At 35.0% G+C, this 65,090-nt stretch overlaps 5 protein-coding genes, 1 long non-coding RNA gene and 1 other non-coding gene across 8 annotated transcripts; 5 read left to right on the forward strand and 2 right to left on the reverse strand.

The window, feature by feature from the left end:
- Positions 1 to 820: 820 nt before the first annotated feature.
- Positions 821 to 2,521, forward strand: LOC123268046. Its single transcript, XM_044732928.1, has one exon. It carries the CDS (start codon positions 821 to 823, stop codon positions 2,519 to 2,521), a length of 1,701 nt encoding a protein of 566 aa, XP_044588863.1.
- A 3,517-nt stretch (positions 2,522 to 6,038) lies between these two features.
- Positions 6,039 to 6,770, forward strand: LOC123268047. The gene is made up of 3 exons (XM_044732929.1): positions 6,039 to 6,074; positions 6,198 to 6,365; positions 6,450 to 6,770. The coding sequence occupies exons 1-3, from the start codon at positions 6,039 to 6,041 to the stop codon at positions 6,705 to 6,707; spliced, it is 462 nt and encodes a 153-aa protein (XP_044588864.1). The 3' UTR covers positions 6,708 to 6,770.
- Positions 6,771 to 7,251: 481 nt separating this feature from the next.
- On the reverse strand, positions 7,252 to 22,472 carry LOC123266700. Of its 2 annotated transcripts, none has more exons than XM_044731075.1 (2): positions 21,995 to 22,472; positions 7,252 to 9,304 (listed from the first exon to the last, which is right to left on the reverse strand). In XM_044731075.1, the coding sequence occupies exon 2, from the start codon at positions 8,387 to 8,389 to the stop codon at positions 7,298 to 7,300; it is 1,092 nt and encodes a 363-aa protein (XP_044587010.1). In that variant the 5' UTR covers positions 8,390 to 9,304; positions 21,995 to 22,472; the 3' UTR covers positions 7,252 to 7,297. The 2 variants fall into 2 exon arrangements, with proteins under 2 accessions (XP_044587010.1, XP_044587009.1); XM_044731074.1 differs by lacking the exon at positions 21,995 to 22,472 and adding an exon at positions 17,125 to 17,327.
- A 1,664-nt stretch (positions 22,473 to 24,136) lies between these two features.
- On the forward strand, positions 24,137 to 36,838 carry LOC123266704. Its single transcript, XR_006509841.1, has 3 exons — positions 24,137 to 24,148; positions 28,320 to 28,327; positions 36,532 to 36,838. It is a non-coding gene; the product is annotated as an uncharacterized LOC123266704 (long non-coding RNA).
- A 1,480-nt stretch (positions 36,839 to 38,318) lies between these two features.
- LOC123268231 lies at positions 38,319 to 38,420 on the forward strand. The gene has a single exon (XR_006510200.1). It is a non-coding gene; the product is annotated as a U6 spliceosomal RNA (small nuclear RNA).
- Positions 38,421 to 42,617: 4,197 nt separating this feature from the next.
- Positions 42,618 to 43,517, forward strand: LOC123268048. Its single transcript, XM_044732930.1, has one exon. The coding sequence runs from the start codon at positions 42,618 to 42,620 to the stop codon at positions 43,515 to 43,517; it is 900 nt and encodes a 299-aa protein (XP_044588865.1).
- A 16,541-nt stretch (positions 43,518 to 60,058) lies between these two features.
- On the reverse strand, positions 60,059 to 61,282 carry LOC123268049. Its single transcript, XM_044732932.1, has one exon. The coding sequence runs from the start codon at positions 61,280 to 61,282 to the stop codon at positions 60,059 to 60,061; it is 1,224 nt and encodes a 407-aa protein (XP_044588867.1).
- Between the last annotated feature and the right edge of the window lie 3,808 nt (positions 61,283 to 65,090).

Consider the following 65,090-nt stretch of genomic DNA (forward strand, 5'->3'; position numbering starts at 1 on the left):
GTCCTCACCCTACAAGATGGTAGAGTGACTGAAAACAACGAGGAAACATTAGCGCACCTCTGCGAGGTTCATTTTCCTGGCTCGGAACTCATGGAACTGGAACAGGAAGAAGCCTCAGAGAATGCGATAATAAAAGCAGTCACGAAACGAGGAGACTGGAGCACAGCCGTCAGAGTGATAACACCTGATAGAATAAGGTGGGCAATTGGAAACTTTGAAAGGTTCAAGAGCCCAGGGGTGGATGGGATCTTCCCGGCTCTTCTGCAGGAGGGAAGAGAAATCCTCATCAAACACCTAACTAGAGTTTGAGGGCCTGCCTGGCCCTAAGCTACATACCGAAGGCTTGGCGTGAGGTCAGGGTTGTCTTTATACCAAAACATGGCAAAAGCAGCTATGACCTGGCCAAGTCCTTCAGACCTATTAGCCTAACATCGTTTCTCCTCAAGACATTGGAAAGACTGGTGGATAGGCACATAAGAGATAATGCACTAAACGACACGCCGGTGCATTATACACAGCACGCATACCAGGCAGGCAGATCCGTCGAAACGGCCCTACATGATGTGGTTACCTACATTGAAAGGGCCTTTCGAGGGAAGGAATCGGTCCTGGGAGTGTTTATAGATATAGAAGGGGCGTTTGACAATACCCCCTTCGAATCAATATGCGAGGCTACAGAGCTCTTCGGGGTAGAGAAATCTATCACCGGTTGGGCTCATTTTATGCTTCGCACAAGAATAGTGACTGCCGGACTCAGTGACACTAGAGTCCGGGCCCGTGTGAGAAGGGGCTGCCCACAAGGTGGGGTTACCTCCCTCTCATGTGGATCCTGGTCATCAATGAGCTCCTAGTGGCACTAGAAAACCTAGGAGTATATGCTGTAGGCTACGCCGATGACGTCGCACTGATGATTAAAGGCTCAAGCCCGACGGAGATGAGATGGAGAACACAACGTGCTCTAGATCTCATACAGAAATGGTGCATAGGAAAATCTTTAAGGGTTAACCCCAACAAAACAGAGATGGTACTCTTCACCAAAAGAAGGAAGCTGAAAATTACGGCTCCCTCTATCTTTGGCATGGAGCTTAAATTCTCAAAGGAGGTACGCTATTTAGGCGTAACTCTAGACAGTAAGCTCACATGGAGAAGCCATATCGAGAAGCAGACCCAAAAAGCAACTGCCACTTTCTGGGCATGCAGAAGAATATTTGGCATAACATGGGGCCTGAAACCAAGACTGATCAAGTGGATTTACACGGCGATCTTGGTTCCACAGCTCACCTTTGCCTCTGTTGTATGGTGGCCTTCGCTTAAGAAGAACATCAACATCAAGGCATTCCTAAAAGTCTACCGACTGTCGTTGCTAGGGATAACTGGGGCTCTAAGAACCACAGCTACCTTAGCAATGGGGGCGCTCCTGAACCTGGAGCCCCCGCATATCACTGCAGAAGCTCTTGCTATGAAAACAGCAATGAGATTGCTCTTTAACGGACACTGGACAAGGGCTAGAACGGGACATGCAGCCATCCTAAGGGACAGGGGACTCGACAGATTCCTAACCCAAGGAGGAGACATGAGCCCTCGAAGCTACCACTTCAGACGTCAATATAAGGTCCTTATCCCAAGTAGGCAGGAATGGGACGAGGAAAACAAGAGCATCCTGTCCCCCATAGGGCTAGTCTGGTATACGGACGGCTCAAAAACGGACAAAGGGGCAGGAGCTGGAATTTATAGCAGTGGACCGAAAACAGAAATCTCTCTGCGGCTAGGGGACACTGCTTCGGTTTTCCAGACAGAGGTATACGCGATCTGGGCCTGTGTAGAGCACATTTCTAAGCTCAACCACAGGAACAAGCACGTATACATCTGCAGCGATAGTTGCGCTGCGCTCAGGGCACTAGAACAAACTGAAGTGTCCTCGAGACTAGTGCGAAAATGCATAGACTCCCTAAATGAATTAGCAGAGTATAACAAAGTCAAACTACTGTGGGTACCGGGCCATAGCGGGAACGCAGGAAATGACAAAGCAAATGAGCTGGCGAAAGCGGGAGCTCGTAAAAGAGACCCTGAACCAGTAATCAGCATAGCGGTGCCTTTTAGTCTCATAAAGCAACACGCTTCCCTATGGACTAACGACAAGTTTCAGGAAGTGTGGGCAGAGGCAAAAGGCATGATGCATACGAGGGCACTTTTTAAAGGGCCCTCCAAGACATTAGGCTTGTCCTTGATAGGGCTCGACAAGAAGCTGCTAAGGCTAACTGTCGGGTATATCACAGGACACTGGCTAACCGGCAGGCATCTGAGACGCCTAGGCATCTCAGATCACTCGATGTGCCCCAGATGCCTATCGGAGGAGGAAACTCCTCTACATCTAATCCTCCATTGCAGAAAACTGGCAACAGCCCGAAAGGACATACTAGGATTCTGCGATGGAGAGTCTATTGATATACAGGAGATTGGCGTGGGACAGTTGCTTCACTTCTTGAAGCAGACAGGCCTGGCCAATCTCCAAGATATATAACGTAACCAACCTGGAAGGGCTGAGTACAATGGTCCAATAGGACTGAGTGCTTGGCTCAATGTCGGCTACAATATTCCCTCCCCCCCTAATTCTATTCTATTCTATTCTCTTTTATTTATTCGTGGTTATTATTAATGTTATGGTTAACGTTTGTTATTTATTTAACTGACTACGGTCTTTATTTTATGTTTCCTGTAAGAAAAGTTAGTCTTTATTTTTCTGAAAAAAAAATTTTGTTTCTCGTCATATTTTCTGTTTTACCTGTGCTTATTATTGTTTTATAGTTATTTTTGTTTACAACTTGAATTTATAATTTCTGATCTATCGTTTATCTTTCTTTACTTTTTTGTATCTTTAAGGAGTGAACAGAAGGGAGAGAAAAAAAAATTTCTTGATGATAAAGAGAGAGACGAGAAAAAAAATTGAAAAATAATTGTTTCAAAATTGATTTTGGTATTTTGTGTATGTTTTATTTTAGGGAAGAAGAAAAAAATTTCTTATTTGTATATTTGAAGGGGAAAATGGATTTTTAGAGAGAAAAAAAATATAATTTTTGAGTGAAAAAAAATTTTGTCACCACGTGTTTGCAGTTTCCGATTTTTTTTTTTGTAATTTTTATCGTTAAAATTAAAAAAATTCATTCACGTCGGTGTGCTTATGTAAAAAAAAATAATAGAGGAGAAAAAAAAATGATTTGTTAGTATTTTTAGATAAAAAAATTTCGCTTTTTATGCATTATATGATTTGTTAAATTAATCGCTGTTTGCTATTAATTAACTTTATGTTCGATCTTTCATTGTTTATTTAATATTTTTATATTGAAACGGAATGTTTTGTTTCCCTTGGTCGCCCCTTAATACTCTTAAGGGCGCCACTGGATTTTTGGACTCAGTATCCAGAAACTGGACCAGAACATGGAGTATTATGTCAGGGTCGTAAGAGATTGTTGAAAGGAAACTAAAATTTAGACACAGTAATTCGTTTAACAAAATTCTTTATTTTCCACTCCCTTTTTTAGTTGAAATAATGGCCAAGATAACAACATATAAAATTTCATGGATAACAATCACACTCACTCTCACTCTCAAACGGTATATTTCACGCTGTCCAGCTAGACCCTCACGTGGTTGCAGTACCCGATGCCTACTGGACTCTCACGGTACTCTATCTACTTCGCGTCGTCCCCTGGACCTCTAACGCTACTCTAACTTAGTTCGCGCGGTCTCACGGACTCTCACGCCACTGAGCTGGACCCGGACGTGACTGCACACGTTGTCCACACAGCGCACGCTGTCCCCCAAACTTCACGCTACTCTAAGAGAACTACCCCGAAGCAGGATAGCCCCTTTTCTCACACACAAACACACTCTATTCCAATTCCAATAATAATAATAATAATAATAATAACGCTTGAATTCCAATTTATAACTAATTTCCAGAATATTATTTTCCTAATTAATATTTCTAAAATTCTTATTCATCATTTTCCGAATTATAAATTACAAATTCCTATTATCTAAATTACTGCCGTATCTTCAACTTCTACAACAATAATTATCCAAATTAAAATTCCAATTCATCGAGGATTAAATCTATTCATTATGTCCGAGAAATTACTAAATAAATTTTAATCTTTATTTTAACAAAATTAAATAAATTCCTATAATCGAGTAAACTTAAATCTTTTATGTTATTTAATTTAATCCAAATTATTTTATTCCGAGCTATTTTATTTAATCCAGTAATCAGCAGTAAATTTTACTAAATTTATTTTCCAACGCAAAAGTGAAATTTGGCAAAAGATTATTCTATTGTATTTTATTATGTGTTGCTTAAAACTTAATATTTCATTTTACTTGAGTTTATTTTATTTCAAACGAACGGAGACAATTTTGTTTCGACCTTGAATGTCCTCTACTCAGCGTTCTCGCGCGGGACAAAATGGCTGACGCTCTCGCTCGGTCTTGCGTCTCTGTCGCAAGTTTTTAGTGTAATTTTTTTTTTTTGACGAATTTTTACAATTTTTATTTTCTACCTTTTATACTAAATAATTTAGATTAACAAATTCTATTGATTTTAATGATTATTTCCTGACTCTAGATTTATTTAAATTAAGACAAATATTAAATAATGCGCCAAATAATTTATTACAAATAATTTTAGATCGGAATAAATTGTAGTCTTAAAAAATTTTAATTTAGCGGTTTACTCAGTTTCATTGCTATTGGCTTAAGCCAAATTATTATTCAAAGATTTTCAATTAATAAATTTTACACATGGCGTAAAGATCTGGAATTAATAACCCGAACTAAATGCCTAGTATTATTAACCCCGACAGGCCTACGTGTAAAATTAGTAATGACCAAGACAAATTATTTCCCTAACAAATTAATCAATAACCCGAAACCTGTCCTGGTATTATTAATTAATTGTTTTATGATTTTCTCCAATTTTAATATTAAATTTAATTAATTAATTTATTGACTAGCGATTGTGACCGAACGCGAAATGGCGGTGACCTTCAGCCGACGTGTTGCCTGACTGACGCCGCAGACCCGAGAATTAAAACCAGACATGATATTTGTACCTGGAGTTTTTTTTTTTTTTTCGTTTTTATATTCTAAATACTCGTGCACTCCCTCGAAGAGCTGCGACTCCTTTTGTCCAGGGTGGTGTAACTTTCTCCTCGGATAAATCCTCGGCAAATACCTCCTCGGATCGATCTGCTTGGCGGCAAAACTCTGGTCACCGTCACTCGTGCTCTGGGTATTTTCTCAAGCCTGTAACCGCAAATCAGCATTAGAAATTATTACAATTTAGAATTAATTTACGCAAGCTGGCAGGCGGCCTAGCAAGCAATAAATTAATTGAGTTTTTATCGCTTCGTTCCACTTAAGGGTGAGCGAAATAAAATAATTACCTGTGCTCTGCGTTCTTACAAAAATTTGCGATGCGTCCAGTGAGACTGTTCGGTCACAATGAATCTTCGTGGTCTTGTCGTTGTAGTTCTTTCTTCACTCTGTTTTCCCCACTCTCTCTCTCAGCGCCAGCGCTTCCCCCTCGGGGACTTATTTATTACTTATAGCTAGAGGCGCGAGTACTTCGGAGCAGAGCGCCCTGTGATCCGTCGATAAACTAACTGGCGCAGGTCAGGAACCACACATGGGTAATACAGGGACTGTAACACTCCGTTACAATATATAAAAAAATTATTTATTATTTGTCTATTCTTTTTGTCATAAAAATTTTATTTGAGGAGGGGAGCTTCTAAGATTTGTATGTGAGAGTGGGGTAGTTTCTGCGCATATTTTATGCTTTGGTTTCTATTGTTGGTGTCATTTTTACGATATTTGCGCATTCTGCCCGAATGGGGGTGTATTTTCGGTGGTGGGGTTTTTCTCTCAGTCTTACGTCTTTTCGTTTTCTTAATTACTACATTACTTTATTAAGTACTTCTGTCGGGGTCGTCTCGTGTACTTTTCTTTGTCTGTGGAAGTAAGAAAAATTTTCAAGCAACATGTGCATCCGTCGTTGCGTCTCCTGTCCATCCAAAGTAAGTAGTCTTGATTATTTAATTTTATTTTATTGTAATTCTTTATTTATTTGATTTTTAAATTAAATCTGTATTTGAGAAAAAAAAACTTTACTAATACGAAAAATAAATATTTATTTTTAGGGTCTTTTTGATGTGTTCTCTTGGTTGGCTATTCTCAGAGATTTATCTGATTTTGGTCGCGAGTTGTGCGGCGGGTATCTTACCCGTTTACCTTCGGTCCATCAATTGGGGGTTGTGATAGATCGTCTTATTCGGCTATACAACGTGTCGATTATTCGCGTCAGCTTTGTAAGTATCTTTGCGTATAATTTATTGATCGTTATCGACTATCTTTACTTATTTATTCTTATTATTTTATTTTGCCTGTTCTAGTCTACCGAGCCACTAAAATTGGGTGGATACGTGTCTATTGACACAATTCAGCGTCGCCGTGCCGAGAAGGTGCGGAACAGGTGCAAATGGTTTCACGATGGTCTGGACTTGACTTGTCCTCAGCTGGACGACTTCGACTATCTGGGAATTCGTTGGATGCATGAGGGGAAATTCGGTGTTTTTCCTCATCCTACTGAGGATTACTTCCACCCCGCTTGGACCCACCCAGACGGTCTTCTCTCCGTTTACGACTTATAAACGGATAAATACATATATAGCCCATAAAAAAGTAATTTTGTATTGACAATATATACTAAAAAAAATTTATTAGCTTGTATTCGTTAGGGCTTTTTATCAATAAACGAAATTAAAAATTTAAAAAAAATTCTGCTGTTTTTTTTTTTTTTTTTTTTTTTTTTTACTTTTATTTTTAGTTTATAATTTTATTAAGTTTTCATATTAATTTTTAGATTATTTTTAAAACTTCTTTTCAATGGAAGTTTGAGAGTAATTATGAATTTTGTTTGTTAATTTGTACTATTTTTGATAACTAGAAAAAATATTGTGTTTTTGGACATGAAATGTTTCATTATATCTGTCGATATTTATTTTTGATTACAAATATTTAAAAATCTTTAAAGTTATCCATTTTGATAGGTTAGTTGTATATTTAATCTAAACAAATGTATCATGTATGCATTTGAGTAATATAATTGTTAATTTTATTTAATCTTATCTAATCTTTATTAAAAAAAGAAAAATTTTTTTTTTCTTTTTTTTTTTTGTTAATTGAGAGTGGAGAAAAAAAATTTTTGTTTTTGATAAGAGGGGAAAAAAAAATTTCGAATTTATGGGAATAGTTTTCGTTTACTTAATTTGTCTGTTTGTTCGCTGTCGACTTTATCTGTTCCCGATTCTCTTGCTCTAGGTTTTGGCGTCATTAGATGTTCTTCTTCTGGATCTTTTTCTTCTATGTCGACTGTGGTTACCTTTGACATTTCTAGGCTGCTAGTGTTTTGCTGCTTCTTTTTTTCATACTTTTCTTTAGAATGTAGCAAAAAATTTGTTAATGAATCCCACATGGATCCTAATAGCCATAGGCTCCATCCAAACACAGAGTGTAGCGCTAAAGCGTGTATTACTGTGTCGGCGGCGAATTTGAAAGCTTTTACTATGATGCAGCCTGCGATTATAGTTGAACTGTAGTCTCCAATTATGGTAAAAATTCCATGTAATTTTGATAGCGTATTTTTAATTTTGTTTTCTATATTAACTTCATCGATGAATTTATTTATGTTGATTCCTTGGATGTTGATTTGTCTTCCTGTTGCTCCTCTGGCTATCGTATTTACTACTGCTGATCTTTCTATTGGAAACATCATTGCTTCCCTTAATTTACTCAGATCTTCATTTGAATATAGTCCACTTTTTGCTAAATATTCTGGTGCGGTGTATTTCCAAGTTGCTTTTGTACTTGGGCTGATTTCTTCTGGTTCTGTAGTTGGTGTCAATTGAGGTAGGATTTGGTACCAAGCATTATTGATGTTAAATGTAGTAGGCGTTAATGTGTTGCAGTCAATTTGGTTTCCTGTTTTCACGAGTAGATGCGTTCTAGGTAGCATAAAAAAACTTCCGTTTCCTAAGGTAACAGGTAGTTCTTGATAGCATTTTTCTGTCTTCCTCGTTTTGACTTCGACTGGTACGCATTTTGATATTCTGATGACTTCGCCTGTGACGCTGGCCATATATCCTTGCTCCTCCATAAATTGAAATGCAAATTCTGCAGGTGCTATTGATGCTAAAGCCAGAGAATTTCGTAACACTATTTTTTCTAATTCGCATTGTTGTTTGATGGCGTTATTATAGCTAGCCACTATTTCTTTTCTTAAATGTTTTTCTAAATAGACTACTTTTGAATTTACGTATGCGAATATGTCCATGTCAGTTGTTGTCAATTCTGATTTCTTTAGTAGAAAATCGTTGTCGTTACTTTCTATTACGAATAATCTAGGTTCTTCTGTGCGTAAGAATTTGTGACCGCATACTGAGAGTGTATCTTGTTTTGTTAGAGCGAATGTTATTTGATTTGATGTTACTGCGAAAAATTCATCGGTTTTATTTCCTGAACTATCTCTAATTCTTTGAGCTTGGCCTTGATAAATTACTTTGAATCGTTCTGTTTCGCAGTCGTCTTTTTTTATGATGTCCCAAAATGTATAGCCGCCTTCTGTGTCTAAACATTTTTCTGATCCATACCAGCATCTTATTCCTGATTTTAGAATAACACTGTTTTCTTTGAAGTTTATTGGAGCTAAGTAATCGCGGATTGTTATTTTTATTTGTCCTTGTACAACTACGTCTGAATATGTCCCGTATGGATCTGCATATTATCCTCCTTCGCAGTTTCCGGAGTTATCTGCTTTACCTGCGAAGAGTATCGATCTTGTCGTCGTTCCGTTGGGCTGTATGTCGCGAATTGCTGTGTCGTACATGAAATGTGTCCGAGTTTTATGTATATCTTGACAGTAAGGTCTTGATATCTCTTCTATGTACTCTATGTGGGGATTTGCTACCGTCGCGACATGGCTCCAAGAACCGCAATAATAAATTGATCTTTTAATTTCGATTTTACATTGAATTATTCTAGTGTGCGAATATTCTACTGTCTGTATGAGTTGAATATTAGTTTTTGTTATGTTAGGTGTTTCTATGGGTTTTTCGCATTCTTTTATGTTGATTAGTGACAATGTAGTAAAATTTGTTGCTGCCGCGCCGCAATCGTATGCGATGAACGCACTTGTTGTTGTGGTTAGCATCAATAAGATGGATAAAACTTTGACCGCGTCCATTTTTGCCTGTAAGAGAAATATATTTATGGTGATTTTCCGTTTTTACTAATTGTCTTAATTTTCGCGTTTTTATTAATGTGCGATTTTTGCTCTGTCACAATGGACTATCTTTCTCTTCCCTTGTTTTATCTCTATTTCAATATCATTTTTATCTGGGAATATTTCGGTAATTTTATATGGACCTAAATAATTATCATCAAATTTACCTGTCTTTTGATTCTTGACTAAATAAATGTTTTGACCTATTTTAAAATTTATTGGATGTATATTTTTATCATATCTAATTTTTGATTTTTGTTTTGCTTTTTCTAAATTTTCTCTAGCTTCTTTTTGAGTTTCTAACAGTCTCGTTGCGTGATTTTTGACATAGTCAGCGTACGTAGGTATGTCGTCTAGGTAAGAGAATTCTGACGGTAAACGAGCTTCTTTTCCAAACACTAATCTATAAGGTGTAAATTTTGTACCTTCGTGTACACTAGTATTATATGCTAATGTCGCTTGTGGTAACCATCGGTCCCAATCATTTTTAGTTGTATAATGTTTGATATAATCTGTTAGAACTTGATGACTTCGTTCTAAACCACCGTTTGCTTGTGGTCTAAACGCGGTTGTTTTTATTTGTTTAATTTTAAATGTTTTTGCTAAACAAGTCATAACTTTTCCTATAAAAGCTTGACCTTGATCGGTTAAAATAACTTTTGGACATCCAAATTTACAGATAAAATGTTCTACTAAGGCTTCTGCAATATCTTTAGCAGTCATTGTTACTAACGGTATCGCGAAACAAAATTTTGAAAGATCGTCCTGCATGGTTAAAATATAAGAATAACCATTTGCTGAGGTTTTATTCGGAACTACTATATCTAATGCTAGTTTATCCCAAATTTGTGCTGATGTATCTGTAATTACCATCGGCTGTTTTGTTTTTATTCTTACTAATTTCTTTTTCTGACAACTTATGCATTTGCGTACAAAGTCTTCTACCTGGATTTTTATATTATCCCAAAAATATCTTTGTCTAATTCTATTGTATGTCTTTGTCACTCCTTTATGACCTGCCATTGGAGTTTCATGATTTTCTAACATGATTTTGTATCTGTCTTCCACCGGAGGAATTATGATTAAATCTCTACAAATCGTGAATTTAATTTCTGTTCCTGCAAAAATTTTAGTGATAATACTTTTTATTTTAGACCAAACTGTTTCATTTAAGTTACTTCGACCTTGTGAAACGCTAATTGTTTTAATATTATTATTTAATAGATAAGTCTTTAAATTTTTGAAAGATTTTAAATAGTCTATCTCTGTCGGATTATCTTTGCTATTACTTTGTGTTACTAAGGCGATTACCTTTTTTCTAGAAGTACCCATTTTAATTATATCACCCAATTTATATGTACTATTTGGCTTTAATTTATTTAAATATCCCAATTCTATAAGTTTCTTTCCGATATCGCTATGTACTGTACCGTCTGCATTTATAAAACATAAATAACTATTTTTCTGCATTTCTAAATTGTCTTTTGTTTCTAATATATTTTCGTTACTAAAATCGTCTGAAATATTTGAAAAATCTGAGTCTGTTGAATTATCATCCGAATCATTATCATCTTCGGGTGAATCGTCATTATTGTCGTCAGGCGGATTGTTGTTGTTGTCTATAGGTCGAGCGTCATTATCGTCACTAGGTTGATCGTTATTGTCATCACTAGATCGATCATTATCGCTGCCATTAGGTTGTTCATCGTTAATTTCACCACCCAATGCTACTGCATTATTTATATTATTAGTCTTTTCTGTATGAGGATCTAATTGTTGCGAATTTATTCGGTTACTATTATCGTCATTTTGTCTGTCATCGTCGGAATCGTCTATGTGTGAAGCGTTTATTGTTTGGTTTGAATTATTTTGAGTTTCGTTTAATGTCGTATTTTCTTTTTCGGGATTTTCTGTATCTGGAGTGGGTAAATTAGGATTTTTGGGTTCTGTTTGTACGTCGATACGATCGAAATTTATTTGATTTTGAGCTTGGCTCGTTTTTTGTGAATTTGAATCTTTTTGGGATTTTAGTGGGATTAAGGAATTTATGTTTTTATTATTAGCGATATTATTTTCAGCTATTGTTGATAATTTTCTTTTTGTTTTCTGAATTTTATTTGTATTTGAATTCCCGTTATTATTATTATTATTTTTGAGTGCTTTTAACGTTACCATTATGTCTGGTAATTTAATATTTCTTTGTTTTTTTGCAATTTTACTGTTAAATTGTTTATTTTGAATTTTCTTTGAAAGAGTCTGTATTATTTTTGGTGTATGTTTATGTGTGTGTGTATGTGTGCTTGTGTTGTCTGACCCACACATACATGTTTTTGGTTTTCGCTGTCTCGTTGACCTGCGTAACGGCGGAGGATCATTAGTCTTTACCGTTTGAACTATCTCTTTTCTATTGTCTTTGTTAATGTCCATTTGCTTGTCTGTTGTTTTATTTTCTGTCTGTGTAATAGGTTCTGAAGGTAATTGTTCAATAGATGGATCTACTGTCATTGACTGTGTCGCGTTTGAAATTTCTTGTATGTCCTCTGTAGACATATTATTATCATTATTATTATTAATAATAGCTTTAACTGTTATATGTTGCGGGTGATCGCCACCTGCGTCTGAGGACCACGGTATGGCACCTCCCATATCTTCTAATTTACGTTTAATTAGTTTATTCGGTGTTCTTTGAGAAATTGGAATTGTTTCTATAGGAGACTCTGAACTTATGTCGTTTGAATTATTTGAATATATTTTTGACTCTACGATTTCTGATTCTTCAGTATTTGATTCGTCATCTGAAGTATCGATAATTCTAAACGTCGTTTTACTAATGTTTTTATTAATTCTTTTACGCGTACGAAATATTGGAGACGGTGTAAAATCCGCGAACTTTTGTGTTCTCTTATATTGAAGAGGGATAAATCTATTTTTGAATTTATTATTTTTAATTTTTGTATTTACGTTTGGAGTAAATTGTGTAGGTGTTGTCGGTATATTTGTATTTTCTGTAGGTGGTAATGTAGGTTCTGTGATTTTTGTGTTTTTGGATTTTTGTGTTTGGGAATTTTTGGATAATGGATTTTGTTTTTGTGAATTATTTTTATTTGGAGATTTATTTGAATCTTTATTTATGTATGATAAGTCGAAGTCAGTCATGTCTGATTCTTCGTCTGATAATAAAACTTCATTATTTCTAATGAGTTTTTTTCTTAGCGTTAATGCATCGATTACGTTACCCGACACTGATGATGATGATTCATCAGAATAGTCAGGTAATTTACTTACATTACCTAATGTGCTAAATTTATTTTCTGTATTTGATGATTTTAGCTCATTATTTGATTTATCATTTTGATTAATATTATTTGATGAATTTTTATCTGAATTCATTTTGTTTGCTAAATTTAATTTTGAATTTATGTTTTTGTTTGATTTATCGTTAGGGTCTGAAATAAACCGATTTTCGTTTTGATCGGAGTTTTCACTAATCCTAACTTTATTTGATCCCTTTGGAAATGACCGTTGATTTATAGGGTAGCTACTCCTATTTTCTTCGCGTATTTCCGAAGGTATTTCGACTGAAGCGCATGGTTCAACCGCCTGAATATCTGTTTCAGGATTAAAATTTTTATTTGAATTTTTATGAACGAACGCATTAGCTATCTGAATCTTTTCGTCAGACTTTTGCCTTTCGACTGGGTCGTTTAATCTCGCCGCCTGAGTGCTTTCATCAGGTAAAACCACGAACTTATTAGCCTCCTGGATCTTTTTGCCAGTTAATGAGGTCCTTTCGACTGAGTCGCTTAACCCCGCCGCCTGAGTGCTTTCATCAGGTGAAATTTTTGAATTCGTATTGCTAATCCCGTCGACTGAATTAGTAACGATTTTTGAAAATTTATTTTTAGTGTTTGAATTTATTTTTGAATTTTTGTCCGAATTATTTGTTTCTGAGTGGATAGCCACTTTCGGTTTTTTTGTAATTTTGATCTCAGAACCTGATGTATCGGTTGTTCTGAGTCTCGCGATTCCCGGTTTGCCCGTGGGTCGCCATTTAAATTTTATTGGATAAACTTCGCGTTTTTCTGGTACCGGATTACGTGACAAGGCATCGGCATTTGTATTTTTCCTACCTGCTTTGTATAATACAGTATATTCGAATTCTTTAAGACGTTCTCGCCATCTCATTACACGAGATGTTGGGTCATTCATTGAGTTTACCCACACTAACGGTCTGTGGTCAGTAACGAGAGTGAATTCCTTACCGTAAATATAAGGTCTAAAAGTTTTCATACCGAATAGAGCTGCAACCATCTCTTTTTCTGTTGTAGAGTAATTTTTCTCGTGTTTATTTAGTACACGAGAGGCTGCTGCTACTATTTTATCTTCACCTATTTTACCCTGAGAGAGAATTGCACCAACTGCGTAGTTAGATGCATCGGTCGTTAAAATAAAAGGTTTTGAAAAATCTGGATATTGCAGTATCGGAGCTGTACACAGTTTATCGCGTAAAGTTTCGAAAACTTCCTGGTGTTCAGGAGTCCAGATAAATTTCGCGTTTTTACTTGTAAGATCCGATAATGGCTTAGCTATTTTTGCAAAATCTTTTATGAAACGTCGATAATAACCAGCAAGTCCGAGAAATTCTCTTACTTGTGTGGTACTAATGGGTCTTTTATATTCTTTAATTGCTCTAATTTTCTCGGGGTCAGGTTTGACACCGTCGGCAGAAATGAGATGACCTAAGTAAATAACTTCTTTTCTTAGAAATTCGCATTTATCGGGTTGAAAACTTAAATTGGCTTTACGTAAACGTTCTGCTAATCTTTCGAATTTAGAAGTATGCTCTTCGAGAGAACGAGCATAAATGACTATGTCATCTAAATAAACAAATAAATCTACGCCTTGTAAACCGCGTAATACTAAATCCATTAATCTTTGAAATGTCGCAGGTGCATTTTTAAGTCCAAATGGCATTCTGTTAAAGTGATAATGACCACGAGGAGTTGTAAATGCAGTTTTATGTTTATCTTTTTCATCTACTTTTATTTGGTAAAAACCTGATTTTAAGTCGAAAATTGAAAAATAAATTGCACCGCCTAATTGATCAAGTATATCATTAATTAGGGGTAATGGATACGCATCGCCAATAGTTTTCTCATTTAATTTACGATAGTCAATTACTAGTCTGTATTTTATTCTGCCTTGAGAATCTTTTTTCTTAGGTATGATAAATAAAGGTGAATTGTATGGAGAGGTAGATGGTTCGATAACATCCATTGACAGAAGTTCGGTAACTTGTCTTTCGATTTCCTCTCTATGTGAAGGAGGATGCCTATATTGTCTAGTATTTACCGGTATATCATCTTTAGTAGGTATGATATGTGAAGCTACTGATGTTGCTTGCAAATTTTCTCCCGGAATGCTAAAGAGGTCAGCATATTTTTCAACGAGTGAAATTATTTCTTTACGCTCTTCGTCATTCAAATGTTCTAAACGCAAGAGACTTAATACATTATCAACGCGATTTTCCCGGGCCCTGGTACTTTTATTATCTTGTTGATCTGTTTCATCTTGCGATAAGCAAGTGCTACCTTCTTCACTTGTTTCAAAAGGATACAAGGAGATTATTGGCACTTTTACTTTGACACTTTTACTAAGAGTATTTATTGCATACAAATGAGCTATACCATTACGATTACTAATTATTGCTTCTCCAGCAAAAATACCGTCACCTAAATCTATACGAGGCACGTATCCTTCACTAAGATTGTTATCTACTCGAACAAACATTGCTGTTTTAGTTCGAGGTTTTAAAACAAAATACTGTCCTTCTGTTAATGAGATTTCTAAATTATTTAATTTTGTGAAAGTTACTGTATTTTGAACCAAATTGATTATGCCGCCTTGTTCGCGTAAAAATTCCATACCGAGTATGCCTGTGTAATCTAAAGGAAAGTCATCTGAGATTACATGAAAATATGTGTTTTTATTAAAAATTTGAATTTGTATTCTACCGAGTGTAATTGCTTCTGAAACTCCGTTTAAATTATAACAAAATGAATCGTCGATTAAATTTTTATTTTTGACTTCGCTATATTTGATTAAATTTAAATTACACCCAGTATCTAATAAAATTTTTCCGTAACTTGAGATTATATCTTTTGACTTAATCATTATGGATGTAGGCTTGTAATCCGATGACATTGCGCCTACGAAATATGTTTTTGAAGGTTTTCTTATTTTTAATTTTGGTTCTGGCACTGCTGGGGCAACGCGTTTCCCCCTGATGTGCCTGGAGGGGAAAACGTTTGTCCGTTTCCCTGTGCCGCTTGAAGTCCAGCTTGTTTACCTAGGTCATAACTTCTCTTACGACATTCTTTTTCTACGTGCCCGAAATTTTTACAGTAATCACATTGCGTTTGACTACTATTATTATTATTATTATTTTTATTTTTATTTTTATAGTAATTACCGTTGGAATTAGAATTGTTTTTATTATTATTTCTGTTATAGTTATTGTTTTTGTTATTTCTGTTGTAATTATTATTGTTATTATTATTTTTAGAATTTTCGCTCTTTAAATATCTACAATCTTCCCTATTATGATTATTTCTCTTACAAAAATCGCAATATTTATTTGTCCCGTTTGAATTTATTTGGGCGTTTTGTTTATTATTTTGTGAATTGTTTGTTTGATCTGTAGTTTGATTATTTTGTATTGCGTGACAGTCTGTATTGTTGAAAGTCTTAAACATGTTATTTATATTACTCATTGATTCTAATGTCTTTTCCGTATCTGATGCTGCTTTAGCAGCGGACTGAAGGTCTACGTACTCTGCTTGACGCAGGTATATTGCTATCTGTGGGAACAATCCAGCTAAAAAGGTCTGAATTGCCATTTCTGAAGCTATTACTTTCTTTTCATTTTTGTTTATGCCTGTTGAATCTTCTATTTCTGCTAATGTTTTTCTCAAATGTTCATCTACTCTAAAATGAAAGTCCATAACGCGTTCGTTAGGTTTTTGTTTAAATTGGTTAAATTCATTTAGCCAAACAGAAACTTGTTTGCTACGACGATAATTTAAATTTAACCCTTCGTTGGTCGCGTCTTTTTTAGTTTCTCGCTCGCACTATAGCGAGTCTCTATAGGTTGAGTAGTTGTTAGGCGGCGATTCGCTCATAGCGCGACCAACGAAGGGTTAAGAATGCAATTAATTGATCTACTGTGTTTATTTCTGCATTTAATAGTCGAACTAAAGGTCCGCCTTTACATTTTGAGATTAATAATCTAACTAATACTTTTTCGTCTACTTCGCGAATATAAGCTTTCGCGTCAGTACATACTTTCGTGAATGATTCTACCGGAATTGTCGATCCGTCGAATTCGGGGATAGTCTTAAGGAAATAATCAAATTTATTTAGATTTGGTGTACCGAAAATTTGAGGGTTAACTCTTTGTTGTGTGTTTAAATCATTTTGAAGAGTTCTTATACTATCATTAATTAATCGTTGGCAATTTTGTTCAAAACTATTTTTCATTTCCTCTCTCTCTGTTAATAAGTCTTGAATTTGTTGTTCTAGGGTCTGTATTTTGCCCGTAGCTTCTGCTATAGATGTTTCCATAGCTTCGGTATCGTTAGTCATTTTAAAAATTTAATGATAAAAAAAAAATTTTACGAGAGAAAAAAAAGGAAAAAAAAATTTGAACGATAATCGAGATTGCAAAAAAAAACAATAATATTTTTGAATTGACGAGAAACAAATATTCAGAAAAATAAATGACTTACTACTTAGAAGTAATTATATTTTGAAGTTCTCGTTTTTGACCGGGCTGATGGTTGTTGGCTTATCTATTCTGTCCTTGGGCGTTGGCTGTCGATGTTGTCCTAGGTCTGGGCTGCACTGCGATGTTGATGGCTTCTTCTTGATGTTTTATCTTCGATGTATTTTGTTGCACTTTTTTTTATTTAATTTTTGTTTTATCGTTTTTATGTGTTTACGATAAAAAATTTTGTTAATTTATTAAAAATTTTGTTAAATTTTTGATTTTTAATTTTGAACTGCTCTTCTTTTTAATTCCAAAAAAAATTTTGCGTTTTTGGAATAAAATCACTGTTTAATTAATTTTTGAATTAAGTGTATTTAAAAAATTTGTTAATTTTAGAGTCGTTTTATAAGCACTTGTTTTCACTTTTGTAGTTTACTCACTCGTTTGAGAAGAAAAATGTTCTGATTTTTGTGACGTTTTCGATGGAGATCTCTGGATGATGTTGAGTTAATTTTTCCGTAAAGGAAAAAAAATTTTCGCCAGTTTCTTCGGAGCGTGTTCGAATCCGTTCGCTGCCACCAATTTATTTATATTATTAGTTGTTACGTCCCGGTTTCCTCACAGGTTTGTAGGTAGCCGGTAGAACAACTAGAGCTGGAGATAAAGATGTTACGACCTCCAGAGTCGTAAGTAGAAGGTTCTCGAATTAACTCCGAAATAACTAACTTCGGTGAATTTAATTAACAAATAACTTTATTTAACTATTTAAAATACACGTTTAATTAATATGATTTGACAACTGCCGTGAAGTACGTAATGGTATTTCGTAACCAGAATTTATAGTCTCACGACAAGTATAAGTTATGAAGAGTCTTAAGTGCGTAACTTTAAGATTAAGAAGAGCCTCGAACTACCCGTGCACCCTGCTTATATGTCCTCGTCCAAGGGCCGCGCCCTAGGAGGAGTAGGGTCGCGTATCGGGCCCCGAATGTCCTGTTCTCCTGAGTTGATGCGCGTGGCGTTTCCGAGGCCCACTCGGATGACGCACGCTGACTCAACTCCAGAGTCCAGGACACGCAAGCGTTCTTTATCGTTTGTTTATTTAGAACATTCCTCGAATGTTCTCGAATATACCTGGCATACTCAACGCTAGTTGTCTTACAATGAATCATTCTGGCTTTTCCATTAACATTCTTCGAAAGAAAATGTTAATGTGAACTTAAAAATATTCTGTTTACTCAGGTGTTGGCTGAGTTTCACTTTTCTTATCGTTTTCTATTTCTAATATTTTAGTATTTAATATTTAACATTTGGAATTCTTTACTTATCATTTTACAATATTATTTATAAAATAAGAATATTTATGAAATTATTAGAGTTTTGAATTAGCGCGCGTATTTGCTATAGAGACATCTGCGAATGCAGGTGGGGACGTAACACTTCTATTACAGAGTCCTTTTCCTGCAGAGAAGTATTCTGAGTTTCTGCTGCAGCTTCTGTGAAACGATCTATTACTTGTTCTATCTGCATTTCTAAATTTCCTATCAAATCTCCTGACTCACTGGTGAAAGACTCGTAGCCAGTGTCGAAGTCAGATTCTCGAATTTTGTCTAATAAGGGTGTTACCTTTTCCGAATAAACTACTTCGCGATGAATATCCGATTGACTGATTTGTGGGCATTTTTTTGCGGTATGCCCTATACTATCACAAATCTGACACGCTTCGGTCGTAATTGTGAAATTATCAAAATTCTCTATTGTTATACTTTTAACTTCCGATGTCTTTGTTTCGTTTCTTAATTCTCGACGCATTTTTAATTTTCTTTCAATTCTAATCGCGTTGGTTAAAGCTTCTTCGATATTATCACAAATCGGCATTCGCTCGTCAATTTCGTTATTTAAATTTTCTGTAAAAATCTCTAAAATTGCGGTATCTACCGTTGTTCTAAAATTCAAAATTGCTTCCGCGCTCAAATTCGAATAATTCCCTGAATGGCATTCTATGATTTCTCGACTTTTTCTTCTTAATCGATTTAAGAAATCTATAACCGGCTCTTCTATTTGTTGGTACATACAACCTAATTCGCCTTGTAGCTGATAAATTGATTTTGTTGTAACGTAAATTGTTTTCAAAGCTTTAACTAGACCTTCAATCGTAATAGGTATGACGTGATTTATCGATAATTTAACGTTGCTACTTAATTTCGCGAGATAAATTAATTTCGCCAAATTTGCTTCTGCAGCGTCTGGCAGAATTTGTTTCGCGTCTCGACAACAACTTATAAAATCTATCAATTCGTCCGAGTCTCCCTCAAAACGAGGTACGAAGGTAAGTGCGTCATGTAACGATATGTTTTGACTGTCTGTTAGTTCCATATCGTTAACGTGTTAAATGTCTGAATTTGTCCCTAGTGTTTGATGGTAAACCCTCGGTAAGGGTGATTGCTTGTGTCCTCTCAGAAAAATTTTAACAATTGTTCATTCTACTTTCTTTTGAACTTACTGAAATTATCGCAGGTAATTTCAGAACAATTTTCGAATCACAAAATTTTAGATGTAAATAAAATTTTACGTACACATTCACAAATTTTAAAATGTAAATAATATTCACATGCACTTTCATAAATTACGAAAGAAAATTCTTAACCTCACTGGTATTTGTCAAATAAAAAGAACACGTGCTTTTTATTTCTATCAAAAAAATTCTTCAAATTCTCTATTAATTTTCCTTTAAAATTGCTCGTATGATTCTACTTTTTCAACAATACAAAATCTCAGTTTCTTATTAAAAAATAAAAACTAAATTCTCAATTAAATTTTCTTTAAAAATTTCTCTAATAACTTTACCTTCTCAACAAACAACTTCGGGGTCCCTGTTCGAGCGCCAAAAATGTTATGTAAAAAATATTTAATTTAGGATAATTAATTAATTTTACATTTAAAATATTTAATGTGTTTAAGTATTTGGTCCTAGCGTGTTAGGCTAATAGACCGGGAACTTCCGAGTTTAATTTATTGAGAATGATAGGTTTGTTTGAATAAATTGATGTAGTTGAATAATTTTAATACATATATTGTTTAAGTCCAAAATTAATATCATTAGTTAAGTTTACAATTATTACACAGTGATTGAAGTTAACTTTTCTTTCATATAACGATTTTTCAATATTACTAAATTCACAAATATTAATAATTTAAAATATACCTGATAAAAATTGATGAACCTTGTTGATTTAATTTGATTTAGTTGGTTTCACTTTACGATTTTACTTTACCTTTACAAATGATTTACTTTCTATACAAAAGATTTACACGTGGTCTATTGAGACTTATTTAAACTATGTACGATGTTAACACTAGGACGTCAGGACAACGAGAGAGATTTTTTGGTGACAATTGCAAGGTGTCGAATTTTAGGGCGTTACTAATTTCCACTCATTGGGGGAAACAAATGTCCAATTATGTGTCTATTTTCTTGGGCCCTTACCCTCTCTCTTAAATTTGTCTAAAAATGTTGCATGAGTCCCTGTACTTGGATCAGAGTGCAACATGCTTTCTCACTTACTCTTATGTTCTATTATTCATCTATGTGTTTGTGTATACGTAAGCGCATTTACGCATAGACAAAGACATACATTTGTACTATCTACATTAATTTATTTATTAAAATCATATGAATAAATATGTACTCGAATCTAACATTTCTTTGAATTTAATTATTTATTTGTAGAAATATTTCTGTTTTATCGTTTTATAAATTTGTTGTATTATTTTAGAATTCAATTGTTTAAAATTTGTTTATTTTAAATTATTTAACTTTCAAGTTCTATTTTTTTTATTTGTTTCTCATTTCATATTTAATTTTTGTTGACTAAAAATTATTTTGGAAATTGCATTATTAAAATTTATTTCGATATTTGTCTCAACACTAAAATTTTGTAATTAAATTATTCTAAAATCTTTTGGTTTAAAATAAATCTTTTTATCTAGTGTTCTTTATCTTTAAGTATTTCTTATTTTGAGTTTAAGTGAGTTAGCTTACGTATAACAAAACTCCCATTCATCTATTTAATCTCTTAAATATACCTGGGCTCCAGACTAATTACGGAAATTTCCCTGGGCCTTTTGTAAAAATCGAACGAGACACTTAATGACCGCACTCGAATTATCTTTTACAATCGTTAAAATTTAAATAAAATCGTACTCGATTTTTTTTTTTTAATTAATAAATATTATACTCGATTTTTATAGTTAATAAATATGTAAAGAAAAATTTCTTTACATAACAAAAGTTATCAATCAATTTATTCTACTAAACCCACTGATTTATTTCATTTCTTGATCTCCACTAAATAATCTTTAACAAAGTTCACTTCATAATTTTCTTAACAAGTTCGGTAATCATTTTCTAAATTCACTAAATTTCTCAATAAATACATTCACTAAATTAACTAAATTAATTAAATTTAGCCCACCGGCCTAAATTTAATTTAACACAATTTCTTAAATCCAACTCTGAAATTCTAAAACGTCTCAACAAAATTTACAACCGTAGAACATTATAGAATGACCTTCACTAACTTAATTACGCATTTTCATTTCTTATTCAAACTTTGTCTTGAAAATTCTTAACTAAAATTAATTTATTATAGCCAACAGGCCTATAATAAATTACTAATAAATTCTCTACCAATAAATTAACAATTAATCAATTAAATTTAATTTTCAATATAAAAGTTCAGCGAAAAAACTAACTACTTGACCTTGACAATAAAAACTAAAGTACGAATTCGCTAATATAAAAACGACCGCTTGAGAAATTAAATTTAATTATTTCAGCCTCTTAATTAAATCAATAATCAAATCTGGTCTACAATAATCGAAAATACCTGGAGACTCAATTATTGTTTTATTCAACGACGACTGATACTCCGATCCAACTTGGCGGGCTTAGCTGCTTGGCGTCTTGTCGTCTTGAACCAGGGTGCGGCAGGGTTGTCCAATTCCAAAAATGCCCCGATAACTTCCTCTGCAGTTGCTCTTTATTCTCGACGTCCAAATTTGCACTCTATTGCCTTAAACTGATCTCAACAAGGTCACTGATTCACAAGGGCAAAAGGCCACTGGCTTCCAGAAGGGAAAAAGCCTCGATGTCCCTCCTGTCGGCTTTTTTATAACCCTCCAACTCCGGCTCTCGAACTTTCCTATTGTTATGCCCCGCTTTATTTTACGGGGACTGTAGTGGGGACTTTCGATTAGCACGCCCGGTGACAAGTCGAAACTACTTGTCAAAAATCGAAAGGTAAGGGAAAGCCCTGACTTACCGTGCGTTAATTAAGTGGTCGATAATGACCCCGCGAAGTTCGATTTTCCCTGTTACAAAATAATAGTTTAAAAAAACCTAAAATCACGCATTTTATAGAAAACTGAGCTAAAAAATAGAAAATAAATTTTAATAAATTTAAATTAATATTTTTATTAAAAATTTTGACGAATATAAATTAATAATAGTGTAAATAAGAAAAAAAAATATTTTTTTTTTTAAAAAGCGTGGGGTGCATGGTGTCAATAGTTATAAATATTTTATTGGCAGATATGAGTGGAAGGATTATCATTTGAATATTATTTTAAAAAGCACCCTATGCTTTTTTTAAAATAAAATATATTTTTTTCTTATTTACACTATTATTATATTCATCAAAATTTTTAATACAATTCTTAATTTAAATTTATTCAAATTTATTTTCTATTTTTTAGTTCAGTTTTCTATAAAAAGCGTGTTTTTTAGTTTTTTTAAATTATTATTTATTTTCTACCTGTTAGTTTGGTTTATTTATAAAAGCGTGTTTTTTTAGTTTATTTTTTTTTTACAACTATTATTTGCTTTGCTAATAAATGTATTTTAAATCTCTTCTTATAAATGAATAATACTGATTAATATAATTCATAAAATTTCAATGATAACTTTCAAAATGCAAAAACAATCAAATTGATAATTAAAAGCTTGGGATTTTCTGAACGCTGATGAAAGTTAGTTCTCTCTTGGATAAGGTTATGAAATTCTAATGGTAACACAGGAGCTACACAGAGAATACCGTTCAATCCGATATTGTAAAATATTTTTACGTTAGTTATTAATAGTATCTAAAAATGTAAAAAGAAATCATTAAAATCCATAATTCAAATAAGCGTTGTCAATTAGAAAATAAATCAAACCATTTTTAAATTTTGACACAATTTTAATTGACTTATGTAAAAGTTTATCCGAATAATATTACAGAATCAATTTCAGTTTCTAATCAAAGTTGCATCAGTGAATTTCAGAATGTACGAAAAGTGTGATAAATCATAAAAAAATTGACGTTTTCCAAAAAAACACGCAAATTGTTCTCGGCAATTTTTTTTCAATGGCGCTTACTGGGTTTTACTAGTCAAGCAGCAACTTCCGAAATAATCCCTTTTGGTCCAATATTTTGCACTTTTTTAATTAAATAAATATTGTTGATAAATGAAAAAAGTTTGGAAAATCCAAAAGTGCACGCCTCATAACGCTCATTCATTTTTTAAGAAAAAAATTAACTGTGTAATTTATTAAAAAAAAAAAAAAAATTATAATAAAGTAATTTCTTACAAAGTATTTTTTATTTTTTTTTTTAAATATCGGCGCCGTTTTTTCTTGTCATATGCGCACGCAATCTTAAAAAATCTAGCTTGATCAAGTGGCGCCATAGTTTTCACGTGACAAATAAGAAAGTTCGTTTGGCTTTGTACGGTTGTATCGTAGTGAATTTTAATAAAAATTCAATTTAAAAAAAAGTACGTCAGCTAGGCCACTGATATGAAATACGGACCCAGTTCATCGAATTCTTAAACTAATAAAAAAGGTCCGGTCTTTAAATATCAATTTGTTCGGGAGTAATCGTTGGTACATCGAAAATGGGGTGACATCCGGACGTCCACGTAAAATTTTTTTCAAAACGTTTTTTTTTTCAAAATAGCAACATGAAATGATTTTAGAAAGTAAGAGATGGTTTAATTTAAGTGTTTTTTCGGTGTACATCTACTTATATCATTGTATAAGTGTAATATGGTTGCGTTAGAGGCATTTAAAGATCACAAAATTGCTTGACCTTGACGAGTCGAGTATAAAGCACAACCTCACGCGCTTCGCGCTCTGAGGCGTGCAAAAAATTATTCATGTTCTACAATTCAAATTGGGATTATAAGTTTTTATTAATTAAACAAAAATTTATATTTTATTAAAATATTGATAGGACTTGAAACTGATCTTCTGAATTCTTCATAGCAAATAAAAAATATTGGAGATCAATTTCATTTTCGATAAAGATCGCATCAATAAATTTCAGAACCCATAAGCAATATGATTATAGTTATTCTAAGATAATAATTTCTCAAACGCAATTACAAGTCGACAATTTTCTGACTGGAATTTACTGGATTATAACAGTGAAGCAGGAGTTCCACATAGAATAACTTCTTCATGTTCATTAGATAAGTCTCATATATAACCATAAATCCCTAATCTGTGGTCATCCGCTTAAAGTACATATTTTTTCACGTAAGAAATTCCAGTTATATTTTATTACAAAGTGACATGGCCATTTCCTATAACAACCTATATTTTCTTATAAGTATGATAATTGAATTTATAACTGGATCGACTGATAAATTTCCATAAAAACTCACAATGAGATTGGATTTTAAAAGTATGAATTGTGTTTTTGTCGCAGGAAGTCCTAACTGATTTTTTTACATCCCATAGCATGTGCTACACAGTAAAAAATATTGTGTATTTGTGTCGAAAACGGTTTGTGTTAAAAATTGTAGTGTGTTAAAATAACACAAAGTTTGTGTTACTTTATTTTGTAACATAAAAAATGTGTTATACACTCTTCATTAACACATTTTGTATGTTACTGTGGAATTAACGCAAAGTTTGTGTCAAAATCTCCATCAATATAACATTAACTTTGTGTTAACAGCGCGTCGGTTCTTTACTTTACGCAGCAACCGTTTTCACAAAGTGAGCGTCATCATTGGCATCTATTTTGTTGGTGTTTTGAGTGTTAATAATAGAGTTATTTATTCGAAAAATTAAAGATAAAGTGAGTTTATAATACGAACAAAAAAATTGATGTAATCAACGGTGAGTGATTATTTATTTATTATTGAAATTTCTGAATACTGTAGATAAACTTTCTTTCTTCAAAGATAACCTTAAAATTTGTTTTTATAAAATTAAGTACTCTTAATAGTAGATATTAAAAAAATATTCTCTGTAAAATTTATGATTATTATTAATTAAAATTTCTGAATTTTTTAACTGCCAGTTAGTGATTTTTGTTTTTATTAATTTTTTTTTTTTTTTATACCAAGTATACAATACTAAAATTTATTTTGACGTAAGTTTTATTTTTTTTTAGATAAGTGGGAATTCATCTAACATTAAAAAATTTGATGTAAATCAAAGTCAAAAAGTGACTGTCATGTTTATTCTGGAGTGGAAAAATACTAAAGTTTGAGCCAAACTAAATTTGCCTGCTACGTTTAACAACCTTGTTTTAAAAGATTAATCTTCATTATAACTAATTATTTCTTATAATCTAATATTCTTATATAATCTAATATGAAAATATAATTAATATTATTAAATAACAAAGACAATTATATTTTTTAATTTGCTGCTTCATTTCTAAAATCTATAAATTGTTTTTCGATTTAATTATTTAAAATTTTACCTACAATTATTTACATTCAATAACTGTTGATTTAATAAAATGTAAATAAAAAAAAAATTTTTTTTTAATAAATATTATTGACTACAGTTGAGGAAATAAAAAAAAATTATTTTATAGGTATAAAACAGTTGATTAGAATAAATAAAATTATTTAACATTTATTTTGTGTTAAGATTGACACTTTAAAAGTGTAGGATTCTTTGCGCCCTCTTGTAGCGATATTTTAACATAATCTTTGTGTTAAAAAGGGGTTACACAAAGTTTGTGTCAAAATTTCAACACAAATTTCGTGTCAACCGTTTTTAACACACAAACTGTGTTGATTTTACACAATATTTTTTACTGTGTCTATAGTCGGTAATCCTTTTAGAATCTCATGAACAAAATTATCTGTTATCGGTGAATCCTTATACATTTCCGAGTTATTGCTTATGAGGAATTACTTGTTGATTTATACATTCTTATTCATGGTTATTACCGATGAGGAACGATAAATTACCTAATGTTGAATATCGGCCTAATAGAAATCCATTTATTCCTTAACAGGAATGACGGATAAGCTCTTAAGCTTGATGAGGCTACCTATAACGAACATTACAATCTTATAAGTCAATTCCATATCGAATTCATGTGTTTACCAAACGCATTTCATTCATTCTCATTCAAAGATAAGTTTTATAATGTGGATTTCCTTTTACGTTTCGATTGATTGCAAACTCTGTTGTATCTGGAAAATTTTTGCTCCAGATAGGCCAGATGGAAACCCATACAATTTCTATCGTGTTCTATAAGTTTTAAATGGATATTTAATAATTTTTATACTTTCTAAAATTATCTATGAGTGAAGCCTTTCACTAAAGCTTGTCGGATCCTTACGGTAATATAGGAAATCCACGTAAGATTTTTCTTATTGCAACCATTGATTTATATTTTGATCTGAAATTAATACTTGGATACCCGCTTAGAATATACATTTTCTCATACGTGGGATGTCAATGAAATCCAATTAAATTGCAACCTGGTCATTCCAAATTCAAATTTATACCTTCTTATGAATATCATGATTAATTTTGTGCTTGAATCTGCTCATTGATCCTCATAGACACCAAGCTTGCTATAGATTCTTAAAAGATTGTAATGTGTTTTTGTCGCAGGAATTCCAAACTGGTTGTTTTAAAACTCATATTATATGCTATTTGGTGATCCTTTCATAATCTCATAAATGACATGTTCCTGTATTAGTGATTCCTGGTAGGATACTCTTATTACTTATCGGTAACTACTCATGAATTCCTACATTTTATACCTTGGTTCTTACCGACAAGAATCGATAACTTAACAGTGTTGTAAAATCCAAATAAAAACCCATCAGTTGTTCTAGTAGGAATGACGTATAAGTTCTCAACGCTAACGCAACTCCTTATAAGAAACATCAGAATCCTATAAGTTACCTCCAAATTAAATCCATACTTTTACCGAAACCATTAAAATCTTATTCATTCCAATTAGAAAAAAAGTTGTATCTGCATTTGCTAATACATTCTGATTAATTTCCACCTCAGCTCTATCGGGAAATTTTTCGTTCCCAATAGACCATATAGAAGACCATACAATCCTTATCGTTTTTTATCAGTTTCTATTGGACATTTTCAACAGGGATATTGCCATTGACTTCGAGATTGCCATTGACGTCGACGTTATTCAAAGGAGTTATTTAATAAATAATCGATATCTGTTATCAAAATAATTATCAAAAATTGTGTTTAATCTATTATCTTCATTATTGAAATGTATAGTACCTTTCGATTTTCAATATACAATCCTCTGTATCGATAAGGTATATCGATAGCAATATTTAAAATTTCACTGGGCACTATTTCATCATCGTACAACTCAAGTTGGATGATAGATAATTGCTTAGGATTATGAGTGTTGATTATGAAAACGTTGTTATCAAATCCTTGGATAAAATTATAAAAAAAACAATTAGGGGAAGTGGGGGGGGGGCAAAACGGGGTACCCCCAAAATTTCGTAAAAAAAATTTTTTTTTCCAAAAAGCTCTTTCAGTTTTCTAAAATATATTTTAACGTCATTTCTTACAATTTCAGAGAAAAAAAAAATTTTTTAATTTAAAAAACATAAAGAAAATTTTATTTTTAAGTTTTTTTACATTAATTTTTATCGTCATTGTGCATCATCATAAATTTTTTTTTTCACATCTAAGATTTTCTTTTCTATATTTTTAAGTTCTCGCTTTACAAATGAATGATTTAGAAAAAAAATCGGGAAGTCATTGGTTCCATACCAGTTTTCGAAAATCAATTTCTAATCTGATCTCCACATTTTTAAGGTCCTAGGAAGTAGTTCTTAACCCTAGACTGGTCTACAAACGCGACCTAACGACTTTGGTCAAGTGATGAGGGATTTTCCGCAATGCTTTTAGAGCGTACGCAGTGTTGCTAGTTTATATATGTTTGACAGGCAGAGGCTAGAAGTATTTTCGGCAACGTCGCGGACAAAAAACTACTTACGACTTTGGTCAAGCGATGAGGAAAGCCCTGCGAATTGCCACAAATTCTTTTAAGAAATTTTTTTCAGCAATTCAACGTTTTCGTAGATGATTGAAAAAATTATTAATATATTCTAAAATGTTCAAGGAACAAAGTCAATTTTTAACTTCCCGCTAAGAAAATTGAAAATTTTCAAAAATCGGGAAGTTATTGGTTTTACCCCGTTTTTCGTAAATCGAGTTCTCATCAGATCTTGCCGTTTTGACGTCTTAGGAAGCTTCCCTGAATGTTTTCGCGATGATGTCCGTATGTCTGTATGTATGTGTGTATGTGTGTGTGTGGCCGTATGTAAACCTCTCATAACTTTTGAACGGCTTGACAGATTTCATCAAGGTTGGTGCCATTCGAAAGGGCTTGACTAAATTTAGATTTTAAATTCCATTTAGACCGATTCGAATCAGTAGATTTTGAAAAATCTCAAAAAAACTATAAAAAAAAATTTTTTTAAATGTGGTTTTTTTGAAATTACTTTTAAATGGCATTACCGATCAATTCCAAAATCTAATCAGCTCTTAAGATCAAAAAACCACGTTGATCAGCGCAAGCCCGGTCAAAATCGGTTGATTCGTTCGTGAGTTATCGTTGCCGAAAAAAATTAGGAAAACGGTTGACCCGAAAGGCCATCCCTGCAACTTCCCGATACCTCCATACCTAAGTGCTCAACAATTCACTTATTTTTTAAGCTCTTCAAGCTCAAAAATATAATTTTTGTGTAATTTTGAGCTCTCCGAGCTCAAATAAAACGCTGTTCTGTGCTTTTGAGCTCTTCGAGCTCAAAAGGCTAATGCAAGTTTTATAGAACAGTATTTTTTGAATTTTCAATCCGCAATAACTTTTGAATAAATCAACCGATTTTCTCGCGGTTTACGGCATTCAACGCAGTTTTTTGAGTTCTTTAAAAAATTTTCAAGCGTAAACTAGTCAGACTAAAAATTTTATAGAAATTCTGAAAAAAAAATTTTTTTCGACAACCATATCTCACGAACAAATCGAGCGATTATGACCGGATTAGCGACGATCGGCGTGGTTTTTCAAGCTTAAAAGCGGATTAGTTTTTGGAATTGATCGGTTAAGCCGTTTAAAAGATATTTCAAAAAAACGAATTTTTGGAAATTTTATTTTTGAGATTTCTCAAAATTGATCGACTCAAATTTTGTAAATTAGTATCAGAATTCTAGGGGCAAAAGAACTATTTAGAACGCCGCTTATTTCGATCGAATGAGATGATCCGTTCAAAAGTTATGAGAGATCTACATACACACACACACAGACACACACACACACACACACACACACACACACACACATCGGTGATCAAAACTGTAGCCCTGGAATACCCAGACATACTCGTGAACACCTACAACGCATGCTTGGCAACTGGCACGTTTCCCGTGGTCTGGAAACGGCAGAGATTGGTTCTCTTAGACAAAGGTAAGGGAACCCCCATAACACCTTCGTCGTTTAGACCACTCTGTATGCTGGACATTGCTGGAAAACTGCTCGAGAAGCTCATACAAGGGAGACTTCGCAACGACATAGACCGTGCTGGAGGTTTTGCCGCAAACCAACACGGCTTCCGGAAAGGACGTTCGACAGTCGGAGCGATCAAGAAAGTCATAAAGACAGCGAGAGAAGCATGGACTGGTAGCCTCAAAGCTCGTAAAGTATGTCTTCTCCTCACGCTAGATGTCAAAAACGCATTTAACAGCGCAAATTGGGGAGACATTTTAGACGCTCTGGAGCACAAGTTTGACGCGGAGGCAGAAAATCTGGCACTAGTCGACAACTACCTTGACGATAGAAAGCTAATAGTGGAAACTACTGAAGGCCCACAAGAATACGCCATAACGGCTGGCGTGCCGCAAGGCTCAATAATGGGGCCTGATCTATGGAACGCAGACTACGACGAGCTTCTTGAAATCCCGTTGCCAGAGCAAGTAGAGCTAACAGGCTTTGCAGACGACGTTGCAGCTACTATAGTGGCGGACAGCGTGGAAGAGGCCGAACTGCTAGTTCGGGAAACCATCGACACCGTCGAGACTTGGCTCGATAAGTATCACCTGAAACTCGCCAAACAGAAAACCGAGATGGTCGTTTTGACCCGTCAAAAATGGTTTCCAAAACCATTCGCTATGGACATGGGAGGAATAACGCTGACGTCAACAAGGGCCCTGCGGTATCTAGGGGTAATGATAGACGAGAAACTATCTTTCCGTGAACACCTCGACAGTGCATGCAAGAAAGCCAGCAAGACTGTGTCTAGCCTAGCACGAATTATGACCAACACCATGGGACCAAGAACAAAAAAGAGAAGAGTTCTTCTAGAAGCAGTCCACTCGGTACTGCTTTATGGAGCGGAGATATGGGCAGACATATTAATGCAGAAGACCTACCGGCGAAAGATCGCAGCAGTACAGCGGCGAGGCGCTCTCAGGGTTGCCTGCGCCTACCGCACAGATTCCGAAGCGGCTGTATTGGTCATTGCAGGAGCCGCGCCCATCGACCTATTAGCGTTCGAAAGAGCAAAACTCTATGACGCTAAAGACAGTGATGATAACATGGAGGACGCAAGAACAAGGATAAAGGCGGAAACGCAGCAAGAGTGGCAGGACCGATGGACATCGGGAGAGACGGGCAGATGGACGGCGCGCCTGATCCCAAACATCAACGTCTGGCTCTCTCGGAAGCACGGGGATACGGACTTCTTCCTGACCCAGCTATTGACGGGACATGGGCAGTTCAATGCCTATCTTTTCAAGATGGGTTTGCACAGCACACCAACGTGCAAATACTGCCCGGATAAAATCGACGACGCCGAACACACATTCTTCGAGTGTGCTCGATGGAAGGACTACAGAAGAAGCACCGAAGAGATCATAGGCACCAGGCTCTCCCCCTCGAGGCCTGGTGACCTATATGATCAAACAAGAGGAAAACTGGTCAGCTGTTGCAGTTTATGCACAGCACCTCCTGAAAGACAAAATCGCAGAAAGGGACCAGTAGCCAGGAGTAGGCGTCGTGAGACGCAGCACGACTGGATTGAAGTAATGCTAACGCGGTTCCAATCCAGTCCTCCCCGTACCATCTAGGGGAGAGGGGAAGAGGAATGTTTTTTTTAGTGGGTAAAAATCTCCACACTACCGACTATCGATATCTGCCGGAAGATGGGCGGCAGAGTTAACGATACCGGTGTCTTTTGAAGATCTTTTTTCGTACTTCTTTACAAAAAAAAAAAAAAAAAAAAAAAAAAAAACAGACACGGTGACATCACCGCGGAAATAGTCAGGGAAGCTTCCTAGGACCTCAAAACGTCGAGATCTGATGAAATTCGATTTTCGAAAAACGGGGTGAAAACAATAACTTCCCGATTTTTTAAAATTTTCAATTTTGTTAGCGGGAAGTTAAACAATCAAAAAAAGTATTTTTTCGGAATTACTTCAAAATTACTGGCTCGATCAATTAAAACTTAATGATCCTCTATGAGGCTTTGAAACCTGCGTCGAATGCCGCCAACCGCGTGAAAATCGGTTCATTCATTCAAAAGTTATTGCCGTTTGAAAATTCAAAAAATTGTGTTTCATTAAACTGCTATTAGAGTTTTGAGCTCAAAAAGCTTAAAATGACACAAAAATTATATTTCTGAGCTCGAAGAACTCAAAAACGTAATGTGTAACTTTGAGCGCTTAAGCACAAAATGAGCGGGAAGTTGCAGGGATGACCTTCAGAGTCAACCGTCATCCTAATTTTTTTTTAATAATTTTATTAAATGTTGAAGACGTAATAAAAAAAATACGATTGAGCGAGGTGTCACGCTCATACGTTGACCAGTCTAGAGTTAATATTCCTACGAGGATGTCTGTCAGCGTGTGTGTGTTTTTTTTTTTTTTTTTTTTCCTTGGGGGGGGGGAATCCTTTTTACGGATTCTAGGCATAGCTGTTTGGCCTGGATATGTGGCGACTCGACGCAGCGTCATACTAAAACTCGACGCTGACGCCCCTACCCACTAAACCCTAAACCCCTTTCTCTTCTATCCTCTGATCCCCCATGGTACCGCCGTAAGGCATTTCTTTGCGGAGGGAGGAATTAGCTGCCGCTCTTCCTTCTGGTGGCTAAGATGTTATTTCTTCCTTCTAGATTGTGTCTTTTGCTCTTTTCCTCTCGATGGATCGCAACTCTGTAAGCACTTTTGTAGAAAAAGTGCTTGTGGCGTTCTAGGCAGCTTCTGACGACAACATTGCTTCTACTATTGACTCTGGTTGGGTTCTCTTTTTCAGAATCTTCTCTAACTCATCGCGCTGTTGGTTGAAACGTGGACACACAAAGAAAACATGCTCCGCATCTTCATTGACCCCAGGACAGGACGGGCACTCTGGGGTATCATCGTGCTTAAAGCGGTGAAGTTACTTCCGGTAACATCCGTTTCCTGATAACATCTGCGTTAAATAATAGTTGATCTCACCGTGACTCCGGTTGAACCACATATCAATCCGAGGTAAGAGACGGTACGTCCACCGACCTTTCTCTGCAGCATTCCACTCCTGTTGCCATCTTGCGATGCTGTGTTTCTGTTCTTCCCTTCTAAGTTCTTCAGGGCTCAGTGTGGTTGACCTTTTTCGTTGATATAGGTTCCGTCTTTCCTCAGCTAGGACTCTGAGAGACAGAGTACCGGAAATAACACACACTGCTTCCTCTGATATTGTGCGGCAGGCGCTAGCTACTCGTAGGGCACTCAGTCGATATACTGGTCCAGCCTTTTTTCATGATTCTTGCGTCTTTAGTGCGTCGGCCCAAATGGATATTCCGTAAGTAAGCACCGATGTGACTACTGATGACAATAATAGCCTCCTGCTCTGCTTTGGGCCTCCGACGTTCGGCATCAGTCGTGCGAGACTAGCCCCCACTGTTGACACTTTGGCACTGACATGTTCCACTTGCTGCTTGAAGTTGAGTCGGGAATCAAGCATCATTCCCAAATATCGGATATAAGGTTGTGATGTGATTTGTTGTTCGCCGACTTTCAGCTTAATGGTCTCTACCACTTTTCTGATGGTAATAAGCACTGCCTCAGTCTTGTGTTGCGCCAGTTGCAGGTTCACTGCGTCGATCCACCAGTTAACGCGCTCAAAAGTGAGATCGAACATATGGTTTATCTCGTCAAGGTGTTTGGCAACGATCACTACGGCTACGTCATCTGCGTATGCTACGAGTTTGACGTTTCTTGACAGAGTTAGTCTTAATAGACCGTCATACATAATATTCCGCAGGAGCGGGTCTAGTACTGAACCTTGTGGTACACCTCCAGTAATATCATACTCCCTCGGACCGTTCTTCGTGTCATACTTCAGGACCCTGTTTTCAAAGTAGCTTGCTACGATCTTAAGTAGATATTCTGGTACATTCTTCTCTGGGAGGGCCTGCATGATGCATTCCCAATTGGCGGAGTTGAAGGCGTTTCTGATGTCTAGAGTCGTCACCAGGCAATACTTCTTCGTTCCACCCTTCCATCTGGTTCCTGCGATTGCTTCCTTGGCCGTATCAACAACCAGTTTGATTGCGTCCAGGGTTGATCGTCCTTTCCGAAATCCATACTGATTGTCTGCCAGGAGTGGGTCGACTACTGCTTCAATTCTCTGGTGAATTATGCGTTCAAATATCTTACCCGCTGTATCTAGCATGCAAAATGGGCGGTAAGATGACGGTTCATCCGGTGGCTTTTTCCCTTTAGGAAGCAGCACTAACCGTTACTGTTTCTACTTTCGAGGAAAAATCCCTTCTTTGAGGCAGGTGATGTAAACATCCAGGAATAATGCCGGTGCTGCCTTTATAGCTGTTTTTAAGGCAATATTAGGGATTCCGTCTAATCCTGGTGCTTTATTATTCCCTACGTGGTTGCAAGCCTCCGTCAGTTCTTCTTCCGTGACAGGTGGAATGTCCTCCAGTTTGCCTTGAGCTAACTGGTAATGAAGCTCGCGTTGCTGCGGAAACAGCGCAGTAACGATTCTCTGCAGAAGTTGTGGGCATGTGGGTACCGGCATTTGTTTGACTTTTAGGTGAGTCATGACCACCTTGTACGGTCTACCCCACAGATCTTTGTCCACCTCGTTGATGAGCTCTTTCCAGCATTGCCTCTTACTATCCATGATGGCTTTGTTCAATGATCGGCGGGCTTTTTTGTACTCTGCGACCAGCTCCGCAGAATTAGGTCGTCGATAGCCACGGTGGGATATTCTCCTTTTCTTTAGACATTCTTTCCGAAGAACGCTGATGTGGTCGTCCCACCAGTGTACTGCCGGGCGTTGGCTTATGCTGCGTTTCCGGACCATACTTGCGTCCCAGGCCTGGACAACTCTTTTCATCAGGTCCTTGGTCATTTCTTCTGCGGATCCAGTAGTAATCAGTTCACTGTTCAGGGCTATTACCAATGTGCTTGTGTCAAAAGACTCTGTGTGTGTGTGTGTGTGTGTGTGTGTGTGTGTGTGTGTGTGTGTGTGTGTGTGTGTGTGTGTGTGTGTGTGTGTGTGTGTGCAAATCTCTCATAACTTTTGAGCGACTCCACTGATTTGAACGACATTGGCGTTATTGAATAGGGTTTAGCGAAACTTAGACTTTCTCATAAATTTAAAATAACTTTTTTTTTTTCTTTTTACAGTTTTTAAACAGATGTAACGATTAATTCCAAAATCTAATCAGCTCTTAAATTTGAAAAATGACGTTGATTGCTGCAAACTGCATCAAAATCAGGTGATGTGTTAAAGAGAAATCGTACACTAACTATTCTAAAAAAGTGTTTTTTTCTAACAACTTCGAAATTTATTCTCGGATTATTTTTGATGCCATAATTTAACTATCAATCCTCAGAAAACTGCGTCAGAGGCCGTCAATTTCTTCAAAATCATTTGGTGTACTTGTGAGATATTTAATTTAAGAAGTAAGATCTTCAGGCCTACAAGATTATTCAACTTGAAAAAATTTTCCTGAATCCCTAGATCAAGAAAGAGAGTGCAAAAAATTACGAATCTTTTTTTTCGTGTTATTTGGAATTGCTTGAGAATTATTATTACTACTCCTTGGAATCGCGTGAGAACTATGAGTCTAAATAATTTTTCATCGGGAAATCCAAAAACTAGAATCTTCTCAAGAGAAATCTTTTTTTTATTTTGTATATATATATATATTAGGGTGGTCCTTATTTAAGGTTTGTCCGAATTTTCTTTCACGATAGTCCTAAATCGGTTCTAAATCTATTAAAAAAAATTCATGCCAAGTTCTAGCTCTTAATTTTAATTTTAACCCGGCCCCCCCCCCCCCCCCCGATAGCCAAAGTTTTAAATGGAAATAACACGGGAAAAGTATTGTTGATTTTTTGAAATTTGTTTTCATCATGAAATAATGAACAGATCATGTCGACCAATGACAATTCTTATAGAAAATTTAACGTTCTACAAAAAAGGTCTCTTATGATTTTTTGCTAACTCTAACGGTTTCTGAGTTATTTAAAGTCATAGTTGAAGCTTAAGTCAATTTTACGATTTTTCTATTTCTACCGTCGTTTAATGATTTAAAAATGAAAAAAGGATAATAATTCTTAACCTCAATGGTTTTTTTTACTTTCTTCTTAAAAAACTTCCAAAGTAACCGTGACCCTAAAATGATAGTTACATTAATTAGCAAATTATTTTTTCGTTGACCGATTAATTTCAATAATTAAGTTACATTAATTTTTCTCTAATTTTTGAACTGTCATGAGTTTCAACTATTTTGTCCAATTTTAAAATACACAAGATATTTTTTAGAAATTGTCAAAAAATTCTAATTTTAATTGGTAAAAATATTGATAAATTCCCCTGATAGCCAGCGCTTTCTCAGTAAGTGTTGACTTCCAGCAGTTACGGTTAATTTATACATCAAGTTGGCGGTAATTCTTCACTCAACAACAGTTGTAAGCGTACGATTTCGATACAGTTAAGATAAAAATTATAGGTTACGGGTATTTTAGAATTAACTTCAATACAAAAAGGTTAAAGTAAAATCTGATAAAGGGCGGCATAATCAATTTCTAAAATGATCTTATCCCGAAATGTAAATTTGGGACTAGACCCTGATAGCCACCTTACCTATAACTTACTGTCAATCTACGTCCGCAATTTGAAGCAAACTTGACGGAAAGAGTTGGCAAAGCGAGCGATTACCTATTAGTTACCTATAACTTACTCTGCAAATAGACGTCAAAACTTGCTGTACAAGTATTTCCGTCAAATTGTCGTAAAGTTGAAAGGAAATTTAACTACAAGTTTGATTGTTAACTTTTATTCAAGTTGCGGCCGTAGATTTCCGTCAATTTGCTTACAACTGTTGTTGAGTGAAGAATTACCGCCAACTTGATGTATAAATTAACCTTAACTGCTGGAAGTCAATACTTACTGAGAAAGCGCTGGCTATCAGGGTAATTTCCCCTCCGTCGTCCCTCTGGTGCCCGATTCCTGACGGGTGACTAGTACCGCTCCGCAGGCCCTATCTGCGATTCCCAACGAGTGAATAAAATCCACCTCTCCCTCACCTAATCGGCTGTGGTTGCCACCTTTTGGCTGAAGGTCTCCAGGTGGAGAGTCGCCTTTTCTCGTAAGATATCAAGTTCACTTACCTGTGATAGTCCGCACCAGGTAGAGTGGACCCTCTTCTAATTCCTCGGTCAGAAGTCTCCAGACGAGAAATTAAACCCAGAGAAAGGTTGCTCAACAGCGGATAATTTTCGCTTGTATTAATATGTATGGACCGGAAACAATAGTTTCTCGAATTTGTATTTTACTAAAGTATATTTTAATATGTATATATTGCCTATTTATTTATATTTACTATTATATATTATAAATTAATTATAACAGATATTATAGTATTATAATATACTAATTATTATATTAGTATATATTATAGTATATGATAATATTATAAATGTTGTTTTTTTAATACTATATTATTATAATATAGTATTTATACTGTTTAGAATATATAGGAATAGTAACAATAAAGTTTCAATTCTAAAAATATTATAATTTTTTTTTTTTTTTTTTTTTTTTTATACTATACATTCCTTTCTCAATCCGTTCCTACCAATATCCTGTTACGTGAATGTGGAACGCTTCACGTAATAATTACCGTAACTCCTATTCTTTCCCGCTTCACAGCATTATTTATATTTATAAATATTATTATTAATATTATTCCAAATCGTATATATACTATATGTTGTTATAAATTAATATACAATTAATAATATAATTATCTAATTATAACATAATACAATAATATAGTATTACCTATAATTTATAGGTAATTATTGTAATATACAGTATATTATCTATTAGTACTATTAATTAAAACACTGTATTAATAATAATTAATAAATATCGATAATAACTCACATTAAGATGATCCTCTCCACATTCCTTTCTCAATCCTTTCCTACCAATATCCTGTTACTAAATGTGGAACGCTTCACGTAATAATTACCGTAACTCCTATTCTTTCCCGCTTCACAGCATTATTTATATTTGAAATTTATATTAGAAATAAACTCTTTTTTTTTTTTTTTTTTTTTTTTTTCTGAAATTATAATTATAAATATTATTATTTATTTCACAATTAAGATGTTTATTTGTTGCCGTAAGATGGACGGCGGAGTTCACAAAATGGTCCACCTTTACAAGCATGTGATTGTTGTGCAAACATGCTTGTAAATCTACTTCTGTAGTACGTTTCTGTTCTTCAGAAACTGTACTTTCAGAAAATCCCCAGCGGTAGATAGAAATTCTATTTAGTATAGAAGTAGTTATTTCACAATTAAGATGGTTTTTTTTTTTTTTTTTTTTACGGTATTTATATTTATATAAATACTATATTATAGATTACTATAATTATTATTATTATAGATTAGCATGGCCCCTGCGCAAGGATGACACGCAAAATCGTAAAGTGTTCCACATTTTTTTACAAATATAAATAATGCTGTGAAGCGGGAAAGAATAGGAGTTACAGTAATTATTATGTGAAGCGTTCCACATTTACGTAACAGGATATTGGTAGGAAAGGATTGAGAAAAGAATGTGGAGAGGATCATCTTAATGTGAGTTTATAGAATATGCGAGAAAAAATTATTAGATAGCTCGGACTGGGATTCGAACCCAGAACCTTCCGAAGACATGTCGGCTACTCTACCATTTGAGCTATTCGGTCTATACTAAATTTCCTTTCGCTTATTCTATATACATTAAGCCACACCGTCCATCTTACGTATAAGACACATTATAAATTCACTCCTCATTACTATCATTATAATATGTAGTAATGTAACTATATGTACTATATTAGTAGTATAATAATTATAATTGTATTATTACTTATATAATATTATATCAATACTATAATACTTTTTTATAATATTGTTATAAGTTATAAGTACTTATAACTATTTATATATTATATGAAGTAATTATAATATACTAATTACAAAATATTAGACAAAGATAGTTATTATTAATATAATATTATACTTTAATTAGTAACATTAGAATAAAGTAGTAATATAATTATGGTACTTAGACACAGCATTAGTAACCTCTTACTAACTAAGCTAAATATTATTAATTATCCATCTTACCAATCACGGTAAGATTATAATACACCACTTTAGATCTTATGTTACTTTGTTCTTCTTTAACTGTTTTGAAATCACTACCAGCTATATCTAGAAATCTTAAACCATTCTCTAGATCTTTAATCAGAACTCCTACTGGAACTTGCCTAGGAGTTAAAGGGATACCAAAACCTGGTTCTAAATTTAGTATCCCTTCCACTTCCTTAGGTAGCTGTACATCTGTGAAGTTGAACACACATGTGTTCAACCTTCTTTCCTTATCACTCTGCTGAGAACCAATATTACACAGTTTTTAAAATTTTTTAATGTTACTCTGTGTAATATTCTTAAATTTTGATTCAAAGTTATTATTAAAATAAGTATTACACCTCTCAAAATCCACAACTGAGAGAACCTTTTTTAATGATTCTTTCATTTTATCGATATTCGATTCCAATTTGTTAACTGACCAAGCTGTTATTTTGATCTCAACCTTAAGAATTTTAGCCTTAAGAGATGTTATTATTTTCTCAGTTTCTTTCATATATGGATGATTCTCAGATTGTAGAGAGTACAAACATTTTAGATTGTTGATAATGTGTTGAGGATATACTTTTTTCCTTCTACAATTTAGTAAAAATAACAATCTGTTCTTTTTTGATGCCAATTTCATTAATTCATTAATCCAATCCTTCGTACGTTTTTTTGTTATTAGGTCATAACTTGTTTCCAAGTAGTCAAAATAACCCCTCGGCATTGTAAATATAAATAATCAGATTACGTCCAGGAAAATTAATATAATAACTATGTTCACAGGAATTCGGGACAAAATAAATAAAATTCAAACCATCAATTTGATCTTTGTTGTACGTTTCGTCCTTTATTAGGACTTCATCAGCAACTAAAATTAAAAACATAAATATTATAACCTTTCTATACATAGTATAACGAGTGTAACGGGTGTTTATTCCACTCAATTGGCTCCTTAATTAATTTAATAAAATATAACAATACCTAGCAAAAATGATTCTAAATTAACAAGGGCGCCACCAGGATTTTTCAACACGGTTCCTGGAACCGGAAACCAGAGCTGAGCTTATCTACAGGGAGAGAGAGTGGAGGAAAGTGATCTGAAATGAATAAATTTTTAATTAACAACGGTACCAAAAATTTATTAACAACAAAATAAAATAACAACTTTTTCCACTCGCACGTACACTGACTCACTTAAGACTAACTTAATACTACGACTTATTACTACCGAGGATTCCGGGCTAAAACCGACCCCTCAACTTAACTTAGGTAGCCAGCAAAGCACCTCGTACAGAGGCTATCGTATACGAGGGCGATGTGTAAATTCCTTATAACTAACAAAAATTCTTAATCCTACAGTACCCTCATATGGAGCGTCTATACTGCAGTTTCTAACTAAGTCGCGCTGTCCACCGGACCCTCACGCTCTATCAAAATTCTTAATCCTGACGGTACCCTCTTATGGAGCGTCTATACCGCAGTTTCTAACTAAGTCGCGCTGTCCACCGGACCCTCACGCTCTATCAAAATTCTTAATCCTGACGGTACCCTCTTATGGAGCGTCTATACCGCAGTTTCTAACTAAGTCGCGCTGTCCACCGGACCCTCACGCTCTATCAAAATTCTTAATCCTGACGGTACCCTTTTATGGAGCGTCTATACCGCAGTTTCTAACTAAGTCGCGCTGACCACCGGACCCTCACGCTCTTAGACTGTCTGAACTACTCTACTCGGCAAAACATCAACAAGTAGAGAATGTACACACTCACACACACACATATCCCGCACGATCTTCACACACATAACCCGCTCACACACACACACTGGCTCTACTTAACTTTTATTTTTGACTTATAAAATTAAACTTCAAAAATTACAACATTAATTTTTATTAAAATTTTCAGTCATTAGCTCGCAATTAAATCGTAAACCATTTTCACAACTAATAATTTAATTCTCAAAAAATCTACACTAAAAACCGATGCTTGAATTTATTCCAAATTATCCCCGAGTTTAATACTCAACATTAAATAAATTTTTAGGAACAATATCGACGCAAAATTTATTTCAATTCAACTCGTAATTTATTTCTTAAATTTTGAATAAATTTTCAAGAATATTTCTTTATAAAATTCTAACTACTTTTCTGGGACTTAATCCACGCCGTTAAATGTTTTTATAAATAATTCCAATAAAATAATAATTTTAGTCTTCGATAGTTCAATGTATAAATGACCACGTGGAATTTTTCGATTTATAAATAATTAATAAAACAATTTGTCACAATATAAAATAAATTCACGAAAAATTATCCACGGGTATCCAATCTTAATTGCGTCGAAGTTCAGTAGCCAATTCTCAATAAATAAAATATTTTTAAATAATTAAATAATTTCCAATAACAAATTATATTAATAAATGATAATTCAATTGTTAAAAATTGTAATGATAGTCCAATTGTTACTTTTGTATTTTCTGCGTAATAAAATTCACAAGGAATTTGTGTGCTCAAAATGGACGCCGTTGTTCGTAACTGCGTAGCAAATATGACCTCGGGTATGCGACCGACGCTTGACCGGTCGTGAGCCGCCGATTAGAATAATTCTCGATATTCAGAAATTAAATTAATGTTTTATTAATGAAGTAAATTTATTTAAACCAATCTTAAGATGCTAATAATTATGAACGGGCCAAATTAATAAATTAATTACTCACGACTTCCAAACCCAAGAGGTCTAGAACATTCCTCGGGTATAAAATCCCCCAAGAGGAATGCTCACAATGCTAACGAATCAAATCAATTAAAATAATTAATTATTATTGAGCAAATTATTATAAACAATTGAATTATCAAAATTTAATTAATAATGAGAAGTAGTAAAATTGATGAGCCGGGTATACGACCCCCTTGGCTCATCAAAAATGTGAAAGTCTCAATACCTGGTTAAATTTGTGCTGAGGAAGCTCTTTGTTCAAAACTGGATTCCTTCTTGGACGTTTTGGCTGCTGATGTTGTTGAACTGAGCACTGCACTACTTCTAACTCACCGCAGCTACTCAACTGACCAAGAAACCCAAAATTTCCCCCACTTAATGCTAATGGGTCCCGAAGACCGAGACGCGCCAGTGCTGCGTCGAATAATTATCATGCGTGATCGGTTTTACCGATACAGGGTAAATTACCCTGTTACACTCCTCCCCGCCAGACCAGCACTAGGGAGTCTCGATCTTCAGTTCCCCGCCAAGTGTACATGGAATAAAATATGACACAAAATTATTAAAAATACAAAAGATAAATTTAATTATGCAGCTACAAGTCTTCGCCATGATCTAGTTGAAGAACATCATTGTCACTCTCATTAAGGTCGTTGAAGATCCTCTCATCCTCCATCCCCGAGTCTTCGGAAACCGGCTCTCCACTGCCTCCGAACTCCATTATTAGAAGTAATACAATTTTGTTTTGATTCGAGCTATCTACAATTCAACGGAACTTGTTACCAACAACTTGACGGTTCCAGCATGGGTAATCCAGCTAGTCCAATATTAGCCAACATAGTAATGGATCATGTACTTAAAAGGATAATAAAACTTCTACCTTTTCCAGTGCTTTTTTTGAAGGTTTATGTCGACGATACTATCGTAGCTATTCCAGAAGAAAAAGTGGACACAATTTTGGACATCTTTAATAGTGTAAACAAAAAGATTCAGTTAACCATGGAAATCGAGAAGGATAATATGTTACCATTTTTAGATGTGGTGGTAATAAGGAAAGATGATGGCTCATTGTTGACTAACTGGTACATTAAACCAACTAGCTCAGGAAGATGTTTAAATTATTATTCTAACCACCCTCTAAATCAAAAGATCAGTATAATTAAAGGTTTTGTGTATAGATCATTAAAGTTAAGCAGTGAACAATTTCATAAAGATAATTTGCTAAGAGTTGAGAGTTTGTTAAAGAAAAATAACTATCCGTTAGGACTAATTCACAGTGTCTTCAATAACTACAATAAAGATAAAAACATACCGGATCATAAACTACACGTTAAAAAAAAGTTTATTAGATTCCCATTTATTAACCCAATATCTAACCAGATTAATAAATGTTTCAAGAAAACTGATATTCAACTGGTGTTTTACAACTTAGTCAAAATGAATTCAATTTATTCAAGACTAAAAGATAAAGTCGATAAAGGGGATCAGTCTGAGATTGTATATCAGATACCATGTGAATGTAGCAGGTGCTACGTGGGACAAACGAAGCAAAAACTCAAGAAAAGACTGGATCAATATAAGAATGACTGCAGGCCGATTAATATACTCAAAACAAACTCCACTGCACTTGCTAATCATCATTTCAAGACTGGACACAATTTTAAATTTAACATGGCAACTATTTTAGATATAGAAGACAATTAGTTCAAGAAAAATATTAGTGAAATGATCCATATAAAAAGAAATAATACAGTAAATTTAAGAACAGACACCAACAATTTAAGTAGTATTTACAATGATATTCTAAATGTTTCCGCGAGAATTTAATTGACAGAAAGATCATAGATGTCACTGTAATATTATTATTGTAACTTAGTTATTATACACTATCTAAGGGTATAACAGTATTACAGTTAATATTGGTTATATTATGTTATATGTTTTTTATATGTATAGAAAGGTTATAATATTTATGTTTTTAATTTTAGTTGCTGATGAAGTCCTAATAAAGGACGAAACGTACAACAAAGATCAAATTGATGGTTTGAATTTTATTTATTTTGTCCCGAATTCCTGTGAACATAGTTATTATATTAATTGGATATTTCGAATTTATTAGAAATATTTTAATCAATTATTAATTTCAGATAAAGTCAATTTTTGTTCTTTGAAAGAACAAAAATTACTACGACGCGGTTTCGCTTATATTAGCTCGGCGATTTTTACCGCGAGCGAACAGTCGACGTCATCTATCGCGGCGATGGCGAACTACAAAATTCATTTTTATTCTCTTAACTGTCGTTTCCAATTATTATTAATAATTAATTAATAACAAATAATAATAATAATCAATAATAATTAATAATTAACAAAATAATTCAACTCATAAACAAAACTAAACCTAAATACATAAATGCCGTAGCACGGGCAGTCGACGCGTGTTTGCGGAAAGATAGTTTCTCGTCTATCGTTACCCCTAAATAGCGCAGGGCCCTTGTTGACGTCAGTGTTGTTCCTTCCATGTCCACAGCGAATGGTTTTGGGAACCATTTTTGACGTTTCAGAACAACCATCTCGGTTTTATGCTTGGCGAGTTTCAGGTGGTGTTCATCAAGCCAGGTCTCGACGGCGTCAATGGTTTCCCGGATCAGTAATTCGGCCTCTTCTACGCTGTCTACTACTATCGTGGCCGCAACGTCGTCTGCAAAGCCCGTTAGCTCTACTTGCTTTGGTAACGAGATTTCAAGAAGCTCGTCGTAGTCCGGATTCCATAGATCGGGCCCCATTATTGAGCCTTGCGGTACGCCAGCCGTTATGGTGTATTCTTGTGGGCCTTCCGTAGTTTCCGCTATTAGCTTTCTTTCGTCCAGGTAGTTGTCGACTAGTGCCAGATTCTCTGGCTCCGCGTCAAACTTGTGCTCCAGAGCATCTAAAATGTCTCTCCAATTTGCGCTGTTAAATGCGTTTTTGACATCTAGCGTGAGGAGGAGACAAACTTTACGAGCTTTGAGGCTACCAGACCATGCTTGTGTTGCTGTCTTTATAACTTTCTCGATCGCTCCGACTGTCGAACGACCTTTCCGGAAGCCATGTTGGTTGGTGGCAAAACCTCCAGCACGGTCGATGTCGTTGCGGTATCCCTTGTATGAGCTTTTCGAGCAGTTTTCCAGCAATGTCTAGCATACAGAGTGGTCTAAACGACGAAGGTGTTACGGGGGTTCCCTTTCCTTTGTCTAAGAGAACCAATCTCTGCCGCTTCCAGACCGCGAGGAACGTGCCAGTTGCCAAGCATGCGTTGTAGGTATTCAGGAGTATGTCTGGGTGTTCCAGGGCTACAATCTTGATCACCGCTGCCAGGATGCCATCAGGTCCAGGTGCCTTTCCTGTTTTGAGTGACTTGGCCGTATCTTGTAGTTCCTTAGTTGTGAAGGCCGTTCCTTCGCTGTTTTTAGCGTAGTGTTTCTTCTTCCGCGGCGGGTCTTTGGGGAAAAGCTCCGCTACAGTACTGTCCATTAAGGCAGGAGACTTCGGCGCTTCTGGTGAAGCCTTTCCAAGTTGTTTGATGACAATTTGGTAGGCTTTGTCCTAGATGTCCTTGTCGAGATCATTACAGATCTGTTTTCACAATATCACTTTTCTTGCTTTAATGGCTCGGTTTAGCATCTTTTGGGCCTGCTTGTACTCTTTTGAATATAAGTCCTCGCTCGGGGAGCATTTCGCGGCTCTCGTTGCATGGCGACGTAGCTTATGACATGTTTTGCGAAGTTCTGATATGTCTGTTGACCACCAGTACGCTGGCCTGTGGAAACTCCTATTTTTCAGCCGTGGCATAGAAGCGTCACTTGCGGCAGCAATCTCCTTCATCATATTTAGCACTGCCTTTTCCGTCTCGCTGCAGGTATCCGGAGTCGGGTTGTTCAGAAGGATAGACCAGCTTCATGCAAGTGAAGCTCGCAATGCCTCTGGATCAAGCCTTCTAGCATTCCACTTCCTCTTAGAAAGGTCGCGTTGTGAAACCGGAGTAGATGACAATCCAACGTTGAATGTCACAAACTGGTGGTCACTGCCACTGTATTCTTCGGATACAGTCCAGTCTTCGATCATGTTGGCAGTCCTTGGAGTCGCCAACGAAATGTCGAGGATGGACTCTTGGTACCCTGGTCTTCTAAAGGTCGTGGTGCTCCCGGTGTTCAGCACTATGAGGTCGAGTCTAGCCGCGACGTCAGTGACCTCGTTACCTCTGGTGTCGGAGAAAGCAGCGCCCTACTCGGAACACACTAATCCCTTCGTTAGATGAGAGATAGACGCTCATGAAGTAGGTTGTGGGGGTTTGAATCCAGACAAAACCTGCTCCACTTCCACTGTTGTTGACGGTAACGTTCTTTGTGTTCACAATCCAAATTGCTGCCGTGCCAGTTTCGTCTGCGAACCATGTTTTACCTTCGATGTTTAGATATTGCTCTCAGATAAAGCAGACGTCGATTTTATCTTCAAAGACACGCTGGCGCAGCAGGTTTTGCGCCAAGTCGCACCTATTCAGGTTGCCTTGTAGTATGCGTGTCATTTCTGCCCTCTTTTGGCTTCTGCAAGTGCTGTGTGGAATGCCTTGCAAGCTCCAGTGCCAGAAATATGGCATAGACCATCCTGGGCATCTTTGTCCGGAGCACAAAGGAAGCATTTTGGCTTCTCCGTGCAGTTTACGGCCTTGTGGTTCTCTCCACCACACTTGTAGCAGCACTTGCTTCTGTTTGGTCCCGCACACTGGCGTGTTTGGTGTCCAAAACGAAGACATTTAAAACAGCGGGTTACTTTTGCAACTGGGCGTATACGACAGTTCACCCAACCGATCATTATATGGGCCTTGTCAAGGGCCTTAATCGCACTGGCCTCGTCTACTTCACAGAAGGCCGTTTGACCTCCAGGCTGTCAGTGAATTCACGTTTGAGTGCTTCACGGACTTCGCTCTTGGTAGAGATTTCGTCCAAGTCGAGGATCTCGATCGTTGGTGTTGGTGTTAGCGTCTTGACCGTGCCGATGTTTGCAGTGGCTGACCTTACTGTATCGGTAAAAGCCTTGCTGTCTTCGGTCTTTCGAGCCATTTCAAGGAGAATGCCTCCGTGTTTCGTCTTTTTAATAGACTTTATGTCTACGCCCGTCTCGACAGGGCTTACCTTGGCCTTGATTTCCTTTAGGACATCAGCATAAGTTTGGCCGTCTACTGGTTGGACAAGAACAGCCTTAGTTCTTGTCTTCTTTCTCCTCGGTTTCTTAGAGGCACCCTTACTTGACTGGTTTCGAGCTTTATTAGGGGGAGCCACTGTTTCATGCTCTTTTTCCTTCTTCTTCCTATTTCGGTCCACTGTAGTCCAGACGTCCTCCCAGGCTGTCTTTTTCTGTGGTGGCTTCTCGATTATAGAAGAAGGGCTGCGCGTGGACAGCTGCCTCTTCTTGTTATTGTCCTTTCCTTGCTGTGATAATTTTTTAGGAGTGACCAAAGATGGCTGTGGTTTTTTGGTCAGACTCGGAGTTGTTTGGGTCATTGAGGCCGACATGCATGGTGATTTGTTGGCTAACGTATATGCTGTAGTGATAGATGTAACCAATTTTCTAATCTCATGATGGAGATTCTTCTTGTCTTTTATAAGCTCGGCTAACTCTTCGATCTTGATGCCGAGCCTCTCCATTGGTGACTGTTGGCCTGTAACGGCCGGCACAGAGTTGATTCTTCCTCGGTAGGTTTGATTAGTAACAGGAGCAAAAGGTCCTCTACTTTTTGGAGGAATGTTGCTCAGCTGTCCATTCTCTGCCATCTGGGCTGATTTCGTACTCCCTGTAACCTTGCTAGCATTGCTAGACAGCAGAGCCATGGGGTCTACTCCGCTGTTCAAACGGTCGCTTGATAACGACGAGTTCAGGCCCGTTTGCACGCCTTCCCTCGCCGGCACTGAGGTATCCCCCCTCTGCACCGTAGACGATGTTTGAAATTGATCTGTCATTTTCATATCATCTTTTGCTAGGTTTTGGTCCACCCCAAGTATTCTATTTCCTCGGTACCCGACGCATCTGGCGTGCAGATATGCCGGGCATTCCCCTATCCGCCACCTGGGGAGGCACTCGATGCGGGACTCAGCAAGCCCGACACGAGAAGATGTGTGTGTGTGTATGTATGTATGTATGTGTGTGTGTGTTTTTTTTTTTTTTGTTTTAAGGGGGGGGGGAATCCTTTTTACGGATTCTAGGCATAGTTGTTTGGCTTGGATATGTGGCGACTCGACGCAGTGTCATACTAAAACTCGACGCTAGCGCCCCTACCCACTAAACCCTAAACCCCTTTTCCTCTTTCCCCTAATCCCTCATGGAAACCGCCGTTAGGCATTACTTCGTGAGGGGAGGATCTAGCTACTGCTCTTTCTTTTGGTAGCTAAGGTGTTATTTTACCTTTCTTCTAGTTGTTGTCATTTGCTCTTCTTCTTTCGATGGAACGCAAGTCTATGAGGACTTCTGTTGCAAATGTGCTAATGGCGTTCCAGGAGGCTCTTGATGACAACATTGCTTCTACTATTGTCTCTGGTTGGATTTTCTTTTTTAGGATCATCTCCAGTTCATCTCGTTGTGGGTAAAATCGTGGGCACTCAAAGAAAACGTGCTCCGTGTCTTCATTGATTCCTGGGCAGGAAGGGCACTCCGGTGAATCATCATGCTTGAAGCGGTGAAGATACGTCCGAAAACATCCATGTCCTGGTAACAACTGCGCACTTTGTGCGGTTGTCCTCTTTCGTTGGTAAAGGTTCCGTCTTTCCTCAGCTAGGACTCTGAGCGGCAAAGTTCCGAAAATGATACACACTGTGTGTGTGTGTGTGTGTGTGTGTGTGTGTGTGTGTGTGTGTGTGTGTGTGTGTGTGTGTGTTTGACTATGTGACTCGCTTATAATATTTGAACGACTAAACCGATCGGAATCTACTAAACGGCGTTCTAAAGAGTTCCCTCAAACTTAGATTTCCTGTGAATTTGAATCGATTCGGACCGATAGATTTTGAGAAATTTTAAAAAATCTCAAATAAAATAAGAAAAAAATTTTTTTTAAAAGTGGTTTTTTTGGAATAACTTTTAAACGGCTTCATCGATCAACTTTAAAAACTAATCCGCCTTTAAGCTTGAAAAACCACGCCGATCGTCGCTAATCCGGTCAAAATCGCTCGATTTGTTCGAGAGATATCGTGAACGAAAGAAAACCGAAAAAAGTGTTTTTTTGACATAACTTCGTCATTTCTTTTCGGATCGTTTTTGATGATATAAAATAATTTTTAGAACTTAAAAAACCGCGTCGATCGCTGCCAAGAACGTAGAAATCGGTTGATTGGTTCGAGAGATATCCTCGATAAAATATTTGGAAACAAGTGTTTTTTGAACATAACTCCAACATTTTTTGGAATAACTTTTAAGCGGCTGCACTGATCAATTTCAAAAACTAATCAGCTATTAGCATGAAAAAATTACGTTGATCGCCGTCAAGCCGGTCAAAATTGGTCAATTCGTTCAAGAGATATGAACGAAAGAAAACCGAAAAAAGTGTTTTTTTGGAATTACTCCAAATTTCCTAGTCTTATCAATTCAAACTTGAAGATTCTTCATGAAACTAAAAAAATTGCGTCAAATGCTTCTAACTGCGTAAAAATCGGTTGATTCATTCAAAAGTTAGTGCGGTTTGAAAATTAAAAAAATATTGTTCTATGAAACTTCCATGAGACTTCTGAGCTCGAGGAGCTCAAAAGCATAGAAAAACTGTCTTTTTAAGCTCGAAGAGCTTAAAATAACACATAAATTGTATTTTTGAGCTAGGAGAGCTCAAAAACATCATTAGTGCAGTTTTATGCACCTAGGTATGGAATTAGCGGGAAGTTGGACGGGTGGCCAGGGTCTACCGTTTTTCTAATTTTTTTTAATAGATTTAGAACCGATTTAGGACTATCGTAAAAAAAAATTCGGACAAACCCTAAATAAGGACTACCCTAATCTATATCTATATTCAGTGCTTTAATAGTTATGGCTGCTATCAGTTTATTTATATCAAGAAAATGATTCATTTTACAATAAAAATGATTGATTGAAGAAATAAATATTAGAAATAACAAATTTTTTTCTTTTAGTGCGCAGGATAAAGGAATAAGGAGCGTATGAAATTTCTAGCAAAGCAAAAATAATTGCTACCCGAGTAAAAAAGATTTTATATAATTAGATACGATTATATATAATTGTTTATCGTCTATATATAATTGGATATAATTTATATATAATCTAATATATAAAATTCTCGTGTCACAGTTTTCGTTGCCATACTCCTCCGAAACGGCTTGACCGATTTTTAAAAAATTTTTTGTGCTTATCCGGTATCTATGAGAATCGGCCAACATCTATTTTTCATCCCCCTAAATGTTAGGGGTAGTCCACCCCTAAATTTTTTTTTTATTTTTTAGGCAAAATTTTTAATTTCTATTTTTTTTATGATACAACATACAAAAATACATACAATCCTCAATTTTCACCCTTCTACGATCAACCCTTATTTTTTAATAGCCATTTTAGTAATTTAATCATTTTTCCTCTCCGGTCGAAAACTGATCAATCGTCATTTAATTAGTTATCCCCGCCAGATGTCTACAGGTGTCACTTCTGACCCAGTAAACAGCACGGAGTAGGGATGAGAACGAAGCCGGTCTCCTTTCTTTCTCACTCCCTACACAGTTGTCGGCCATCATTATTGTTTATGCATCAAGTGTAGTAGTAACGTTGACAATTATTATTTTGCTATCTCAGTGTAACTCTCATATTAACTTTTAATCATTCCTATTTTATCAATAATAATTAAATTATCAATTTTGAATGTATTTTGCACGATTAGTTAATCAAGTGATTTTATAACCTCAAAAGTACTCAACACGTGACACGAGCTTCCCATAACAACGGATTTTGTGTTGTAAGTATACTTTTTTTTATTTATATCGAAAATGTTGTTGATCTTATAAAAATGTAATTTTAATTTAATTTTATTAAAAAAATGTCATTGAACAATTAAGATTTTCATAGTTTCCAAAAAATCAATCATTATGAATCTTTATTTTGAAATGTCAATGGAAATATTGGTTGTATGAAAAAATTATAAGAGACAATGTTTTCATAAAATTTAATTTTTTACTTTTGTTTGAAAAATTTTTCCATAAAACTTATATTTTTGTTATAATTTCATAAATTAAAACTAATCATTTCAAAACTGCGGCAAAAATCCTGGCCCTAATTATACTTTTAACATTTTTCATCATTAAATAATTTCATTAATTCTATTTATGTATGTTTTGTACAGTGAGCAATGCCAAGAAAACGCAAAGGGGCTGATTTGAGCCGCAGTACAAGTAAAGCTCGAAACTTGCGAAATAGCAGATCCGAAAGAACAGAAGAACAAATCCAGCAACAAAATACTGATGCACGTGTCAGAATGGCGCAATTGCATCAAGAAGAGCCAGAAGATACACGAGTTGAACGCAATGAAGTCAGAAGATTAGAACAACGACAATCACGCCGTTTCACAGTCAATAGACGAAGAACAAATGACCAACAACGACAACAGGTACATCGAGCATTTATATCTGATTCATTCCTGCGTCTAGCATTCCAGTATGAGCCCGATATTGAATATTATGCTCATTCAAAAGTGGTAATTGGTGCTATGGACAAGGAATGTCCGCATTGTCATGCTCTGAAATTAAAAAATGAGCCAGCTGGGATGTGTTGCGCGTCAGGAAAAGTGCAACTACCTGAAATTGAAACACCACTTGAACCATTGAACGGCTTACTTATCGGCACGGATCCAGATTCTAACGTGTTCCTGAAGTCAATTCGAAGATTCAATTCATGCTTTTAAATAACATCGTTCGGAGCAACAGAAATAGTTCGAAATACTAATGCAAATGGTCAACACCCAGTAAACACGTTTACGTCAATGTAACGTCAAAATGACATTGGGCTATGTCAGGATTTACGTAAGATACAAGTCACGAATGAGTCATATATGACTCATTATTTCACACTTCTTGACGTAAGATTCTGACGTAAAAATATGACGTAGTCATGACGTCAGTATTATGTCTCAATGACATTTATGACGTCAATATGACATACCTGTGATGTCTATATTATGATAATGATGTCATTATGACGTAAAAGTGATGTAAGTGATGTAAGAATTGTACCTCAGAAAAAATATTTTAAAAAAAATTTCTCAAAAATAAAAAGATGGCAATTATGAAATTAATTATAGTGTTGTGGACTTATTACAAAGTTTGAAACACTAGTTATATGTTGATACTTGATGAAAAAATCCTGAAATATGCTGGGCTCGAACTTGGGTCCTCACGTATCGAAGTCTGGAACGCTGCTCACTTGTCCAAGTAACGGTTCATGTCACGAAGTAAATAACTTATGTGATAAGCCTTACATGACGAAAAATGCTTATTTCATAATTTTTTCTGAGATTAAATGGATTTTAAGAGCTGGAATTGTATAAAATTCAAGTCTAATAATTTATACAATTTTATAAAATTTCATTAAACTCATGAAATTTTATAAAGTTCTATAAAACTTTGTAAAAACTCTTATAAAAGGCTCTCTAGTGAAACTTATGGTAATGAATAGGCAATTTATAAATTTTCATAAGAATTGATTGAATCTTACACTTTCAAAAATTTTCGTCTAAAAGCGGACACAGAGAACTTTAGACTCTCTGCGGACACAGAGAACTTTCACAGAGTGAAATTTTTTCAGAGTAAACGATGTATCCGTGTATATGAATATTTTTTAATATTTATTGATTTCTCAAGACTCGAATTTTTTTTTTATTTAATTTTTTCCAAAAATTTAGTATTTTTCATTTGGATTTTTCTTCTTCAAAATTTCAATTTACAAAATTTAGATTTTTTTTTTTAATTTCAACTCTTTTAAGTATACAATTTTTTTCTATATTTCTTTTTATTTTTAATTTCAATTTTTTTCGAAATTTGAATTTCTTTAATTTAACATACTAACAACATTATGAAACTTGATGTACACAGTACAAAAATTTTGCGTCATTGTGTCAAAAATTTTTGTGTTAAAAATTTTTATGTTAAATATTTAACATTTTTTTATGTTGATTTAACACAATAAATGTTAAATTTACACTTAAAAAAGTTAAATATTTAACACAAAAATTTTTAACACGAAAGTTTTTGACGCAATGACGCAAAATTTTTACTGTGTAAAATACTATTAGTCTCGTCAATAACAATCATGGAACTGTTTGAATTATTTCAAATACAATGTTTCATAAGTAGCAGCACTAATGTCAGAAAATTATTTTTCAAGTAATAGTGCAATATTTAAATGACTGACATTTAATTTCTTGACGCGAAATCATAAGAAATTATATGTTTACTCGCTTGACGGTTTAAAAATTTAGAGTTCATGCCACATAAATTGAACTCGGTATTTTGTTATCAGTTTCACACCAAATCATTTATACTGAATGAAGTCGAAAATATTTTTACAATGGATAAAAGTACCTAAATTCATGGAAAAAATATAAGTGAGAAACATATGCAACGAAAAAAAAGTATTTCTTGCATCAAGAAAATTTTGACGGAAGTAGTGTGTCAGGGGGGGTAATACTCAGTCGGTAAAACAGATTTGTGGGTTCGTATCCATGCTAAGTTACCATTCGTAGATATGGGCGCCCTGTTTTACCGACCTGTTTTACCGACGTGGATATGGTGGAGGTTGTAGGTGGCGCTGGTGGTGAATTCTGTGATTTGAATCTATCCGCCATTTTCCCGCCATTTTTTAAAAATCTATCCGCCATTTGAATCCACCATCTCGTGGCTGCTATCCGCCATTTTGAATTTGCTATCCGCCATCTGGTGACTGCTATCTGAGTCTGAAATCCGCCATCTGGTGGCTGCTATCCGCCATTTTGAATTTGCTATCTTAAATCCGCCATCTGGTGGCCGCTATCCGCCATTTTGAATTGTGAATTCGCCATTTTGTTAAAAAATGCACCTGTGATCTCAGCGTCAACTATTGTTGCTTAGATCACAGGTGCATTTCATTGTTTATATTCTGAAAAGATTAATATATTCAAACTGTACGTATGAGGAGTACATGCGAGAAGATACGCCATCTGTCGAGGTTTCTGTCTACTTTTAAACAGGTCTGAGCCTGTTCAAGGTCATGTAACTACGCAGTTTTCTTTGTTTTATTTCTAACTGCGTAGCAGATGACGTCATCAAACAGGTTTGAACCTGTTCAAGGTCATGTAACTGCGCAGTAGATGTCTCATTCTGTTCTAGAATTTTCTTACTGCGCAGTAGATGACGTCATCAAACCGGTTTTGAGGTAGAGGAGTGGGGGTAACTGCGCAGTATTTTCTGTCTATATAAGCAGCTCGTCGAGAGTGAACTTCACAAAAACGAAGTACACGTCTCCAGTGAAGTACCAGTTGTCGACAGACAGTAGTGAAGTATTGGTGATATACATCTTCTGCCTATCAGTATTACCAATTGTAAGTATTCATTTACTGTCTAATTAAAATATGAATTGAATGAAGAATCATTTAATTAATTAAAAAATTTTTACAGCTATCAATCATGGATCTTACCAAAATAAATGAGGTTAATTGTCTTGCTGGGATTCTTCCTGTTAAAAAAATGATTGAGTTGGAGTTTAATCGAGAATATAAGATTAACGGTATCAAAGCTATTACAACTCAGTATGGGACTAGGATTGTTGCTAATATAAATGATGAATTTAACATTTATCTACCATCAAGAACTATTCAACATCTGAAAGATGATAACATCATAAAGAGTTTGAATGAATTAATAGATTTAAACTATCTGTTTCTGCGTTACCATGGTGGAAAATATAATAAATTTTGAATTTATTAATTCTAGTCTTGATGTAAAAATGACCAGTGGAATTATTTAATCAATAAAATATTGTATTTTAATATAAAATAATTCATTGTTTTTATTTATAATCCCTCACATTTTTAATTTAAGATTAAAATTTCATAAGTTCTACTAAAACTTAATTTTTTAAGTTACTCATCTTTATGATAGTTTTAATTTCACGCGCCTTGTACCAGAGCCATCTGATATTAGTATATTTTTAGCGCGGCAATGTGAGTGGTTCAAACAACCTTCTCCACCACGATCTTTTACCACGCCACCTTTAGGGAGAGTAGTGAAAGGTGTTTTCCAATAGTAATAGTATGCTACCGCTGTTGGACTATATCCCCCCACCCTCAACCATTTACCTATGCCCGGCGCGTCTTAATATTTAAGTTACCTCTTATTATTCAGGAATTTATTATTATTTCTTATACCTAAGCCATAATATTGTTAGAATTATAATAATAATCTGATTTATGATAAAAATTTTAATTATTCGATTTTATATCTTTGTTAATTTTGAAAGTCAATATTTTTCAAATATTTATAAAGAAATATATATTATTATCTCAATTAATTGATGAAGGAACACAACGTATAATTTTTCTTAAAAAAATGATTATTATTATTATAATTAGATTTATGATGAATATTTTTTAAAATTAATTTTATATCTTTATTTATTGATTTTGAAACTCAATATTTATAAAGAAATATACATTATCTTAATTAATTAAGGAACATAAAACATAAAAATTATTTAATCATCATCTTGATCATTCTCGAAAAATCCTTCATCTTCTTCTTCTTCTAATACATTGTTGACATTAACCTGCTGAATCGCTACAACAATTGCTTGTCTTTGTCGGTAGAAATTTATCATTCTTCTAAATAAACCACTTATCCAATCGTCAATTGTCACATAATCATCATTGTTTATCTGGATATCTGCTTGCTTCATAAAAGTCCATGTCAAGCATTGATTGCTGATAATAATGTTTGTTGTTACTTCATCGATTATAATTTCTGAACCATCAATCTCGTAATTATCATCATGCAACAATTTTTGAGATATGTCTCGGAAAATTAAATTAATTATTTGGCTAGATGTTCTTACTCTGACCCATTCACTTGGAATTAAGATGCTGTAACAAAGCTCAGGACCCATCGAAGGATACACTGTAATAAATCAAGATGAATTTTAATGAATAGATAAAAAGTGTATAATTGTAACATATAAAAACTCACCTGGTAGATGCAGCCCATTTTGCACCACATACTTATCATAAATTTCAGGGTACATTTCAATCAAAAGATCACCTGAAAATATGTACCGATTTGGTGATGGTTCAAGATCTCCAGGTACCTTAAACCACCAGGATAACTCTTTATGACTTATATCTAGAACTGTTGCAAGGTTGTTGATAGTTACGATGGAATCATGAAATTTTTCACCTCCCAGAATTAACGCACCAAGTTCTACCACTATTAAGTCCCATAAGGTATTCGGATCAATCGTATACCATTCTACAGGGAATATAATTTCATATGATAAGATATTACCCATCTACAAAAAAAAATTATTACTCTATTAAATAATTTTCCAGCTTTTATACAATATTTCTTAGATTAAATAAACTCTATTATATGTTAAATTACCTTTTTACTGTTGTTGTTGTTGCTGTTGTTGGTTTCAAGTTTTGAAATATTTCTAAAAATGATAGATTAATTAATTAATTAACTTATACATGAATATTATCATAGTTATTATTATTATAACCGTTATTATTAATAAATATATCTAATAATCATAAGAATTATATTTAAACTAGCACTTATACATTGAAATTATTTTTTATTTTTATTAAAAATAAATATTATTATTATTATTATTATTAATTTGATGATTAATTTTCAAATATTCTACATATGAAAATTTTTGTAATAATTTATCCAATAAAAATTCTAAAAAATTTCCAGATGTCGGCTAACTTAATTATTAATTATTGATGATTATATTATGAATGAAATAATCAAACATATGGAATAAATTTTAAACAATAATGATGTTAAATAATTGTTATTTTAATTGAACACAAGCATTGATATTTTTTTATTGAAAATTAAATTATTGTTATTAATTTAATAATTATTAGTGATTAACTTTATGACATGATTAAATAATAATGAATATAAAATATTGATAACATATAGATTGCAATTATTAATTGACGAAATTATACAATAAATAGTAAAAATAACTTACGTTATGAATGTTGTTAACGTTTTTACAAAACTGACGCTTTACAAGTTTTAGCTTGTCTATCTTCACATAATTTTCATCTACGCATTATTTTCTTTCTTCCTATTATAAAAAAGTTCCATGAAATCGACCAATAGAAACTCTTAGACCCAAAACGTATCATGCTGATTGGTTCTTTTATTAAAGATACACTATACACAACCGGCAAGTCGGTATTTTGATGTATATGACCAATTGACAATAAACATTGTCATGTAGAAATTATTGGATATATATGATAATCATTTTTCAGTATACCTAAATGCAAAATTTGTTCAAAATTGATTTATTTTTTCAATAACATATCAACCTATCAAAATTCTGCTACCGGTTAACGTTTGGCGCGCAGAAGCAGCCAGTTTGAATAATAAAAAATTTTTCTCGTAACTGTTAGAATAACTCAATTTCATATTCGAAAATATTTTTTATTATTAATATTATAAATAAAATAAAAATTTATTGTAATTTTATCAAATTAATTTAATGATAGTCGGTAAAGTTTTCATATACAGTTGATGCTTAATCGATGACAAGACTCATACACTCACGCCATCTCTAGTGTCAAACACTCACGCCATCTCTAGTGTCAAATAAGCATCAACTGTGGTGTATTTTGATTGCACTTGGAAAAGTTGTTTTGGAATACAGCAACATCTGCGCTTCTTCAGAGATGAATATTACTAATTATTTCTCTCAAGAACTATAGTTTCGATTCTAAAAAACGTTATTTATGAGGTAAAATTACTTGGTAAGATATAATGTCAAATCAGCGTCATCTTGTGAAGTAAAAATCAATTCAGCTTAAAATTATTTGAAAATATATATTTATTTTGAAAATTAAAACTACTTGATCGGGGAAAATAAAAAGATTAAATTCATATTTTAATAAATTTATTGATTATTAAGAAACCAATCTTTTAAATTTTTTACATTTTCTAGTGCACATGAATCAGTTAAATAATAATGATATTTACAGAAATGATTATTATATATTTTCATGCTTTTAAAGATGGACATTTAAAATCATCAAGATCAATTACAATTTTGTTACATTCAACGTGATTTTGAATCCATAACTTTTTCTCAGCACCTTTTACATAAATTATTTTCTTATTCTTAGTTAAATAATTAAGAACTTCTTTGAGCTTGTAATATGAAGTTGTTCCAGCGTTCCAACTGATTCCATGATAATTTCGGATCAACCAGGTATTCAGACGTTGATAGTTGACTGGTAGCACCTTCCAGTGATATGGTGGTTGAAATAGTGTGTATGATAACTCTTCAATATTATCAATATCATGTTGAATTGTTATTGAGGCCAATTCCTTGAAAATGAAGCGATTATCAGGTCCTCTGAATCCTTGAACGTCCAGAATGATCTCCATGATTACTGCTCTCAACGACGAGGAGTGACTGAATGATGACTCTCAAAGTCAACTCAACCTTTTATAATCCGATCTCTGGATTTTACCCCACCACTCGATAATTTTATTGGATAATTATTTTTCTTGGTTAATTAGTAATTTGATTGGTTTTCAAACTACACAGTAGATTTTTTGAACTGTGTAGTAGATGGTATCATCCAATAGGTCTGAGTCTCTTTCTTCTGGTTGATGATATCATCTCAATTTTTATAGGTTATAACTTCCCGCCATTTAAATTATGATTTTTAGGTTATGTTCATACTTCCCGCCATTTAAATTATGATTTTTAGGTTATGTTCATGCTTTCCCGCCATTCAACTTATGATTTTTAGGTTATGTTAATTTTTTTTGTGCACCATCTATAATAACTGCGTAATAGATGACGTCATTCTCTGGTTATAAAAGCAGCGCGCCGCGAGCATACTTCATCGAAGTGAAGTACGAGTGAAGTACCATAGTGTTGTGTGTCAAAAATCTGCTGCTGGAATCTGCTACCTGGTGCATATATCTGCCACCTGCTGGTAAAATTTGCTGCCTGCATCCTGATGCTAAAATCTGCTGTCTACTGCTGGAATCTGCTACCTGGTGTTGGAATCTGCTGAAAGTCGCTACCTGCTGTTTGAATCTGCTATCTCGTGCTGAAATCTGCTGTCTGGTGCTAAGATCTGCTGGTAAAATCTGCTCCCTGGTGCCGGAATCTGCTACTTGGAATCTGTTGAAGAAATCTCAATCATGGCACCGAAACGTAAGCATTCTGTTACTAATACACTGTATGAAATTGAGAGATCAACAACGTTCAAGCGCGTCAAAGTTGAAGACAAAAACCCAAGCCCACTACCATTCAAGAGGATGAATGAACTTGAAGATGGGAAAATATATCAGTTAACAGGTATCCGAGTGGTGATGACAGATCATGGGCTCAATGTGGAGATTGATCTAGAAAACAACTTTTCAACATTCTTCCCTGCTACTACCAACCAAAAATATCTCAACAATCCTGATCTGATATTTAAAATGAAATTTTTGATCTTATGCAGCACTTTGGATCTACACTACATTGGGACCAACTACAATAAATTCAAGCTTATCAATCATTCCGGAAAATCAATGACAGAAATTGTGAGAGAATTGTGTTTTAATATGTGTACTTAACTTTTATAATAAATAATTTTTTATACTTAACTTTTAAACTAAATAATTTTTTATACTAAATAATTTTTTATACTTAACTTTTATACTTATTTTTTATACTTAACTATTATACTTAACTTTTATACTAAATAATTTTTTATACTAGTAAGGTTTAAAATAAAAAAACATCAAATTACAAAAACATTGTTCTTTTATTTACTATTTTTAATTACATTAAGTTTATTGATAAGTACAGGTACAATAATTTTATTTATTTGCTGGATTCTTCGTTGGAATCGATCTCGATCTCTCGCGGCTTGTTCCCATGGGCCTTTTCTCGCTTCTCTGGATGCAAAGTCCCACACATACATGTGATGTACGGTAGGCTCAAGGTTGAACTGAACTGGCATTCTAAGTGAGTTTTCTCACACTGCTGCTTATTGGGTTGTACTCAACTATTCGGTCGTGTATGATTAAACAGTAAGCAGCAGTTTGATTTGGAAACTGTGCTGACGATTCAAACTCTAGACGTATATCCACAGACCCAGACTTGATTGACTCGTTCTGCTTGGAACAGTCAATTATATACAGAGGTGCTGTACTCAGAAAATTTTTCTTAGCCAATAGCGGTTCAGCTTCTTTCCCATAGTAAGCACTTTGAAAATTTGTGTACATATCATACATCAAGGCATACTGATTATGCATAATGTTGAGGTTCAAATTTCCATATGGATAACTCTGAGAGTTCAAGAACAGCTTAATGTCTCTTATGTTGCAGTGATCAAACTCGCTTGCGTTTTGATTCGATTGATTCTTTCTTGCTGTTTGGAATCCAAGGATGACAAAACGAGGTTTCTCAAGCTGGTTGGTTGTTTTGATTACCCAAATATGCTTGTTGGTAGCTGGTAGCAGTGGATACTCATATAATTCCCAAGTCCGGAAACTGATTGGGATAGCTGGATCAGAGGTTATGTAATTCAACACCTCGATTTTTTGCTTGTCAGACATTGTTATATACGGTACAATCCACTCAATTTTTCCGATTGTAATTGTAACATTGTCAGGTGCTGCAGCGGTAACAACATAAGCATTTTGATCAGTATTTGATCTGATCAGTATCAATTCATGCTTGGCATTCACAATAATTCGTTGATAATCTTCAGCAAATCCAAGAATGAAACTCAGCGGTACTGAGACATCAAAGTAGCCGCCATTATCAGTCAGCTTGTTGTCATCTTCATTAATAATCCAACCAGCATTTTCCAGAATATTTTGTTGTCCCGGACTCAGAGAAGCGTATCCTTTCATAACACTGGTGATACCCACATTCTTACATCTGTCGATTTCTACACCATTGAGCTCATAACGTATCTCTTCAAACATATGACAGACAGCCATGTTGATCATCTTTGTAGTAGCACTTACAGCAGTACCATCAGCTTTCCTCATTCTTCCATAAAAATGTAATGTGCTCTTGCTTGGGAGCAAGCATAGATCTTGATGCTGAACAGCAATCCTGATTTCATCACTGTTGTTGAATGTTGATGATGCATATGGCAGGTGTGAATGAGCTTCACAGTGTGCAATAGACTCATCAAAAATAATTGATTTTTTTATATCTAAGATTTCCGCCATGGTATTACGCAAGCTAGACAACAAAAATTTATTTTTATCTTATGAATTTTCCACGTAATTTTAGTCCTAGACTTTTTAGGAACTCTGCGTTCTGATGTGTTAACACTTTCAGAGCTTGATGATGACTGATGATCTTTGGGCATGCTGCAATCCTTTTATACCCATTACCAGTCTTTGTCTCATATACGATACCCATTACAGGCTCTTTATATGCAGTCTTATCGTTATAGTCTCACCACGGAAATTTGCTATTCTTCCGTCCTGATCAACAATGCGGAGTCTCAAGTTGTGTATTGCTCGTACGGCGACTGGCAGGTAAATGATGTTAGTTGGCACTTCCACTATTTTATATCCTGCTGGAACCCTCGGGAAAAATTCATGGATTGTATGATTCTTCTCACCATTGATGTATGATCCAGTAGTTATATTGCACTCAACTCTCAAAGAGTTAATTTTTAATATTTTCACGGGTAAATCAGATTTATGTGCTGTGTTAGGCTCAAGCAAGCGGTTGGTAAATCCAAGTAATGATCCAATGGAATCTTCAGGTTCAAAATTTATATACTGATCACATTTTATTTCACTCTTCAACTCATTGTTGTTTGCTTTTAAAGTGAAACTCAGTTCAGGCAATGTCTTGTTTATATAAGTTTCAATATCTTTAATTTCATAACTCCCTGTCGGTATAGTTATTTCTTGAAATCTCTTGATTGTACTTCTCTTGGATCTTTTTGATGACACATAGAATTTATTAGCATCAACATCGATATTTGGTATTGAATTGAATGTTAGGAGCTTAACAAGCCCAAGAACATAATTTTTTGTTGGTGATAGCTCAATCGGCGGAAAATAATTTGCCTCCAGTATGGAGGAGTTTCCGGATAGTGTCAAGGTGAATGACTCTGCCATGACTGACGCTTGTTGTCCCGACTCACTTCAATTTATAGTTGTCCAGCCAGGAATTTTAAGCACAAATGTCCACATATGATTGTATCAAAGTCTTGATATCTTTTATGATTGTACTTTACGCTACCAACATCGAGATATTTCATCAAGTCTTGTGGTGGTTGTAGATTACCAAAACTGTCAAAGTAAATTACTTGATCATGATTCTTCTTGTAGGCAACCCAGTGAGTTCCAGGTCCAAGTTTATCATCTAAATTTATTATCGCCGATTCATTTATCTTCGGTCCAGATTTTGGTAAATCATTTCTCATGAAAACTCCACGAAAATTTGGAATTTTAAGTAGCTTGGCATATTTTAATAAATCGATGTTAGTCAGTGCTCGATGTGGTAGCTCTACTGGTTTTTTGACTTCTTGCAACCAGCTCTCTCTGGGTATGGTTTCAGATAAAGTCCCATACCACTTCGGTAAGGTTTGAGGTATAATCCTCTACCTACAGCTATTTCCTCCATCTTCGAGTTGTGACGTTTCTTTTCAACAAGTTGATGTTTCGCTGCACTTGCATCATTCACAGCTTTTGCAACACCTGCAGCTCCACCTGTTAGAGCACCAACAGCTGATAACCCTGCAAACAGGGGAATCAGGAATGGAAGTACTCCGCCAATCTTTGACGGAACTGGTAGAATACGAGGCAATCGAACGTTTTTCTTCCCACCAGCTTTCTTGACAGCCTTTCGAGCACCTTCAAGGGCTGTTTTAACTGGATCTCCGCCAGGTTGCATGGACTTTTTAGCTCCATCAACAATCTGTCTTAGAGCAACATCTTTCTTTTTGGTAGTCTTGCGCTTGACTATCTTTCTTTTGACTATCTTGCGTTTGGTTATCTTACGCTTTGTCGTTTTTCGCTTCATTGTTTTTCTTTTAATTGTCTTACGCTTGGTAATAGGTTTTTCTTTTTTAAGACCCATACCGAAACGTCTTTTTAACTTCATGATTTTATTTACACTCCAAGCAGCAGCTCTTTCACCAATAGCAGCGTCTTCTCGCTTGAAATCGTTGCCACGCTTTCTCAGCAAGGATTTTATCAGCCTCGTGACGGGCTTCCAAATTTTCACGATTTTTCGAGTAGGCTATATCGTGTTCCTTACACGCAGAGTCCAAAGGATTTATACCTGATCACCTCGAGCTAACCTCTTGGCTAACTTTGTACCTGGGCCGCAGTACTGATACCCTGGTATGTGAAGTTCAAGTGGGAGCTTATTGATTATATTGTTGAACAAACCTTTACCACATCTGCTCTCAGACATATCACATCAAAGACTGACTTGCTAATCTATATAAGCCGGTATATATACCTCTTGAGCTCAGAATCTCATCAGCAGTCATGGAGTTCAACAAACCAAGAGCTCAGTTACCAGTTATCAACTTTGATCAAATTGTTCAAGGAACCGGTGTGAAAAAACTCAAACGACATGGTGCTTTGCTTCCCAACAGTATCCGTGCAGTATTTTGCGGCCCATCCAACTGTGGAAAGACAAATGCTCTGCTGTCTCTTATTGTACATCCAAACGGTTTGAGGTTTGAGAATATATATCTCTACTCAAAGTCTCTTAACCAACCAAAGTATCAGTTTCTGGAGACACTGCTTAAACAGATTGATGGTATTGGATTCTTCACATTCAGCGAACATGAGGCTGTAATCAAGCCTGAAGATGCTAAGCCTCACTCTCTGATGATATTTGACGATGTTGCTTGTGAAAAACAGGATCACATCAAGGCTTTTTTCTGCATGGGTCGACACAAGGATGTAGACAGCTTCTATCTCTGTCAAACTTATACACGAATACCTAAGCATCTGATTAGAGATAATGCAAATTTTCTCGTGCTGTTCCGTCAAGATGAAATGAATCTGAAGCATATTTATGATGATCATGTCAATACAGACATCTCATACAACTCATTTAGAGATTTATGCTCGGCATGCTGGAATAAATATGGATTTGTGGTAATAGATAAAGACAGTGAATTGAACGGTGGCAGGTATCGAAAAGGATTCGACTGCTTCATTAGTATAAATTGAGGTACTTTAGATTGTGATAGTCATACATGCTGTAGACTTTAACCTGTCAACATGAAGCCTGAAGAAATTTCAAAGCAGAAGGATATTCTGCATCAGATATCTCAAGCCAGCGATGCCATCCGACGGAAGCATAAGATGTTGAAGTTGGGTAAAGATACAGCTGAAAAAGCTATGGAGGAAATGTTTAAACCTATTGTCACACCACTTCAGAGTTTAGTTGAATCTTTCAAAGCTGAAAGAAGAAAATATTAAAAAGAAGAAAAACAAGAAGTTGAAAACAAGAGGTTGAAAAATCTTTTATATGATGATCCAGAAGTATACAACAGTTTAATATCAGATGATGAAAGTTCACTTAACAACACATCACTTGCTATAGCCTCACCACCAGCATCAACAAGTACTCCAGCGCGTAAAAATTCTCTACTCGTTAATTACTTACAACGTTTAAGTAAAAAGCATAAAGATAATGATATGAGATATGGTGTACGCAGAAAATATGGTGAAATGCATATGGGTGATTCACCTATTTTATTTTGCAAGTGATACAATAACTGTCAAAGACAGAAATTATCCAATAACTCCTGGTTGTTGGAATTATTGTTCATGAATACACCGAAAGACACGCTTGTATAACGCAAGATGATAAGACAAAATATTTGGAAATTATCCAGAGAACAAATACTCATAGAAAGAGCAAGGTTATGACCAAGTAAAAAGTATTTACAGAGATTCAACAGACAAGTATAAGAAAATATATTAGCTGATTTCCAGTTGAAAAGCATGGTAGAGGACTACCAAAAATATATGATTACCACCAAGACAC

This window comes from Cotesia glomerata, linkage group LG6 (assembly GCF_020080835.1).
Source record: "Cotesia glomerata isolate CgM1 linkage group LG6, MPM_Cglom_v2.3, whole genome shotgun sequence".
Classification (NCBI taxonomy): domain Eukaryota; kingdom Metazoa; phylum Arthropoda; class Insecta; order Hymenoptera; family Braconidae; genus Cotesia; species Cotesia glomerata.

Excerpts from the sequence above, each read along its gene's own strand:
- LOC123268046 (XM_044732928.1), top strand. The coding sequence starts at position 821 with ATGTGGATCCTGGTCATCAATGAGCTCCTAGTGGCACTAGAAAACCTA.
- LOC123268047 (XM_044732929.1), top strand. The coding sequence starts at position 6,039 with ATGTGCATCCGTCGTTGCGTCTCCTGTCCATCCAAA. Across the intron at positions 6,075-6,197 it reads GCGTCTCCTGTCCATCCAAA|GGTCTTTTTGATGTGTTCTC; the intron begins GTAAGTAGTCTT and ends ATTTATTTTTAG. Across the intron at positions 6,366-6,449 it reads CGATTATTCGCGTCAGCTTT|TCTACCGAGCCACTAAAATT; the intron begins GTAAGTATCTTT and ends TGCCTGTTCTAG.
- LOC123266700 (XM_044731075.1), bottom strand. The coding sequence starts at position 8,389 with ATGGACATATTCGCATACGTAAATTCAAAAGTAGTCTATTTAGAAAAA.
- LOC123268048 (XM_044732930.1), top strand. The coding sequence starts at position 42,618 with ATGGGTAATCCAGCTAGTCCAATATTAGCCAACATAGTAATGGATCAT.
- LOC123268049 (XM_044732932.1), bottom strand. The coding sequence starts at position 61,282 with ATGGCGGAAATCTTAGATATAAAAAAATCAATTATTTTTGATGAGTCT.